Source organism: Hordeum vulgare, chromosome 2H (genome assembly GCF_904849725.1).
Source record: "Hordeum vulgare subsp. vulgare chromosome 2H, MorexV3_pseudomolecules_assembly, whole genome shotgun sequence".
NCBI lineage: Eukaryota > Viridiplantae > Streptophyta > Magnoliopsida > Poales > Poaceae > Hordeum > Hordeum vulgare.
In genome coordinates this window covers 652,716,582-652,788,670 of record NC_058519.1, presented here as the reverse complement: position 1 = coordinate 652,788,670, position 72,089 = coordinate 652,716,582, and the positions used below count along the sequence as shown (strand labels likewise).

General features: G+C 44.3%; 2 protein-coding genes and 1 pseudogene across 4 annotated transcripts; all 3 read left to right on the top strand.

Annotated features, from left to right (window-relative positions):
- Positions 1 to 27,203: 27,203 nt before the first annotated feature.
- LOC123428431 lies at positions 27,204 to 38,479 on the top strand. Of its 3 annotated transcripts, none has more exons than XM_045112640.1 (24): positions 27,204 to 27,624; positions 31,716 to 31,942; positions 32,063 to 32,168; positions 32,557 to 32,658; positions 32,739 to 32,798; positions 32,909 to 32,987; positions 33,092 to 33,242; positions 33,327 to 33,450; positions 33,788 to 33,965; positions 34,135 to 34,163; positions 34,490 to 34,638; positions 34,717 to 34,819; positions 34,987 to 35,082; positions 35,169 to 35,221; positions 35,338 to 35,461; positions 35,684 to 35,746; positions 35,833 to 35,889; positions 36,003 to 36,164; positions 36,688 to 36,758; positions 36,846 to 36,939; positions 37,215 to 37,351; positions 37,454 to 37,534; positions 37,748 to 37,853; positions 38,168 to 38,479. In XM_045112640.1, the coding sequence occupies exons 1-24, from the start codon at positions 27,430 to 27,432 to the stop codon at positions 38,210 to 38,212; spliced, it is 2,592 nt and encodes an 863-aa protein (XP_044968575.1). In that variant the 5' UTR covers positions 27,204 to 27,429; the 3' UTR covers positions 38,213 to 38,479. The 3 variants fall into 3 exon arrangements, with proteins under 3 accessions (XP_044968575.1, XP_044968574.1, XP_044968576.1); XM_045112639.1 differs by having other exon boundaries at positions 33,089 to 33,242; XM_045112641.1 differs by lacking the exon at positions 27,204 to 27,624 and adding an exon at positions 30,530 to 30,879 and having other exon boundaries at positions 33,089 to 33,242.
- Positions 38,480 to 40,751: 2,272 nt separating this feature from the next.
- Positions 40,752 to 55,830, top strand: LOC123428919 (very-long-chain 3-oxoacyl-CoA reductase-like protein At1g24470). Its single transcript, XM_045113017.1, has 3 exons — positions 40,752 to 41,371; positions 46,966 to 47,035; positions 55,594 to 55,830. The coding sequence occupies exons 1-3, from the start codon at positions 40,770 to 40,772 to the stop codon at positions 55,828 to 55,830; spliced, it is 909 nt and encodes a 302-aa protein (XP_044968952.1). The 5' UTR covers positions 40,752 to 40,769.
- Positions 55,831 to 61,257: 5,427 nt separating this feature from the next.
- Positions 61,258 to 71,115, top strand: LOC123428918 (annotated as a pseudogene).
- Positions 71,116 to 72,089: the final 974 nt, after the last annotated feature.

Here is a 72,089-nt window from a genome sequence, read left to right as displayed (position 1 = left end):
ACGTGGCATCCGTCGGAGACGGTTTACTTCAGCGTGAAATCAACCAAACGTTTTGAGATAGGAGTAGGAGGTCGACAACGATTTGTAAGAGAGTAACCTTAGTTCTGATCGGTTGGAGTCGGTTGGCTTGAATGTTCGCATTTTACGTTAACTTTTTGTAATTAAACTTTCTGCCTTATATAAAAATATATGATACGCCTTTGGTGTACTCTTGAAAAAAAACGTTTTCCATTCATCTTCCCCCTCAACTCCATTCCAATCTCTTGGAGAAGGATTAGGATTAGAACAGAAAGAGATCCCCGGGATGCAACGTCGCCGGTCCCTCCCCGATTTACGGCGTGCAGGCCTAATCCATCAGCATGTGCTACTGCTGGCTCGTGTCGTGCCATCGTGATTCGATCCGTTGCATGCAGCTCCCGAACAAGACGATGCAGACTGAGGGCAAACTGCTGCTGTCACGCGCGTATGGACACGATCGACGCGCCCGGCATGCAGCCGCTACGTACGTCGACAGTTTCACTGCATACGCTGCGGCTACATGTTCAACGGGATGCAGCGCAGCTCATCCTCTCCGTACCCTGCCGCGTCTCTCCATCTCAGACCTGCCCAGCAATGGCAAAAACAATGATCGAGTGGATGAGGGGTGAAAACAGCCATCCGTCCGTGTACGTACTCGATCGCCTGCAAGATCAGGGCTGTAGCAGCAATGCTCGATTCAAGAGGGTCACATGGGCGTCAGGTCCACAGTCGTCGTAATATCGATCATAAACAGTATGTACCAGGGTCCAGCTCCAGTAGGTAAATGTTGCAGCCACTTTCATCCTTCTAGTGTCACGAGGTCTGCACAAAATTTGTGCCCGAGCTAGACTCGGGTCGGCGCAATAGTCGAGCGCGTGTACATACATCGATATTATTGGCAAAAACCAACTGAAACCGATGCTGTCGCCATATTCGTATAAGAAATCCATATACAAGTTTAAAGGGTACGACGAACGGGAAAGCTAGTTCAAAGCATCACCGAGAAACCAACTGCAACTCTGCAAGTGCTCATCATCGAAACACTTGCTATGGGGCGAAAACCCGACGACACCAGCCAAAAACTAACCTATAGGAACATACAAGTTCTTAAAGGAGAAAAGATCACTCTCACAAGAGTCTAACATGGTAAACCAAAAGCAGTTTCAGGGCGTCGTTCGCCGCTGCAATGATCCTCATCATCGTAGCAGCATTCTCCTTAAGCATAGTTGCTCCGCGCGCGTTCAGTGGCAATCCGTTCATCTTTTTTCAGTAAACCTAATACTAGTCGAGAAGAACATATATAGGAGGAAAAGACCAAATCAAAAGGAGACCTAGGGAGCTGAAATTCAAAAGTGGCATGGCTGCAGCAATTTCAGATTACCCAGCAAACCGCCGCAAGACCAATTGTCCAAAATTTAACTCCATCGGGAAGGAAAACATAACACCAGAAATAAAATTGCCATAAATTGTTTGGGCAAAGTTCAGTGCCCAGGACAGAACCAACCGTACACCGTACCACTACGGCGACAGGGCGAAGAAATAATAGAGGCTGAGATGTTTCTTTGTCATTGCAAAATGAGCATTTCGGGTTACCCCAGCCGAGTTTTTCCTGCTCATAACATCTCTAGTAAGGACAACATCTTGAAAGAGGTGCCAAAGGAAAATCTGGATTGTAGGAGGGATGTTGGACTTCCAGATCCACCTGAAATAACAAGCAGAAACGGGTCTTTCCAAATGTTTGTTGCTGATGCTAAATAGCTGGGGGAATTTAGTGTACAAAGTACAAAGGAGGGTTGTTGTTCAAAGGATCGATCCGCAATGTTGCCAGATCTGAGGATAACTTTTCTACCAGCCAAGTAGTAATCTTTAACTTTCATGATAGCTTTTCAAATGGGCGAGTCACTGAACTTCCCTTTAACAGAAGCAATAGTGTGACGTTTAAGATATTTAGCCCGTATCACATCTTGCCAAAGGCAATTTTGTGTATCTAGCTTCCACCACTATTTGACAAGCAAGCTTATGTTTTGCTTGAGAAGATCTTTAACCTCCAAACCACCCTTGTGCTTTGATCTACAAACCCTGGTCCACTTGATCAGTGATAGCGTTTTGTGCCGCCACCTCCTTGCCAAAAGAAGAGGCGACGATCTTTATCCGACTTCTCAATTGTTTGACAAAAGGTTTTGGGGGAACTGGCTCAACCCTCTAGGGGTGGCCTATCACATATATTTATAGATGGTGTACCAAGGGTACGTTACAATATACACGTATAGGTACAGATAACTATACATCTAACACCCTCCCTCAATCTTAACCACTTCCTAAAGAATCTAGAAGAGTAAGATTGCGCCTACAGGCCTCGAACTGTGGTAGAGGCAATGGCTTGGTGAAGATGTCTGCAAGTTGATCTTTTGAAGAGATGAACTTGATCTATAATAGCTTCTGAGAAACACGTTCCCTCACAAAGTGATAGTCAACTTCGAGGTGTTTTGTTCGAGCATGGAATACCGGATTCGCCGAGAGGTATGTAGCACCGATGTTATCACACCAAAGTATAGGAGGTTGCGGTTGGGAAATCCCCAATTCCTGAAGCAAAGACTGTACCCATATGAGCTCTGCAGTGGAATTGGCCACAGCCTTATATTCAGCTTCAGTACTGCTACGTGACACAGTAGCCTGTTTCCGAGCACTCCACGCGATCAAGTTGGAGCCAAAGAACACAGCATAACCCCCCGTGGATCGCCTGTCATCCGGACTGCCAGCCTAGTCCGCATCAGAATACGCCGAGAGCACCCCAATAAGGTTCGGCCGAAGATGGAGCCCGTGAGACACTGTGAGTCACACATAGCGCAAGATGCGCTTAACAGCAGACCAATGAGTGTCACGAGGCGCCTGAAGATACTGACAAACTCTGTTGACAACAAATGATATATCTGGCCTCGTGATCATCAGATACTGAAGACCACCAACAATACTCCTGTACATAGTAGCATCAGCAGAGGACAGGAGCTCACCATCAACAGCAGTGATCTTGTCAGTAGGAGACATAGGCGTAGTGGTCGTCTTGCACTTAAGCATCCCAGCTCGCTGCAACAAGTCCAATGAGTACTTCTTCTGTGTCATAACAAGACCATCAGCACGAGGAGCCACTTCGACACCCAGAAAGTAGTGAAGTCTCCCAAGATCTTTGACAGCAAAATCAGTACCAAGAGCACGAACAAGGGCGTCAGCAGCAAACTGTGAAGAACTGAGCAGAATGATATCATCTACATAAACCAGCAAGTACATAGTGACCTCGGGCTTCTGCAAAACCATGAGCACGAAGAGTTGTTGCAAGACGGGCACGCCAGGCACGAGGAGCTTGCTTCAGACCATAGAGTGCTTTGATAAGACGACATAGATAATCAGGACGATCAGGATCAGAAAAACCAGGAGGCTGTCGCATATAAACCTCCTCCTCCAATAAGCCATGAAGGAAGGCATTCTGCACATCAAGCTGACGGATAGACCATCCTCGAGTAACTGCAAGGGACAGAAGAAGCCTAATAGTAGTAGGCTTGACCACAGGGCTGAAAGTGTCCTCATAATCAAGACCAAAGCGCTGCCGGAATCCCCTGGCAACAAGACGCGCTTTGTAGGCTCAATAGACCCATCAGAATGCTTTTTCACCTTGAAGACCCATTTAGAATCAATGACGTTGACCCGAGGTGGTGGAGGAACAAGAGTCCATGTCTCATTGCGAAGAAGAGTGTGGTACTCCTGCTCCATGGCCTCTCTCCAATGGGGAATACTCATAGCAGCCTGATACGTACGCGGCTCCGAGGACGGATCCGCAAGGGCAACAGTCATGCAAGAGGCATACCACGCAACAGTACCGTCAGTGCGCTTAAGAGGACACACAACACCACTGCGACTGCGCGTGTGTGGACGAGAGACCACAGGAGCCGGCAAGGGCCCAGCCGGCGAGGGACTGGGTGACGGCGAAGAAGGCCCAGCCGGCGAGGGACTGGACGACAGCGAAGAAGACCCAGCCGGCGAGGGGCTGGGCGTCGGCGAAGGAGGCCCAGCCGGCGAGGGGCTGGGCGTCGGCGAAGGAGGCCCAGCCGGTGAGGGGCTGGGCGTCGGTGACGCACTAGACGACGTAGGGCACACGGGCGAGGCAGGGCTGGTACCCGCCATGGACGACGCGGGAGATGACGCCCGCGTGGGCGAGGCGGGGCTAGGGCCCGCCTGGGGTGACGCGGGCCAAGAGACCGGCGACGACAGCAAGGGCGCAGGCGAGTCGGCCGGTCGGACCGGCGGCAGTGAGGCCGGTCGAACCGGCGGGGCAGCTGGTCGTACCGGCGTCTCCAGGAGACCGCGAGCGTCGCGCCCAGTAGCAGCCGGTTAAGCCGGGCTGACGGTCGGGCTCACAGGTGGCGCGCTGGAGACTGCAGGCTCGTCCAGGAGCTCAAGACGAACACCTCTACCAACACCTGCACCATGGTTAGGCAACAAAATAGGAGCATATGCAACATCATCAAATTGGTCAGAGGCAAGAGAGGATGTATGCATAGATGGCGACTCATTGGTGGACACAGGTAAATTGGTAAAGGGAAAAACATGTTCATCAAACACAACATCCCGAGATAAATAGACACGATTTGTGGGAACATGAAGACATTTGTATCCTTTATGAAGGGAACTATAGCCAAGAAAGACACACTTCTTAGATCTAAATTCCAGCTTACGTTTATTGTAGGGGCGTAAATGCGACCAACAAGCACACCCAAACACCTTAAAAAAGGTATAATCAGGTTGTTCATTAAGGAAGAGTTCAATGAGAGTCTTCATGTCTAAAACACGAGTGGGAGTACGGTTGATGAGGAAACATGCGGTGGTAAAGGCATCACTCCAAAACCGAAAAGGAACAGATGCATGGGCCAAAAGAGTAAGACCAGTCTCAACAATATGACGATGCTTACGTTCGACAGAACCATTCTGCTGATGTGTATGTGGACACGCTAAACGATGCACGATCCCAAGCGAACTGAAAAAGGAATCAAGGTTGGGATATTCGCCACCCCAATCTGACTGCACATAAACAATCTTATGCTTGAGAAGGCGTTCAACATGCTTTTGAAATTGAACAACTATATGGAACACATCAGATCTACGCTTAATAAGATAAAGCCAAGTAAAGCGACTGTAAGCATCAATGAAGCTGACATAATAATTATGACCACTGATAGAAGTCTGGGCAGGACCCCATACATCTGAAAAGACAAGTTCAAGAGGATGTTTGACCTCACGACTAGACTCTGAAAAAGGAAGTTGATGACTCTTCCCCTGCTGACAAGCATCACACACTGCTACATCTTTATTACTAGACATGCTAGGAAGCTCATGACGACGCAAAATATGACGGACGATAGGAGTGGCAGGATGACCAAGGCGAGCATGCCACTGTGACGACGAGACGCGAAGTCCACTAAAAACCCGAGAGACGCCAGGATGCTCCACACGATAGAGACCCTGGCATAGCCGTCCGCTAAGAAGAACGTCCCTCATGGCCCGATCCTTAATAAAAAGATCAAAAGGGTGAAATTCACAGAAAACATTGTTATCAGCATTAAGCTTAGGAACTGAAAGGAGATTACGCGTCACAGCAGGAACTCTAAGGACATTACGAAGCTGAAGACTCCTATTTGTATGGCTAGTGAGAAGAGATGCTTGACCAATATGAGAGATGCGGATACCTACTCCATTGGCGGTGTGAACCTTGTCGGTGCCGTGGTAGGCCTCACGAGAGTGGAGCTTGCCGAGCTCACTCGTGAGGTGATCCGTAGCCCCACTGTCCATGTACCAGTGGGGGTCGACGGGATAGGACTGCGTGTGTCCCTGCTGCTCCCGAGGTGATGGCTTATCAGCCAACTGTGCCTGACGCTCGTTATTGCGCGAGTCCTTGTCATCGTTGTAGAGGTCGAGGAAACTCTTCTGGAAACGGCGGTGACACTTAGAGGCATAGTGACCCGCACGTCCGCAGAGCTGGCACTCCCGGGTAGGACGACCCCCCCCAGAGGACGATGCAGGAGGGGGGCGAAAAAGGCGGCGCGGCGGGACCCTTGCCCGAGGGAGCAGAGGGGGCACCAGGGCCAGGAGCGCCACGTCCCGCCTTGTAGGCGGCGTTCGCTGAGGGAGTACCTCGGCCACGGGTGCGGCGCGCCTCCACGCGCTGTTCGGTGAGAAGAAGGCGCCAGTAGAGCTCGTGCGCCGGCATCGGAGACGTGTTGCCACGCTCGTTGATGATCTCCACAAGTCCACCGTACTCCTCGTCAAGACCGTTGACGATGTAGGAGTTGAACTCGGTGTCGGTGAGAGGCTGGCCAATGGAGGCCAGAGTGTCGGCGATGGACTTGACCTTGTTATAGAAGGCCGTGGCCGTGCCATCGAGCTTCTCACACTCGCCAAGTTGGCGACGGAGAGCACTGGAGCGCGCCTGCGACTGCGATGCGAAGGAGCGCTCCAGGATAGTCCAGGCCTCGTGAGAGGTCTTGGCGAAGACGAGCATCCCGGCAACCTCCGGTGTAAGCGACCCCTGGATAGCCGAGAGGTTCGCCTGGTCCTGCCCTGTCCAGACGCGATGCGCCGGGTTGTAGACTGGTCCATTGACGATGTCCACGACCACGGGAGGGCACGGATAGGAGCCGTCGACGTAGCCGAGGAGGTAATGACTCCCAAGGAGCGAAAGAACCTGCGCACGCCAGAACACGTAATTATCTGAAGATAACTTGGTGGTGATGAGGTGGACGAACTGGAACGGTGCAGGTAGACTCCCCGGCGTGAAGACAGCAGGCGGCGTATATGCCGCGGGAGACGCGGCCACAGCTGCCGGGGCCACCGATGCGGCCGCGGCAAGGTGGGCACCGATCGGCGGCGTCATGTGGGCAGCGTTGGCATCGAAGGAGGGCGCCATAATGGGCGACGTGGAGGCGGCGACCAGCGGCACCGAGAGGGCGGCGACCGGAGCGGACGCCGAGGGGGTCCCCGAGGAGGGCACCAGGGGCATCACAGGCACCGGAGGTGCGGCGGCCAGGGGCGGTGGCGAAAACGATGCCGCCGAGAAGAGAGAGCCGACGCTGCGGGTGCTGATCGGAGCCGCCACAGCAGCGGCGTCAATAGGGCAAGAGAGGAGCGCAGCGAGGAAGGCCGGAAGGAAGTCGGCGGAGGCGGAAGCGGTGGAGGTGGTCGTCATCATAGCGGCTGGAGGAGCGGAAGGCGCGTGGCAGCAGCGGCGGCTCGAGGCGGGGCGACGACGGCGGCGGCCAGGAGATGGGCGGCGGCTACGTAGGGGAAGACCTAACCTAGTCTGATACCATATTTGACAAAGGGTTTTGGGGAACTGGCTCAACCCTCTAGGGGTGGCCTATCACATATATTTATAGATGGTGTACCAAGGGTACGTTACAATATACACGTATAGGTACAGATAACTATACAGTCTAACATCAATAAATGTTTTACCAAGTAAGAACATGATCTAAAGGAAAGAGAGCCCCCCCCCCCGCTAGGGCGGCTCGGGTGGAAACCCTAAAATGCGCTGTCGGGCGCCTCCATCCCCATCTGTCACTGTTGGAGGAAGCCGCCGGGCAAAGCGCCAGACGGCTGACGACGACGGCGGAAGATCTCTTCCCTCCCACGTCGGATCTGGTGAGGCGGGTCACCCGATGGAGTCAGGGCGATTCTTTCCAATCCGCGTCGCAGCGGATCGCCTCCGGTGACGGCGCAAGGTGGCGACGTGGTGATGGGAGGAGGCGGCGGAGCTGCAGGGCGTCGTGGACGATCGGGTGGTGTTGTCCGCTCGACGAGTTCGCGTGGTCACGGTGGCCTTGGTCATGGTGGCCGATGACTCGGCGGGTCGGCGACAGAGGAATATGGCCGATGGCAGCAGCGATGTTTGGCCTGGATCCTTGGGCGGCAGCCCTGGAAGGTGGCAGCCTGTGAAGCTCGGGGCTTGCCGCGGCGTCATGGCACGGTGCGGTCCATGTCCAAGGCGGATGTACGCCGACAATCTGGTGGTTTTTTTCTACGGAATGGTTCGGGTCAAAGACGGTCACGAGCGCGCGTGATCCATCTCTGCGGTTCTCGCAGTTTGGCGAGGTGGGGTGGTAGCCTTTCCCCCAGGCTCCAGTGGTGGCACACTCGAGCAGTGGCCGGTGCACAATGGCTACTACCATGGCAGTGCTGTCGTGGATGGTCGCCGGATCGAGGCGGCTATATCTGGGGCTTTGAAGGCGGTCGGGACAGTGCATAGGTTGTCGGGTGAATTTCTTTTGGATGGATCCGGGTGCAAACTTGGTCTTTGGCCGGTGGCCGGAGCCGGTGATGACAACGCCTTTATCGTCGTGTCCTTCATGTAGGCATCATCGAGGTGAAGCTTTCAACTTCATCCAATACCACCCTAGACCAGCAGGTCGGATGACGACGACACTCTTGTGTCTTTTCCCTTGAGGGCGTCATTCCTGGAGGTGTACGCGGGCTCGAGGGACAAGTGGACAACATCTTTGGTGGAGCAGTACTTCATCCTATATTTTCATGGCAGTGGATCTTGGCGGCGTGGAGCAACGGAGACTCGGTGTCCGATGTGTGGCCATGGACTCACGTAGGAGGACGACGATGTCTGGCGTCATGGCGGAGTTGATGACAGAGAGGCTTGGCAAGGTCGATATTTGAGGATGAATTGATGGAAAACAGTGATTACGGCCCTTGCAGCGTGTACGTTGGTGCCCATTGGAAGTGCGTCAGACCGGTGTGTCACCTAGTCCTAACGTTATGGCTTGGATGGAGCATCCGACATTAGGTGTTATGTTCTGGTGCGATGTTTGTTTGATATTTGACCCGGACATTCATCATTCCTTCGTCAAGGAGATAGGAGTAGCGGCATGTGTTGTCAAGATGATGGCTTGAGGCTTACTGATATATTACTTTGTATGATTTTGATGAATAATTAATAAAATGGTTGCATGCATCTCCCAGATGGAGAGACCGGGGATACATTCTCCTTTTCTAAAAGAAATAAGAACATGGACATGTAATGGTACACGATACAAGTAAAGGATGAATTTTAAAAGGTGAGCCTCCTCATAAAGAAGCAGCATTATCAATCCAGGACTCGCATGTTTTCAAAAATTTGTCATCAACAAAAATCCAAGTTTGAAGAGTGGGGTAGCTAACAGGAACACCTAATTATTTCTTAGAGAAATGTCCAATTTGATAGTTAAACAAGTCTGCATAAAAGGAATATGGAACATCTGTTTCGATCGAGAATGTATCCGCTACAAGAAATTTTAGATTCAAACTAGAGCTATAACTCTAGAAACAAGAAAAATATATCAAATTAAGTCTTTAACATTGGGTAATGACCACATATTCAGCCCCCTTAACACAATCAATGCCTTGTGCGGATTTTGTTGATTTTTCGTAATTAACTGTGGCTTGCACTATGATTATTCGGGTTGGTTTACCCTTACTGGAGTTGATTTTTTTTTCTTTTAGGAAAAGGACCAAAATCTAAAGGTTCATAATAAGTACATGGTATCCTAAACATAATAGAAGTTACATTAAGAACCTAGCACCACCAAGCGAGCCATCGACGCGAATTCTCTTCTTCTTTATGATCCAAGGAATTCGCATCCTCGCCGGGTTTTTTTAAACAACCATTAGTGCTAAATTTGTTGTTCTTTTCGCAAGTTGTGCTAAAATTGTTGTTCACATTTCTATGGCATTGCTTTATAAAAAATGAGGCTAGGTGGGGAAGTTCCCTTATTTAACTTTTGTTGTTATAGGTAGGTGGGAAGAATCGCACCTAGGCGGCTTCAACTCACCATGGCATTGCATTCCAGTCTTTTAATACATTATGCGTCCTAATTTTCAAGGCCTCACAATCAATCCAGGTCTCCATTATAGAATTGGGTCATTCGATTGTCAACAGAGTCAACAATTTATTGAGGAGCTCTTTTATTCAATTCTATTAATTCATTGTCCACCCTAGTTTTGGAGTTCTTTCATTTAAATTAGGTATTCAATTGTGGATTTAGTTTACAATTGACCGGGCCAATGGTTTTGCAAATTAGTTGGCAAGAACAAGCCTATAAAAACATATCAATACCTCACACCCTCTGACCACCTAGAGAAAAAAGAATGTCATCATTTGACACTGTACAACCAATATAGTACATGGAGCGATTGACGCCGAAGTTTTCCCACATAAATATTACTTGATTAGCAGATAACATAGAGTCACACGACGAAAGGCCCACCAAAACATCACATTATATAAATTAAAATAAAACACACTTCATCATCTCCGCCACTCGCCAAACTAAATATTCTCATTTCCAAATTATAAGGTGCATTGATTTTTTGGAAAGTCAATTATTTTAACTTTGACCAAGATAAGAGTCAAAAATATCGACGTCCATAATACTAAATAAACTAGATGATTCCCTGCGCGTTGTTGCGGGAAACATGATAAACAAATGTATAAATACGTGTTAAAAATAAAAAACTATTGCCAAAAAAATATTAGGATTGCTCTCGTTTTATACTTTAAGAACAATAACTTATATGAAGCATTTGACAAAAAATGCGTAAAAAAAGTGTAACATGATCTGAATATATTTGCTCTAAAGTATATTTATACTGCTTATGCCCATAATAAAAATTAGTGAAACAGTGTATAGATTAGGGCACACATTATAGCTTATGACCACATGCATGACTTGATGATGTGACATGATTACATGAGGAAAAAAAACTACTTATGACTAAATGCATGACTTGATGTGGCATGGTTGCATGAGAAGGAAAAATAGGTAGTGGGTTACAACTATTTAAGAGTAGAAGATATAATATGAAAACTCATTTCATGGTGAATCTAATGATACCGAATTGATATTATGGATTTCAATATACTTCTCTAATAATTTGATCAAACTTAAGAAGGCCACTAGTGGAGACGGGGCCTTTAGCCCCGGCCCGTAAGGGGCTTTAGTCCCGGTTCACCAACCGGGACTAAAGGGGCGGGACTAAAGGACTAACCTTTAGTCCCGACCCTGTTTCAAGCCGGGACTAAAGGTGCTCCACGTGGGCGCCTCGTAGCGCCCCACGGGCAGGCCCTTTAGTCCCGGTTCGTTACACGGACCGGGACTAAAGAGTTTCAGATTTTGTTTATTTTTGGGTTTTTTTTAATGAAATTATTTTTGGGTTTTAGGGTTTTAGGGTTTTAGGGTTTAGGTGTTCGGGAGATTAACGTGATGCCTCGTTTGGTGTTCGGGAATTAGTTTTCATATAATTTAAATAGAAATAATTATGCATATATATATAAGATTAACTTATCTTACAAACGAGCATATATATACAATTATATGGAGATCTGAATTATCGGGACTAGAGCCCGTCTATTCGATTACATGGACGAACATCAGTAATGGCCCCTAGCTACACTAAATCGTCCTTTGTCATCTATAGCTTCCGTCCTCAGAAAGGTCGCAAGCTCCTCTGCAACAGCAATCGCGCGTTGCTCTGGTAGGACCTTTGTCCTCATGGCCGTGTACTATATAAGAAGAGGAGATGAATATGAATATCAATCATGATAACAAAGAATGACGGGTAAAAATAGAGGTGTGAATGTTCATTGCTTACGTCGAATCTGTGATCCTTGTGCTCAGAGGTAAATGTGCGAATGGTCTTGCAAACATAGTATCCGCATAGATTCACTTAAGTACCATGTATGCAAGTAACGCATATTTGTTTGAAGATCATCTTTGCTGACCAAAGGCGCTCCCATGACAAACTGTGGCTTAGGGGCTACCACAACCTTGGGTAACCTGTCGTCTTGGGAAGCCAGAATGTCTTCAACTGGGATACCCCATTCATCCGCCCACTTCTTTGCTAATTCAAAATCTTGCCCCTGCACCGGAGGGGGGACATTCGAGGGGAACACCCTGAGGGGTGGGATCGACTGTTTGGCCTGTTGTCCAAGCTGAGGAACGTCTGATTTTTTCTTGCTTGTAGTTGAACTTGATTTGCTCCCACTTGCACTTGCACAAGATCTGCTCTTTTTCACTTCCTTCTGCAATGTGCGTGTATAGTCATCAGGCTTATGGTGTAAGTCATACTGTGATGGAAGGTTCGTGAAGTATTTTGCAAATGCTATTTGCTTCTCGGTGTATTCCGGGCGGGGCTCAGGTTCCTTCTTTTTCATCTGCGCATCATGATGTTCCTTTTCTATCCTGGCGTTTTCCTCGGGGATACGATCATAAGGTCTGATAGGAAGATTAGCATGAGGTACCTTTGGGAGGGACGACCGTTTGCGCTTTGGGGGGCTTCGTCGCTTAGAAATCGTCGGCGGAGCGTTCTTGCTAGCACGCTTCCGCTTAGTATCCGGAGCGGGCGGCGACGGAGACGGACGACCCAAGTCCGGCGGCGATGATCGAGATGGACTCGTGTTGTGCTGGCCGACGTCATGTGGAGGGCTTGGAGGTAATGGAGGTGTAGGTGACCTGCGACGACTCGGAGGCGGTGTTGTCCTTGGGGCCGAGCCTGGAAGCTTGATGTAGTTCTTGTCCCATAGGATGACTCCACCCAGTACTTCTCCGAGTGTCCTCTCATCTTCGGGTCCAGCTATGTCGAGCTCCATATCATGAAACCCCGCCATGATTTCATCCACCCCGACTTTAGCAAAGCCAGTTGGAATCTCACGGCCATGCCAGCGTGCATCAGGGCCAGAAGGTAAAGCTTGTCCGACGGCCACCTTCATGGATATGTTCTTGAATTTCTGATGGAGTTCACATGATGTTGACTCCTTGATTCCATCCACGGGGTAGCCGGGACCGCCCTCTATCATTCTTCGTGCATCGTCGGGCGGGGCCTTAGATTCAGCCACGCTGCTTTTCCGCTTAGATGGGGCGCCGGTAATATCAAATGCAGGATCTTCCTGGCGCACTACTCCTCTAAGCTCATCAATCTGCTTCTGTTGCTCGTTAATCCTGGCAAGCAACTGGTTGAACTTGTCATTCTCCTCATCCTGCTGCCGCTTCTTTGCTCTCTCTCGGCTTCTGTAAGTGTCTTGGTCTCTGGCAAACCCAAGCCACCACGGGTAAGAAGGACCGAAGCCTCGCATTCGTCCTCCATGTTCATCATTGCCGAGGACCAGTGTGAGCAAATCTTTCTCTCTATCTACAGTGAACTTTCTTTTTCCCTCCTTAATTTCTTTCACTATCCTTTTCCAATTCTCCCTGGGTATCCTAAGACCGTCACTGCAGTTGAGGTCCCCTGTTTCTTCGTCGTACGAACCACCATGCGCAAGGAACCAATTTCTTGCTCTCAATTCCCACTCATCACGGAGTGGTTCAGGTACGATGCCTTTAGCTAGCAGATCTTGCTCTTTCCTATCCCACTTTGGGATGGCAGTCTCATAGCCCCCTGGCCCCAGCTTGTGGTGATATTTCTTCTTGTCGGCATTTATCTTCTTCTTTTCTGATAATGCTTGGGCATCTTCTGACTCCTTGTACTCTTGAAATGCCTTCCAGTGATTCGCCTGCTTGGCTAGATACCCCTCGAATACTGGCACTTTCTTTGTCTTCAGATAGTTTTTCCATAGCTTCTTCTTCCAGCTACGGAACAGTTCGGCCATCTTCTTTAGAGTCCACTGCTTGACTTTGGCCCTCAGTTTGTCTGCGGCGTCTTCATTCTCACGTTCTGGCAGGTTGAAATGTGACATGAGATCATTCCAAAGATTATATTTGTACCTTTCGGCGACATAGTCACTATCGGCTGCCCCTTTGCGCTTGTTCCATTCCCGAACGCTGATCTTGTTGAAAGTTGGCATGCTATCATCATTTCACACACATAGCATGTGTTAAAAAGTTGAGAGGGCTACGACAAAAACTGGATGCACTTCGTGTACAAAACGGACAATCTCTCTCGAAGTATCAGCGTTTCGAACGAGAACTCATCTCTTACAAAGGGATTTCATTTTTTTGAACTTATTTGAACTCCATACTTTTTGTGTGTTCAAAATATACCATTCAAAGGCACATCACAAAACTTTTTGTATTACATTATTGCACCAATATTCCTATCTATTATTTCTGTTTTCTTCTGGGTCGTAGCCATGGAGAATCTTCATCATTCAGTAGGATGCTTGGGTCAGTTTTCACATTGAAGGGCGGAATTTCATGAAACTTATTATAATCTTCTGACATGTCTGTCTTGTCATCTACTCCCACGATGTTTCTTTTCCCTGAAAGAACTATGTGGCGTTTTGGCTCATCGGACGATATCTTCTTTTGCTGATTTCTTTTTCTCGTTTTTGTAGACATGTCCTTCACATAGAAAACATGAACGACATCATTGGCTAGGACAAATGGTTCGTCCATGTACGCAAGATTGTTGAGATCCACTATTGTCATGTCGTACTTTTGGTCTACAACTACCCCGCCTTCTGTCAGCTTCACCCATTTGCATCGAAACAAAGGGATCTTAAAAGTAGGTCCATAGTCAAGTTCCCATATCTCCTCTATGTACCCGTAATATGTTTCCAAACAGTGCCCATTCTCGTCTGTTGCATCAAAGCGGACACCACTATTTTGATTGGTGCTCTTTTTATCTTGGGCAACCGTGTAAAATGTATTCCCATTTATCTCATACCCTTGGAAAGTACATATAGTCAAAGATGGTGGCATGGCCAAACAGTACAGCTGATCTCCAACGTTGTCGTCATTCATGAGATGTGTCTGCAACAAACTGCCGAAAGTCTTCTCGTGTTCCCCTTTAATCCAAGAGTCAGCCTTCCCCGGGTTTTCAGAGCGTAGAATATTCTTGTGTCTCACGATATACGGAGCCACCACGGTGGAATTGTGTAGAACTGTGTAGAACTGTGTAGTGTGCTTGAGAGAAAGAATGCCCGTCCATACATACTTTTGCTTTCCTTCCTAGTGTGCCTTTTCCTGTCAGCCTACCCTCATACCGAGATTCAGGAACACCAATCGGCTTCAGGTTAGGAAGAAAGTCCACACAAAACTCAATGACCTCCTCTGTTCCATAGCCCTTGGAGATGCTTCCTTCTGGCCTAGCACGGTTACGAACATATTTCTTTAAGACTCCCATGAACCTCTCGAAGGGGAACATATTGTGTAGAAACACAGGACCGAGAATTCTAATCTCTTCGACTAGGTGAACTAGGAGGTGTGTCATTATATTGAAGAAGGATGGCGGGAACAACAACTCAAAGCTGACCAGACATTGGACCACATCAATCTGTAACCCTGATAGACTTTGTCGATCGATTACCTTCTGAGAAATTGCATTGAGGAATGCACATACCTTCACAATTGCCAGGCGAACATTTTCCGGTAGAATTCCCCTCAATGCAACCGGAAGCAATTGCGTCATAAGCACGTGGCAGTCATGAGACTTTAGGTTTTGAATTTTTTTGTCTTTCATATTTACGATTCCCTTTATATTCGACGAGAAGCTAGTCGGGACCTTGATACTGAAAAGGACTTCAAAGAAGATTTCCTTCTCTTCCTTAGTAAGAGCGTAGCTGGCACGCCCTTGAAACTGCCCTGGATGCATGCCATCTCTTCCTTTATGACGTTCCTGGTCCTCCCGTGCTTCCGGTGTATCTTTTGACTTCCCATACAAGCCCAGGAAGCCTAGAATATTCACGCAGAGATTCTTCGTCGGGTGCATCACGTCGATTCCCAAGCGGACCTCATGGACTTCCCAGTAGGGTAGCTCCCAAAATATAGATTTCTTCTTCCACATGGGTACGCGCTTATCAGGGCCGTTAGGAACAGGTTGGCTGCCAGGACCCTTTCCAAAGATTACTTTTAAATCTTTGACCATATCAAATACTTCAGCACCAGTACGGATGACAGGCTTCCCCCGGGGTTCTGCCTTGCCATTGAAATGCTTGCCTTTTTTCTTTAAGGGATGCTTGGGCGGAAGAAAACGACGATTGTACGGGTACACATTCTTCCTACATTTGTCCAGATATATACTTTCTGTCTGATCCAAACAATGCGTACATGCATTGTATCCCTTGTTTGACTGTCCTGAAATGTTACTAAGAGCAGGCCAATCATTGATGGTTACGAAAAGCAACGCTCGAAGGTCAAATTCCTCTTGTTTGTGCTCGTCCCACACACGTACACCTGGTTCGGCCCACAGCTGTAAAAGTTCATCAACTAATGGCCTTAGGTACACATCAATATCGTTGCCGGGTTGCTTTGGACCTTGGATAAGCACTGGCATCATAATGAACTTCCGCTTCATGCACAACCAAGGAGGAAGGTTGTAGATACATAGAGTAACGGGCCAGGTGCTGTGACTGCAACTCTGCTCCCCAAAAGGATTCATGCCATCTGTACTCAGACCTAACCATAAGTTCCTTGCGTCAGCTGCAAATCTCGGGAACTCTCTCTCGATTTTTCTCCACTGCCGACCATCAGCGGTGTGCCTCAACTTATCGTCTTTCATATGATCTTCCATGTGCCATCGCAACAACTTCACATGATCTTTATTTCTGAACAGACGTTCCAACCGTGGTATTATAGGAGCATACCACATCACCTTGGCAGGAACCCTCTTCCTGGGTGCCTCGCCCTCAATATCACCAGGGTCATCTTTTCCGATCTTATACCGCAATGCAGTGCATACCGGGCATTTATCCATATTCTCGTCCTTCTCACCGCGGTAGAGGATGCAGTCATTAGGGCATGCATGTATCTTATGCACGTCTAATCCTAGAGGGAAGACAAGCTTCTTTGCTTCGTACGTGCTGGCGGGCAATTCGTTCTGTCTGTTGGGGAACGTCGCATGGGAAACGAAAATTTTCCTACGCGCACGAAGACCTATCATGGTGATGTCCATCTACGAGAGGGGATGAGTGATCTACGTACCCTTGTAGATCGTACAGCAGAAGCGATTAGAGATCGCGGTTGATGTAGTGGAACGTCCTCACGTCCCTCGATCCGCCCCGCGAACAATCCCGCGATCAGTCCCACGATCTAGTACCGAACGGACGGCACCTCCGCGTTCAGCACACGTACAGCTCGACGATGATCTCGGCCTTCTTGATCCAGCAAGAGAGACGGAGAGGTAGAAGAGTTCTCCGGCAGCGTGACGGCGCTCCGGAGGTTGGTGATGATCTTGTCTCAGCAGGGCTCCGCCCGAGCTCCGCAGAAACACGATCTAGAGGAAAAACTATGGAGGTATGTGGTCGGGCAGCCGTGAGAAAGTCGTCTCAAATCTGCCCTAAAAGCCCCATATATATAGGAGGAGGGAGGGGGACCTTGCCTTGGGGTCCAAGGGAACCCCAAGGGGTCGGCCGAGCCAGGGGGGAGGACTCTCCCTTTTTTTTTCTTTCCTTTGATATTTTCTCTTCCTTGGCGCATAGGATTTGGTGGGCTGTCCCATCAGCCCACTAAGGGCTGGTGTGACCCCCCCAAATACCTATGGGCTTCCCCGGAGTGGGTTGCCCCCCTCCGGTGAACTCCCAGAACCCATTCGTCATTCCCGGTACATTCCCGGTAACTCCGAAAACCTTCCGGTAATCAAATGAGGTCATCCTATATATCAATCTTCGTTTCCGGACCATTCCGGAAACCCTCGTGACGTCCGTGATCTCATCCGGGACTCCGAACAACATTCGGTAACCAACCATATAACTCAAATACGCATAAAACAACGTCGAACCTTAAGTGTGCAGACCCTGCGGGTTCGAGAACTATGTAGACATGACCCGAGAGACTCCTCGGTCAATATCCAATAGCGGGACCTGGATGCCCATATTGGATCCTACATATTCTACGAAGATCTTATCGTTTGAACCTCAGTGCCAAGGATTCGTATAATCCCGTATGTCATTCCCTTTGTCCTTCGGTATGTTACTTTCCCGAGATTTGATCGTCAGTATCCGTATACCTATTTCAATCTCGTTTACCGGCAAGTCTCTTTACTCGTTCCGTAACACAAGATCCCGCAACTTACACTAAGTTACATTGCTTGCAAGGCTTGTGTGTGATGTTGTATTACCGAGTGGGCCCCGAGATACCTCTCCGTCACACGGAGTGACAAATCCCAGTCTTGATCCATACTAACTCAACTACCACCTTCGGAGATACCTGTAGAGCATCTTTATAGTCACCCAGTTACGTTGCGACGTTTGATACACACAAAGCATTCCTCCGGTGTCAGTGAGTTATATGATCTCATGGTCATAGGAATAAATACTTGACACGCAGAAAACAGTAGCAACAAAATGACACGATCAACATGCTACGTCTATTAGTTTGGGTCTAGTCCATCACGTGATTCTCCCAATGACGTGATCCAGTTATCAAGCAACAACACCTTGTTCATAATCAGAAGACACTGACTATCATCGATCAACTGGCTAGCCAACTAGAGGCATGCTAGGGACGGTGTTTTGTCTATGTATCCACACATGTAAATGAGTCTTCATTCAATACAATTATAGCATGGATAATAAACTATTATCTTGATACAGGAATTATAATAACAACTATACATTTATTATTGCCTCTAGGGCATAATTCCAACAGTCTCCCACTTGCACTAGAGTCAATAATCTAGCCCTCACATCACCATGTGAATTACATTGTAATAAATCTAACACCCATACAGTTCTGGTGTCGATCATGTTTTGGCCGTGGAAGAGGTTTAGTCAGCGGGTCTGCTACATTCAGATCCGTGTGCACTTTGCATATATTTACGTCCTCCTCCTCGACGTAGTCGCGGATGAGGTTGAAGCGTCGTTTGATGTGTCTGGTCTTCTTGTGAAACCTTGGTTCCTTTGCTAAGGCAATGGCACCAGTGTTGTCACAGAACAAGATTATTGGATCCAGTGCACTTGGCACCACTCCAAGATCCGTCATGAACTGCTTCATCCAGACACCCTCCTTAGCCGCCTCCGAGGCAGCCATGTACTCCGCTTCACATGTAGAATCTGCTACGACGCTTTGCTTGGAACTGCACCAGCTTACTGCACCCCCATTAAGAATAAATACGTATCCGGTTTGTGACTTAGAGTCGTCCGGATCTGTGTCAAAGCTTGCATCAACGTAACCTTTTACGGCGAGCTCTTCGTCACCTCCATACACGAGAAACATCTCCTTAGTCCTTTTCAGGTACTTCAGGATATTCTTGACCGCCGTCCAGTGATCCACTCCTGGATTACTCTGGAACCTGCCTGCCATACTTATGGCCAGGCTAACATCCGGTCTAGTGCACATCATCGCATACATGATAGAACCTATGGCTGAAGCATAGGGGACGGAGCGCATATGCTCTCTATCTTCATCAGTTGCTGGGCACTGAGTCTTACTCAATCTCGTACCTTGTAACACTGGCAAGAACCCTTTCTTGGACTGTTCCATTTTGAACCTCTTCAAAACTTTATCAAGGTATGTGCTTTGTGAAAGTCCTATCAGGCGTTTTGATCTATCCCTATAGATCTTAATGCCTAGAATGTAAGCAGCTTCTCCTAGGTCCTTCATAGAGAAACTTTTATTTAAGTAACCTTTTATGCTCTCCAAAAGCTCTACGTTGTTTCCAATCAGCAATATGTCATCCACATATAATATTAGAAACGCCACAGAGCTCCCACTCACTTTCTTGTAAATACAAGATTCTCCAACCACTTGTATAAACCCAAATGCTTTGATCACCTCATCAAAGCGTTTGTTCCAACTCCGAGATGCTTGCACCAGTCCATAAATGGATCGCTGGAGCTTGCACACTTTGTCAGCATTTTTAGGATCGACAAAACCTTCGGGTTGCATCATATACAACTCTTCCTTAAGGAAACCGTTAAGGAACGCCGTTTTGACATCCATCTGCCAGATTTCATAATCGAAAAATGCAGCTATTGCTAACATGATTCTGACGGACTTAAGCATCGCTACGGGAGAGAAAGTCTCATCGTAGTCAATTCCTGGAACTTGTGAAAAACCCTTTGCCACAAGTCGAGCTTTATAAACGGTCACATTACCGTCAGCGCCCGTCTTCTTCTTAAAGATCCATTTGTTCTGAATAGCCTTGCGGCCCTCAGGCAGTATCTCCAAAGTCCACACTTTGTTCTCATACATGGATCCTATCTCGGATTTCATGGCTTCTAGCCATTTGTTGGAATCTGGGCCCACCATTGCTTCTTCATAATTTGCAGGTTCATTGTTGTCTAACAACATGATTGACAAGACGGGATTACCGTACCACTCTGGAGCAGCGCGTGATCTCGTCGACCTGCGTGGTTCAACAGAAACTTGAACTGGAGTTTCATGATCATCATCATTAACTTCCTCCTCAACCGGCGTCGCAATGACAGAGGTTTCCCCTTGCCCTGCGCCACCATCCAGAGAGATGAGAGGTTCGACAACCTCGTCAAGTTCTATCTTCCTCCCACTCAATTCTCTCGAGAGAAACTCCTTCTCGAGAAAAGTTCCGTTCTTAGCAACAAAAACTTTGCCCTCGGATTTGAGATAGAAGGTGTACCCAACTGTCTCTTTTGGGTAACCTATGAAGACGCATTTTTCCGCTTTGGGTTCCAGCTTTTCAGGCTGAAGCTTTTTGACATAAGCATCACATCCCCAAACTTTAAGAAACGACAACTTTGGCCTTTTGCCACACCACAGTTCGTATGGTGTCGTCTCAACGGATTTCGATGGTGCCCTATTTAAAGTGAATGCAGCTGTTTCTAATGCATAACCCCAAAACGATAACGGCAATCAGTAAGAGACATCATAGATCGCACCATTTCTAACAAAGTACGATTACGACGTTCGGACACACCATTACGCTGTGGTGTTCCAGGCGGTGTTAACTGCGAAACAATTCCACATTGTTTTAAGTGAGTACCAAACTCGAAACTCAGATATTCACCCCCACGATCAGACCGTAGGAACTTGATCTTCTTGTTACGATGATTTTCCACTTCACTCTGAAATTGCTTGAACTTTTCAAATGTTTCAGACTTGTGCTTCATCAAGTAGACATAACCATATCTACTTAAATCGTCAGTGAAGGTGAGAAAATAACGATATCCGCCGCGTGCCTCCACGCTCATTGGACCACACACATCGGTATGTATGATTTCCAACAAGTCACTTGCACGCTCCATTGTTCCGGAGAACGGAGTTTTAGTCATCTTGCCCATGAGGCATGGTTCGCACGTGTCAAGTGAATCAAAGTCAAGTGACTCCAAAAGTCCATCAGCATGGAGTTTCTTCATGCGCTTTACACCAATATGACCCAAGCGGCAGTGCCACAAAAATATGGCGCTATCATTGTTTACTCTAACTCTTTTGGTCTCAATGTTATGTATATGCGTATCTCTATCAAGATTCAATATGAACAATCCTCTCACATTCGGTGCATGACCATAAAAGATGTTACTCATAGAAATAGAACAACCATTATTCTCAGACTTAAAAGAGTAACCGTCTCGCAATAAACAAGATCCAGATATAATGTTCATGCTCAACGCAGGCACTAAATAACAATGATTTAAGTTCATCACTAATCCCGATGGTAGTTGAAGTGACACTGTGCCGACGGCGATTGCATCAACCTTGGAACCGTTTCCTACGCGCATCGTCACTTCGTCTTTCGCCAGCCTTCGTCTATTCCGCAGTTCCTGCTTCGAGTTGCAAATGTGAGCAACAGAACCGGTATCGAATACCCAGGCACTACTACGAGAGCTGGTTAAGTACACATCAATAACATGTATATCAAATATACCTGATTTATCTTTGCCCGCCTTCTTATCTGCCAGATACTTGGGGCAATTGCGCTTCCAGTGACCCATACCCTTGCAATAGAAGCACTCTGTTTCAGGCTTAGGTCCAGCCTTGGGTTTCTTCGGCGGATTGGCAACAGGCTTGCCGCTCTTCTTCGAATTGCCCTTCTTGCCTTTGCCGTTTCTCTTGAAACTAGTGGTCTTGCTGACCATCAACACTTGATGCTCTTTACGGAGTTCAGACTCTGCGACTTTCAGCATCGCAAACAACTCGCCGGGAGACTTGTTCATCCCTTGCATGTTGTAGTTCAACACAAAGCCTTTATAGCTTGGCGGCAGTGATTGGAGGATTCTGTCAGTGATAGCTTCTTGCGGGAGTTCAATCCCCAGTTCAGCTAGACGGTTTGAGTACCCAGACATTTTGAGCACATGTTCACTGACAGACGAGTTTTCCTCCATCTTGCAAGCATAGAATTTATCAGAGGTCTCATACCTCTCGATCCGGGCGTTCTTCTGAAAGATAAACTTCAACTCCTGGAACATCTCAAATGCTCCATGACGCTCAAAGCGACGTTGAAGTCCCGGTTCTAAGCCATACAAGACTGCACATTGAACTATTGAGTAGTCCTCCTTACGCGCTAACCAAGCGTTCTTAACATCCTGATCAGCCGTAGCGTGTGGTTCATCTCCTAGCGCAGCATTAAGGACATAATCCATCTTTCCAGCTTGTAAGATTAGCTTAAGATTACGAGCCCAGTCTACAAAGTTGCTTCCATCATCTTTCAACTTAGCTTTCTCTAGGAACGTATTAAAATTGAGGATGACACTTGCGTGAGCCATGATCTACAACACAAATATATTCAAAGTGGACTTAGACTATGTTCAAGATAATTAGAGTTCAACTTAATCAAATTATATGCTAAACTCCCACTCAAAAAGTACATCTCTCTAGTCATTTGAGTGGTTCATGATCCACTTACACTATCCCAAGTCCGATCATCACGTGAGTCGAGAGTAGTTTCAGTGGTAAGCATCCCTATGCTAATCATATCAACTATATGATTCATGATCGACCTTTCGGTCTCATGTGTTCCGAGGCCATGTCTGCACATGCTAGGCTCGTCAAGCTTAACCCGAGTGTTCCGCGTGCGCAACTGTTTTGCACCCGTTGTATGTGAACGTTGAGTCTATCACACCCGATCATCACGTGGTGTCTCGAAACGACGAACTGTAGCAACGGTGCACAGTCGGGGAGAACACAATTTGGTCTTGAAATTTTAGTGAGAGATCACCTCATAATGCTACCGTCGTTCTAAGCAAAATAAGGTGCATAAAAGGATTAACATCACATGCAATTCATAAGTGACATGATATGGCCATTATCACGTGCTTCTTGATCTCCATCACCAAAGCACCGGCACGATCTTCTTGTCACCGGCGCCACACCATGATCTCCATCATCATGATCTCCATCAACGTGTCGCCATCGGGGTTGTCGTGCTACTTATGCTATCACTACTAAAGCTACATCCTAGCAAAATAGTAAACGCATCTGCAAGCACACATGTTAGTATAAAGACAACCCTATGGCTCCTGCCGGTTGCCGTACCATCGACGTGCAAGTCGATATTTCTATTACAACATGATCATCTCATACATCCAATATATCACATCACATCATTGGCCATATCACATCACAATCATACCCTGCAAAAACAAGTTAGCCGTCCTCTAATTTTGTTGTTGCATGTTTTACGTGGTGACCAAGGGTATCTAGTAGGATCGCATCTTACTTACGCAAACACCACAACGGAGATATATGAGTTGCTATTTAACCTCATCCAAGGACCTCCTTGGTCAAATCCGATTCAACTAAAGTTGGAGAAACCGTCACTTGCCAGTCATCTTTGAGCAAAGGGGGTTACTCGTAACGATGAAACCAGTCTCTCGTAAGCGTACGAGTAATGTCGGTCCAAGCCGCTTCAATCCAACAATACCGCGGAATCAAGAAAAGACTAAGGAGGGCAGCAAAACGCACATCACCGCCCACAAAACCTTTTGTGTTCTACTCGAGAAGACATCTACGCATGAACCTAGCTCATGATGCCACTGTTGGGGAACGTCGCATGGGAAACGAAAATTTTCCTACGCGCACGAAGACCTATCATGGTGATGTCCATCTACGAGAGGGGATGAGTGATCTACGTACCCTTGTAGATCGTACAGCAGAAGCGATTAGAGATCGCGGTTGATGTAGTGGAACGTCCTCACGTCCCTCGATCCGCCCCGCGAACAATCCCGCGATCAGTCCCACGATCTAGTACTGAACGGACGGCACCTCCGCGTTCAGCACACGTACAGCTCGACGATGATCTCGGCCTTCTTGATCCAGCAAGAGAGACGGAGAGGTAGAAGAGTTCTCCGGCAGCGTGACGGCGCTCCGGAGGTTGGTGATGATCTTGTCTCAGCAGGGCTCCGCCCGAGCTCCGCAGAAACACGATCTAGAGGAAAAACTATGGAGGTATGTGGTCGGGCAGCCGTGAGAAAGTCGTCTCAAATCTGCCCTAAAAGCCCCATATATATAGGAGGAGGGAGGGGGACCTTGCCTTGGGGTCCAAGGGAACCCCAAGGGGTCGGCCGAGCCAGGGGGGAGGACTCTCCCTTTTTTTTTTCTTTCCTTTGATATTTTCTCTTCCTTGGCGCATAGGATTTGGTGGGCTGTCCCACCAGCCCACTAAGGGCTGGTGTGACCCCCCCAAATACCTATGGGCTTCCCCGGAGTGGGTTGCCCCCCTCCGGTGAACTCCCAGAACCCATTCGTCATTCCCGGTACATTCCCGGTAACTCCGAAAACCTTCCGGTAATCAAATGAGGTCATCCTATATATCAATCTTCGTTTCCGGACCATTCCGGAAACCCTCGTGACGTCCGTGATCTCATCCGGGACTCCGAACAACATTCGGTAACCAACCATATAACTCAAATACGCATAAAACAACGTCGAACCTTAAGTGTGCAGACCCTGCGGGTTCGAGAACTATGTAGACATGACCCGAGAGACTCCTCGGTCAATATCCAATAGCGGGACCTGGATGCCCATATTGGATCCTACATATTCTACGAAGATCTTATCGTTTGAACCTCAGTGCCAAGGATTCGTATAATCCCGTATGTCATTCCCTTTGTCCTTCGGTATGTTACTTTCCCGAGATTTGATCGTCAGTATCCGTATACCTATTTCAATCTCGTTTACCGGCAAGTCTCTTTACTCGTTCCGTAACACAAGATCCCGCAACTTACACTAAGTTACATTGCTTGCAAGGCTTGTGTGTGATGTTGTATTACCGAGTGGGCCCCGAGATACCTCTCCGTCACACGGAGTGACAAATCCCAGTCTTGATCCATACTAACTCAACTACCACCTTCGGAGATACCTGTAGAGCATCTTTATAGTCACCCAGTTACGTTGCGACGTTTGATACACACAAAGCATTCCTCCGGTGTCAGTGAGTTATATGATCTCATGGTCATAGGAATAAATACTTGACACGCAGAAAACAGTAGCAACAAAATGACACAATCAACATGCTACGTCTATTAGTTTGGGTCTAGTCCATCACGTGATTCTCCCAATGACGTGATCCAGTTATCAAGCAACAACACCTTGTTCATAATCAGAAGACACTGACTATCATCGATCAACTGGCTAGCCAACTAGAGGCATGCTAGGGACGGTGTTTTGTCTATGTATCCACACATGTAAATGAGTCTTCATTCAATACAATTATAGCATGGATAATAAACTATTATCTTGATACAGGAATTATAATAACAACTATACATTTATTATTGCCTCTAGGGCATAATTCCAACACTGTCTTGGAAGCATCTTCTTCATTAGTACCAGCAACTTTTCGAATGACGAGTCAGTCACACCGGTCTCTGCCTTCCACTTCAGCAATTTCAGTGTGCTACCCAGCTTCTTCTGGCCATCTTCACAAGTTGGGTACAACAATTTGTTGTGGTCCTGTAACATCTGCTCGAATTGCAACCTCTCCTTTTCTGTGTCGCAACCTCGCCGTGCATGAGAAATGACCCGGACAAGATCATCAGCGGGCTCATCTGGTTCCCGTTCTTCATCCTGATCTTCTTCTTCATCGTCTTCCATTGCGGTATCAGCATACTCAGGGAACATAGATCGGTAGTTGTCATCATCGTTCTCTTCTTCTTCATCGTCGTCTTCCATCATAACCCCTCTTTCTCCGTGCTTGGTCCAAACATTATAGCCCGACATAAAACCGGACCGAAGCAGGTGGCTCTGAATGACTCTTGAGGAAGTGTAATCCTTCTCATTCCGACATTCAACACATGGACAAAACATATAGCCACCACCATGCTTGTTCGCATCGGCTGCATCTCGAAAAGAATGCATGCCTTCTCTGTAAGCGGCTGTGCGTCGATCACCGTACATCCATGGATGGCTCATCTGTGTTATACGACAGTATATCAAATACAATCACGATCCTAAAAATTAGTACCGCACGGTCTAAACGAGGAAATATAGTTGCTAACCTTTTAGAATAAGTAGAAATAAAGAGGAAGAGGTTTAAGCGTGGCTCGGGCATCTCATATCGTAGCTGTGTTCGGTGAACTGAAGCGGCATCGCTCTAACACACATTTCAACAAACACTTCTAGTGCATCCAAAAAAAATGGAGAGCTAGCACACACCCACACTCTTCCATCCAAGAAAAATGCAAGGAAGAGGGGAGAGGGGGGCTGTGCTATATATAGGCAGAGGACTTTAGTCCCGGTTTGAGACACAAACCGGGACTAAAGGTGATGCACATGCGGGCTGCCCACCGCGTAGCCCTTTAGTCCCGGTTTGGGACACGAACCGGGACTAAAGGCTCCTTACGGACCGGGACTAAAGCCTCGAGGAAGGCATTAAGAATTGAGACGACGTGGCCGGGCCGGGACTAAAGGTTCCCGGCCAAAGGTCCTTTTTCACTAGTGGGCTTGACTTTTCAAAAAACCAACACACCTTTTATTTTAAAACAGGTTGGGTAATTATTTTACAAAACCCCAACAACACCAGCTGCGGAGCAAAGCAAGCTCAACCCTTCTGGTTGTACGTACATTATGTCTACATGCCAAACAATTTTCAGTCTTAAAATACTAATTGATGTGTTTTTGGTCGCCGGTTGCACAGGGTAGGTGAACAGGACGGGTCCTCAGCCAGTGGAGACCGTAACGTTCGTTTTTTTTTCTGGAGTCGACCATAACATTTGAGCTTATGTGATGACACCCCATTAATTTTCTACAGTACCAAAAAAATACAGACCCGTATACAAAGTCAAATAAACACAACGGCCAGCATTCAGAGGTAGGTGGTTGGTCGATCCAAGGACGCACTGCGGATGGTGGCTATTTTCAGTAGTATTGGAATGCATTCCGTCCCTGAGATGTAGCACTACTGCACTAGTAGTATATTCTGCAAGTTGTGACGCGCGCTACAGCCTACCGCAGCCGCTCCGGCTTAAATAGAGGGGCAGGCCTGAGAGCGCAGAGAGCAGAGAGCAGAGAGCAGAGCGGAGCATAGACACCGAGAAGAATGAGGGTGGCGGTGGTTGGCGGCGGGGTGAGCGGGCTGGCGGCGGCGCATGAGCTCGCCGCCAGCGGGGGAGACGGCGTGCGAGTGACCCTGTACGAGGAGGAGGCCAGCCTCGGCGGGCACGCCAGGACGGTGGCCGTCGATGACGGCGCCGGCTGCGTCAAGCTCGACCTCGGCTTCATGGTCTTCAACCAGGTACGTAGATGCGCATGAGCTACGTCTCATGGCACCTTGCCCTGCGGCTTCCCGTCCTACACTCCTGCATGCTCGCCCCTTGGTCTTGAGATTGACGATGGAAGAAAGAAATGTGTTTCTGTCACTACGAGAACGGTGTACGATGCAATGCTCGCGAAAATTGCTCTGTTATTAGAGGACAGAAAACGCCATGCTCTTGAGGAATATACTAAGAAAATTCTGAAAACATTAAATGTATACAGTCAGAATGTCGAAATGACTCCTGCTCTCTTTTTGAATGTCGAAATGACTCTGCGTGCGTCGCTTTTTATAATACAGCATTTGTACAATGCTTGGATCGAACGGACACATGCATGGCGCTGACCAACTGAGTTGGACGATGGAGGTTGTGCACGCACGTCGGACAAAAATCATCGCACGCATAACACAACTCCTAAAAGTTTGTCCCACTTTTTTTCCAAAAAAAAAAAGTTTGTCCTAAAGATAGTCTTTTTTTTGTAGGCGTTGTCTAAATGTGTGTGGTGGTGCGATCAGTGCATGTGTGTGTGCGACTTTTTTTTTTGAGAAAACTCTCGTTCTATTTATCATGGCATGGCACTACAGAGAACACACGTAACAAAAAATACCTTCACATTCGTAAACCATGTAAGTCGACTACAAGCATTGGAACCAGCTGAAGGCGTGTCTACTTTTTTTTTTTTTTTGACTTGCAGTGTGTATGTAAAAAGAAAATCCGTTCATATCAAGTTTCCACTACCTATCACTCCCACACAGAGAATTAGACAAGGGTTGGAGGATTTCCTTACAGCCCAGTTTTTTTTTTTAATTCCTTACAACCCTGTTGACAGGAGCCGTAGTTAAACTTTTAGGTATACTAACAAATATGCTCGTGCGTTGCAACGGGAGATCAAACAATAACACAAGTCTCTAATGTGATAAGCATTCTCATGACCCTTCATATATAAGTCCACGCCCTCTAATTTAACATCACAGCCAATGGTGATTCGACATGAACGACCAGCTTCAAACCAACGAACAACATGTCGAACAATGAATCTATTGAGGGTAAGGTTTTTCAGGATGTGCATTTGGAACATGAGATGTGGTCCCGAGTTAACTTAATTCAGCTTATTAGTTCGATCTGAAATTTAAAGGAGAATTTGAAGGAATAACATTATTAATATTGTAAAATGGAAAGAAATAATATTATGAATACAGCGATGTATAGACATATGTTTCTACACGTACATATATAGCACTAAGCTAGCTAGTAGTTTTCTTTGAAAAAAAACAAAAGATGGCTATTTGTTTTTCCTTTTAAAAGGAGCAAACGCTGGCTAGGAATTTTAAATGGTTAGAAATGAGTATCCCCTATTGAACCAGTAATAGATTTTGTGAGAGCATCAAAGTATCCAATCTAGTCAATTTAAGTAGGTAGAAAACCTATATAATATACATTTTTCGAAATACCTCATATAAATAAAAGTATTGTTTTTTAGAAATGATTAACATGCAAGATAATAGGATATTTGAAATCTAAACGTTTTTCTGAATGATATACATATATAACATGTTAAATTTTGTGCTAATATTTGAAATATATGAACATTTTAAAAGTAGTTGAATCTGCAAAAAAAATAAAAAAAAAATAGGGAGTACCTATCTTAGGCCAACAGGAATTCAGAGAATAGAAGGAAGAAAACAGGAATTCGGAGAATAAAATGGGAAGAACATGCACTCGATCTTGGGTCTACCGAATAAGAGAGGATGGCGCCAGGAAGTAGGGCCATTGTTAAATTGTGCTACGTATGGGCACTATATTTTATAAAGTAACCACGTCGAACATTGACATAAGAAAAAAATGAATTGTTTTTCCATTTATTCTTACCAATTTGGAGGGTAATTTGAATGACATATGACCAAAAGAAGTCTATGCTTTATTATTAGATTATTAGATAAAGAGGTAAAAATATCACTACCCAAAGATATTGTGTCTTGATCTCATAAATCAGACTTCGTATTTGCTTGTGATAATTTAATGCTAATCCAATATTATGATCCATATCTTTTATGTTTTCGACCATGTGTTTTTTTGTGACATTTCAAAGACACAACTTTAAATTATTCTATATAAATTTTATAATAAATAATTTTACAAATATAAGTCATATAATTTCAGTAATTCAAGTCAATTAGTTTGGAAAACATTTTATAGACTTTTTGTAGATTTAATTGTTTTAAAGACATATTTAATATTAATTAATAGTTTTTCTCATTAATTTGATCTTTTTGGATATAATACAACTATATGATTTTAAAATATATTAAAATTCAATTATAGTCATATTTTATGATTTAAAAAATATCCCATACATAATTTCAGTTGTTAAAAACATATTTGACCTATATCAATCAATTCAACAGTATTCCATCCACATTTTCAACAATTTCAATTTTCAAACATATTCTAGGCATATATTTAAAAACAACGAAACTTGCATCCTTGATAACATATTCTAAAATCGATTGAAATACTCTGCATTAGTTTCAGTATTTTGCATGTATTTCTGAAAATAAATAGTACTCCACTTAGTGATCTAAACGCTCTCTTATATTTATTTACGGCGGGATTACATGAAGGAAGTGCTAGCAGAAGGCACGAATATTAAAGCGCGAAAGAAGGGTGGATAACGTCCTCCCCAACTGACGGAGCCGTTAGAAAATCCGCGTTGCGTTTGTCTCCCACCATTCCGGTGGCCCGGCCATCAGTCGTCCTCCGCCGCGGCGGGCAACTTCGCCGTCCTCCGCCGGGCGGCGGCCGGCGCCTCCCGAGAACCATTTCGGCCACCTCGGCATGGACTCCCATGACGCCGTTGTCTTCCTCCGCTGCAGCTTCGGCGCCTCCACCGAGGCTTTCCCGCCGCTGCCTCCGTGCCTTTCGCCCACCTCAGACGGTGGCCCGGCGCCGTCCCGAATGCCTCTCCTACGAGGTGCTCCCCGGCGCAATACGTTGCCCATTGCAGCTCTCTGCCTTCACCTGCTGCAGCGCCCTGCCGCTCGTCGTTTGATGCAGGCCCCGTCGGGCTCGAAGAACATCAGGGAGCCTCGCCGTGAGCTCGTCGTCCCTATTGGGTAGGCACGCAAGGTCAGGCAATCCAGGATTGATCGGCACCATAGCTCTCGCCCCTTTCCCCCATCTTCTCGACAGTTCGTCCGTACCAGCTCATTGCACGGAAGGTGCTCGATGGAATGCTTGTAAGCACAAAACTCATCCAGTTTTTCTACTAGTCATACCATCACATTTTTGGACAACCTTTGCATTTTTATAAGAATCTTTTGGTGTCTGATTTCATGTGCTCATTCAATTTGCATCACCGATTTCATGACAACGACACACTGCACCGGATCTTGGTATGGAAGTAATTACAAATGATTACAATTGTTAGGTCCAGTGAGCTCAAATGGAGAGATTTGCATGTGGATTTGTGTTTGTGCTTTGCGATGATCTGAGGGTTTGTAACAAAATGTCCTATTGACACAACACTAGCTTAGGTACTAGGGTGGCATGGAATTTAGTTTTGAAAGACAAATTTTGTTCAAAACAATTACCACCATCGCCTTTGAACCTACAGTGGCTTCCTACTCCTAGTGAAAAGATTGAGACTCAGCCGATTCCTGGTTACGCTGACCTCACCATTCACAGTTATGCATGATCTGAAATGATTCTATTAATAGCTCAGGAAAACGCTTTTCTTGCAGCATCTGGCTTGATATCATCAATCAGAGTTCTTGTTTGCTTCTGATAATTTAACGCTAGTCTGAGAATTGTGATACATGTCCTTTGATAGGAGCCACATTGACTGCCTAAGACACTTTTTTCTTATATAGTGCTATAATGCTGGTGGTTGGAAATGCAGTTGGGTTGTACATGTTGGTTTATATCTGATTAATGTGCATGTTTATATGTGATATTTATCTTTTACTCTGGTCATCAGTATATGGCTTCCTAATCCCTTGACTAATCATGAAATATCTTTGTAACCCTATATTATAACATACTATATTTGTTCCTTACCAAGTTTTTTCTGTAGGTAACATATCCGCAAATGATGGAATGGTTAGAAGGGCTCGGGGTTGAGATGGAGAGGTCAGACATGTCTTTCTCTGTGAGCACACAATCTAAAGGAGGCGGTGGAGGATGTGAGTGGGGAAATGGTAACGGTATATCGAGCCTCTTGGCGCAAAAAACCAACATACTGAAACCCAGTTTTTGGCACATGGTCTGTGAGATACTCAAGTTCAAGAACAATGCCCTGACGTAAGCAGTCCAGGCCCAAAGTTTTCATGTGCATATATAATACTTCCATTGGTATTTAGATGCCTTGTGTTAATACTATATGATGTCAATTAATTCGCTGGTCTGATCTTTGAAATGAAGGTACCTGGAGGACCATGAACGTAACCCTGATCTGGATCGTAATGAGACACTGGGGCAGTTCATTCAGTCGCATGGATATTCCCTATCGTTTCAAGAGGCTTATCTTGTACTGCTTCTATCTAATCTAGTTGCTTATTCCTATTTCAGTGTATCAGCAACTCTTCATTTTGGCAAAATCTCAAATCAGAAATCTGTATTCAATTTTTGTTTTCTCATCATGTAAAACTGTGAAAAGAAACTACAATTTTCAAATAAGTATGGGAAATTATGAAATTATAAATTATAAATAAAAATTGGGCCTACTCCTCAATGGCCGGTTTTCATACCAACATGGCTGCAGGGGCAGTAAGTCGTAAGGCTGGTTATTAGCTTGTAGAAAATTTTGAGAGTATTTCCGCAAAAAAGAAAGTGATTATGGACACATTGTATTGTGATTAGGAATGCGTGTTTATTCAGTTTTAAGTTGGTGAAACGAAAATTTACATTTGGTGCAGATTCCAGTCTGCACAGGCACGTGGTCATGTTCATCACAAGATGTTTTGAGCCTGTCTGCTTTCTTGGTGCTGTCATTTTGCCGTAACCATGGCCTTCTTCAGGTGCCTAGCTACTTCTTATGATGTTCCTTTCTCATTGCATTTTCCTGTGCATTTGAAAACTGACAAATTGCTGCACTCAGCTGTTTCGTCACTCCCAGTTGCCCACTGTCAAGCCTAGTTCGCAGTCCTATGTAAACAAGGTATGTATTGTGATTCATCGGGCCCAAAAGAGGTCACACAAGATATTTATTATGCTTTTAAGGCTTAAGCTGCAGCCAAATACAGGGACTGAACAATGGAAATACTGCAGGTAAAAGGAGAATTGGAGAGCATTGGCTGTCGAATTAAAACCAGTTGTCGGGTCAAATCTGTTTCAAGTCTTGATGGAGGTATGTACGTGCATTATCTTTTGTTGATTGCCTGTACAAACAATGTGCCATCATATATACTATCGATTCACTAGCTGAAACAATCCTCTATATTGGGGCAGCAGCTGGCTACAGAGTCTTGGAGAATGATGGTTCAGTGGAAACATACGACAGTGTCATCTTTGGGGTCCATGCATCCAATGCTCTCAAATTATTAGGAGCTGAAGCATCACATCACGAACGAAGAATTCTAGGTGCCTGTCAGTATGTCCAAAGGTAAGGCCTGCCTACAATTGCTAAATGAACACATAAATGTAGTTTGATCTGATCTACTGACTGTCTGACACATTTATATTGCAGAGATATATACCTCCACTGCGATCAAAATTTGATGCCCCGAAAATCAGCAGCATGGAGTGCGTGGAATTTCCTTGGGACAACTAGTAGGGGTTTTTCTATTACTTACTGGCTAAACCAAATTCAGGTAAATTCTCTACTTTTCGTATGTATAGTTTGGTATAATGAATTAGTTTTACTGATGACATATTTTTTTGACGAAACAACCCTTCCCTGGCTTTACTACAATGCTGAAACCATTTTGTGCGTGTTACATGTACTCAGGACTAGGCATGCCTCCTCGGCCAAAAGGAAGAAACCAAATGAAGAAAAAAATATTTTCATCATGTTAGAACTCAGAACACCCTGTAGAGTAGGTTCACACAATAACATCAAGACGGAAGCTTCAGCCTAACCCCTCCAGCAGCATGAATGTATTACTTCATTATTAACTGTGGCATATTTGTTCTTTTTTGCTCTTCTAGAAATTTGAATCGGGCAGGCCTTTCCTGGTGACACTCAATCCCCCTTGTGTTCCGGATCATGTACTACTTAAATGGAATACAAGCCTTCCTGTTCCGTCTGTGGCCGCGGCGAAGGCTTATCTTCAGCTTGATCAGATCCAGGGAAAGAGGGGAATATGGTTCTGTGGGGCATATCAAGGTAGCTTGTTTCATGAATTTTCCACCAAAAAATAAAATAAAACTAAATTTGTCATCAATTTCAGTTTGTAGATATGTACGATATACTTTTGATATACTACATTAAAGTTAGGTCTGAAACGATCTAAAGAGCACTATGTCTCAAATGTCTCTTCTGCATTGTATCGTAGGTCATGGCTTCCATGAAGACGGATTAAAGGTATTTGCATGCACAACTTGTTCATTCTTCCTTTTAGACTTGCCTCGCATAATGAACCGTACTGTTACATGCTAAATTGGCGAGAGTCCAGCAAAACTAAACATAACTAATCATGTCATAACTATAACTAGCCATATCCTTCGCAACAACAACAACAACAACAAAACTAACCATCTTGTTCCAAGTTTTTCGGTTATTCATCTATGGGGGGTATTTACACCACCCTGACATATATGATTTTAGTTTCAATCACATAACTTAGGGTGGCTATTTCATGAAATAGTTATGTGAGGTCTTTTTGTGTTGGACATATTGAATCGATGCAGTCTGGGAAAGCAGCGGCTCAAGGTTTGCTTGGAAAGAAATGTGAGCTTCTGCTGAACCCAAAGAATATGATTCCATCATGGATTGAGGCTGGGGCACGCCTTCTAGTTGCAAGATTTTTCAACCAATACATATCCATTGGTAACTTGATGTGAGTCCTCGTATGAAGTCGAGATACTATGTGACGTCTAGTTATGATTTCTGTTCACCTTAATTGTTTTTTGTACAGATTGGTCGAAGAAGGAGGTAGTGTGTTCAGCTTTGGTAAAGCTTGCGACAAATGCCGTGTAAAATCTGTCATCCAAGTTCATGACCCCTTGTTCTATTGGAAGGTTATCTTCTCTTTTCTTATTCTGACTACACATGCATTTAAAAAAATTAAGAGTGGTGATGTGCCCATGCATGATTCATAATTTCCTATATACTCCACTGCATTTGCTTTGTACAACTTTTTCATTCGAACCACATGTGTGTACCCTGGCTCTCTCATGGCTTTCAGGTTGCAATAGAAGGAGGCATGGGCTTGGCAGAATCCTATATTGACGGTTGTTTCTCTGTTCTTGACAAGAGAGAAGGCCTTCTAAATCTTATCCTGGTAAAACTATATCATAGTCCATGAGCTTATGGGTAGAGCTATTTCCTGTTCATTACAGATCAAATCCATGATCAATTATTTTGCAGATTCTCATTGCTAACAGAGACGAGCGTAGGAACCGCCGCATTGCCAGAAAAGGGTTCTGAAACCTTCAATTGTCCACTAGATTCCTATGAATTGTTTGATAAAAATGAAGTAGTACCTATGAGTATGCGTTTGTGATTAATCCTGTACATGCTGTTTTTCGGTTTGCAGGTTTTGGTTGTCACCCTTCCATGTAATAGCTCAATTGGCATATGCTAAACACTTTTTGCGCCAGGCAACAAGGAAGAACACTGCAACACAAACTCGTCGAAACATCTCTGAGCACTATGATCTTGTCAGTACTCATGTCTCTTCTTCTGTTATTATACATTCCATCAGGGTTAAGATAACCAGCTGGTTAGGTCAATTTGTAATACTAGAATTATGGCAGATCTTATTCAGATTGATTTATTTTGTGTTCCAATCCTTATAAGAAAGATCTGTTATCATTCATTACTTGCCATACATCGAAATACCAAATAGTACTAATAGTTCGTCTTCTTATATATGTGCGCAGAGTAACGACTTTTTTTCGCTTTTTCTGGATAAATCGATGACTTACTCCTGTGCAGTTTTCAAGGTTTGTAAATCCTCTGATTTTCTTCGATGGCTTTTAGATTATGCAGAGTAGTTTTATTAATTCATGGACTAAGATTAAATTGCTAGGAGAACGAAAGCTTAGAAGCAGCCCAACAACGTAAACTTAGCCTTCTAATCAACAAGGTAATACTTCTATTTTTTCAGAGATTGCATTATTTGATTGATTACTAGTTAGACAATATCGTGAACATTATCTGATGGTACTTTATTATTGCAAAATACACATTTAATCAAAGGCTAAAGTCAAGAGGGAGCATCATGTTCTTGATATCGGTAGCGGCTGGGGAAGTTTAGCAATAGAAACAGTTAAGCAAACTGGCTGCAAATACACTGGAGTCACTTTATCGGCGGAGCAGCATAAATACGCAGAAAGAAAAGTAAGAGAAGCTGGCTTAGAGGTTAGTTCTATGTTACTCCCTCCTTTACACAATAATACCTGTACAGTTGTATAGTTTATCAGTAATTACCTTTCCACCATATGTGTTCATTGAGAAAGTATAGTGTATGGGTATATAACTCAGAAGCAGACCGACTCGGTCCATCACAGCCCACTCGAAATGAAACGGTATTACCTCACACGCCCACCATTGCTGACAACACCGATCCTCCACACCACTGAATCAGGCCAGGTACAACAAGGAATACTCCACAGCGTCCTCCATCCTCTACCCGCCCCTCCGCCAGTGACGACACCCATCCCAGCGAGGAAACAACTACCTATTCGCCAATGGTGACCAGTGGAACTTTACAGCAGCGTATCTCAGAGTTGACTAGTTTTGAATGGCATATACTATAATTTCCTAACTAGAAAACAAATATAGACGTGCATGGCAAATTAGTATTGTTTTGCCCCAGCTTATATGGTTCGGCAGGGTGTAATTTGAGCTTACAATTCTACTCTCTATTGTTATTAATTTTCAGGACCGCATAAATTTTCTGCTGTGCGACTACCGTAAAATACCACCTTTTAAGTATGACGCAATCATAAGCTGGTAAGTGTTACTATATTACAGATGTGTGCTGTGACTTCGACAACCGTGCTTGTGATTTACTTAACGTATTCCTCTTATGTAAATCAGTGGTATGATTGAACATGTTGGCCATGAATACATGGACGAATTTTTTGCTTGCTGTGAGTCTTACTTGGCTGAAGATGGGATATTGGTCCTCCAGGTTAGTGCATTAACAGCTAAGTATATTTCCAAATGACTTCACGGCTGGATTTCATCATCCCTGTGAATACCAACTAAGTAGTACTCCCTCTGTCCGGAATTACTTGTCGGCAAGTAATTCCGGACGGAGGCAGTATATACCTATTTTCGGTGCACAAGAACGACGATTAGGACTTATTCTTTTGGATCGGCAAAAAAATCCAATAAAAGATGTCCTTATTATCCAAACAAGACCTTAGGTCTATCATGAACTAACCATTATACATGTGCGTTCAGTTCATCTCAGTTCCAGAGGAACGGTACGAGCAATACAGAAAAAGGCCAGACTTCATAAAAGAGTACATATTCCCTGGTGGTTGCCTTCCTTCTTTGGCCCGTATAATGTCTGCCATGACCGCGTCATCAAGGTTCTGGTACGTTTTACATCAATTGACAGTGATTGATTGGTCACTTCATGACCATGGATGGATTTCCATCGAATAAACCTCCTTGATCTTGTTGTGCACTGGGTGTAGCATAGAGCATGTCGAGAATATTGGGCCCAATTACTACACAACTCTGATGCACTGGAGGGACAACTTCATGGCCAACAGAGAGTAAGTATCACTTTGTCATACACTATAGAAGAATACTGTTGTACAGTTAATTACAAAAAAAATGTCGAAAACAAGACTAGCCTATATAACTATTTATCATATGTTCATTGGTACGGTTTAATTTGTTGCGACGATTATACACACATATATGTACATTGTTACAGATGGTTGCTCGGTTAGTTTCAATTTCTTATCCCTTCCTTTCTTTTGCAGCCAAGTTTTGGCCCTGGGCTTTGATGAAAGGTTCCTCCGTATATGGGAGTACTACCTCATATTCTCTGCGGCTGGTTTCAAGTCACGAGCAATTGGAGATTACCAGGTACGTATGTGTGTATGCTCTATGTACATATATATGCTATTTCCAAACAAATGTAAATCATAAGCTCCATCCGGTCTTAAAAGGATGATATTTTGGAAATCAGCGAGCATTAGTTTAATCATGCAATGGTTGGTTTTTGTTGAGAAAGGCCTAAAAATGTCATTTTCACAAGTCAAAGCAAAAAATTTAATAAAATTGCACTGGTCAAAGTTTGACCTAATTATCTCTTAACCTTCACCTTTTTGTGGAAAGGAGGTATGCTCCAGGTACTAATTGTGGTGCCTGAATGGCTGACATGCATATCCTCCATGCAGGTTGTTTTCTCTCGTCCAGGCAATCGTCGTCTAGGCCAGCCTTGATGGCCGGAGACAACATATCCTTCTCCGTTCAGCGGCCGAATGGTTACTTGTCAGTACCGTACGAGATTTTAATAAGTCAGTCCTGGAATGATTCGCTCATGCCGGAATCCTACTCAGGTGGTTTGGTGATCTATCTTGTTGTTTAACCATGCAATGGTTAGTTTTTCGTGGGAGTGTCTTGTTATCCATCAATTAACTAGAATTTTGAGAATTGTATGTAAGGAACTGGTTTGTTTGCTTTAATATCTATGAGGAAGAGTTGATGTCCTTGCTTGTAGTTTCTCATGATCTGATCTATTCGGTGTTTGCCGTTTTCAATGCTTGCTTGCGAAGAGAATCAATATATGTTCCTGAGTATCATGTTTCACCAATGACTGAGGAGGACTTTTGCTAACAGAAAAGATGAGATCTCTTTGGCTAGTTTTTGTTAAAGGGGATGGCAGCAGTAAATACCTTCGTCCTTCCTCCATGTTGGAATCAAGAAGTTAGTGTGCAGTGACGAGTGTGGACTCAAGTGTTGCAACACGTACGTACGCATGCACCTAAGTTGCAAGCTACGCAAAGCTAACTACTGTACGTACTACAGTACAAGCTGCAGGTTGTAAAGTGGTCTGTATATCGTGTGATCGTAATTGCCGGTTGGTAAAGCTAGCACAGTGACATTTCTTCAATTAATGACAGTTTTGTTTATCTTTATCCACCCATCTACTCCCTCCGTTCCTAAATATAAGTCTTTTAAGCGATTTCACTAAAGGACTACATACATAGCAAAATGAGTAAATCTACACTTTAAATTATGTCTATATACATCCGTATGTAGTCCTCTAGTGGAATCTCTAAAAAGACTTATATTATGAAACGGAGGGAGTATCAGACAGTAGGATGGTGCATTAAGAACTTTAACCACTCGTCTCTTTTTGTCAATAGTTGCCTATATAAATAGGACATATAATCAAGAGTTAGCGTTATTAATTATTCAAAGTGTTGGATTTGGATATAATGTTATTTAAAATAAGTCCATCTCTTTCCTCTCATTAAATATTTTTACTTAGGAGCACTCATAGAGGTGAGCTATTGCATGGATCCACTCCTTAATTTAACTCCATATAGACAAAAGTATCATGTAAGTGGTCTTATAGTCCACTATTGTACAGTAATTTTCTATAGAGATGTATTATTTTATTAATATATGTTCCATCTTACATTCACAAAATTGTTGGAGCACATATTGCGGTTGGCTATAATTTACGGTCTGCATCTCTTCCTCATCCAAAACATATTTATTTATGAACACGGGAAGTAATATATAAATCCTTATAGTCTGCTTACTTCATTTTATTATACTTACTCTAAGACCTGTTGTAGTTATGAGAAAAAAAAAACCTATAAGGCCGGAGTGAGGCGTTTTGGCACTCGGCCTCCTTCGAGGCTGTTTTTTTCTTCTTTTTTTAAGATCGAATTTCTTTTCAGTTTCAAAAAAATCTGAAAACATGTGTACAGGTAAACAAAGATGTTGTATGTATGTGTGTAAAATTTCAGGATGAAATAACTTCAAATTCCATCTGTATAAGAAATAGAAATTCATAGCCTTGCATGATGAATAGTATCATGGATTAAAAATTCCAGATTTGTCTTTTTTTGCATAGCCCTCGTTTCAATGTATTTCATCCTGAAAATTTCCACAGTTATGCATTATGCCTCCATGTGTATCTATAAAAAATGATTTTTTAATTAAAAAAACCGGCCCCATTAATTGAAGCTCGGACTCCAAAAGGGATTTTTTTGGGGGGGGGGGGGGGTTCTTATTTTCCAGGTTAGACATATGCAAAAGGTCACCTGTCCTCCACCAATCGCAAAGCATCTCTTCTTCCACGATACTTTCTTTTCTTAATTTCACATGTCTTGCTAATCTTTCGTCTATCATTGAAATTCGGAATTCCTGTCAAAAGGACCAGTGTCTTAGTTGAATTGTTGAAAAGGACCACACGCAGTATCAAATTGCAGAAAAAAAACCCCACCCCTTGTAGCTGCAGGCGCGCCAGGTGACGCGTGGCACCTGCCGCCACGGGCCGAGGCGACTGGGGCCTGCGCTACCAGGCGAGGCGGCCGGCCAGGATTCCGTTTCAGCCACCCATGCCATGGAACGGGCCGCAGCAGGTGGGACCTGCCGCCACCGTGCGAGGCGGCCTGCATTGCAGCAGGCGCCGAAAGTGGCGCTATATGGCATTGATTTTCAGGTTGTCCATGATGTCACGTGCGTGTTGTACACAAACCCGCCGAAAGTAGGACGTACGCCGTCCATAATGTCACGTGCGTGTTGTACACAAACCCGCCGACACCCGTATACCGTATACCGCCTGCGGCATGTACTGTATTTACGGAATTAAATCGATTTTTTTAGAAAAGGACGGAATTAAATTGATATGCTGCGCTCTTATAGATTTGGCTCGTTGTGCAGCACGATAGCTACACAACTGTGTTACTACTCTAGAATCTAGATGAGATGATTTCTGCGACGAGAGCGCCAGCATGGCCAAGCTCGCATCCCTTGTGGTTTATGGCCCTTGTCGTCGTCGGCCTCCATGCCATTGTTGTCTCCGTGGCAACCTTCCTCATATGGCTGTATCGCTCTTTTATCCGGCCGGGGAGGGATCTGGGCCGGCGCTATGGAAAGTGGGCGGTGGTCACCGGCGCCACAGATGGCATCGGTCGTGCCATTGCCCACGAGCTTGCGCGCCAGGGCCTACACCTCGTCTTGATCGGACGGAATCCCAGAAGGCTCTCCCTTGTCTGCAAGGAGGTCCAGAAAGCTGCGCCATCCTGCAAGGTTAGGACCGTGGTGTTCGACCTCGCTGGGGATGCGCCAGAAATGTCTCGCGGCGTGGCGAGTGTGACCGCAGCCGTGGAGGGGCTGGACGTCGGGATCCTGGTGAACAACGCCGGCGCGACGTACCCTGGCGCGGCCTATTTCCACGAGGTGGAGACTCGGGACTGGGAGGCGGTGGTGCGGGTGAACGTGGAGGCGGCCACACGGATCACTCGAGCTGTCGTGCCGGCGATGGTGACCAAACGGAGGGGTGCCATCGTCAACATGGGGTCCGGATCATCAGTCATTCTGCCGGCGTTCCCGTTCTACGCTGTGTACGCAGCAAGCAAAGCGTAAGTTATCCCACGGTATTTCCGTAACTGATTAGCTGCATGCGTACGTACTTACTGCACCTTTTTTGAGTTCACACAAGTGGACACTTTGCAACAATTTCTTGAGTTAAGCACCGAACAAGACCAAAACCAAAAACAGTACTACTACATTTAGCTTCGGTATATAAAACACTTAGCTTCGGTATTTGAAATGTGGTATCTCTCCCTAATCTCTTCTCTCCCTAATAATAATAAAACACCTATTGATTCTGTCGTCCGTCATTAAAATTACCTTTAAAGTTGGTAAAAATTATCCATCAATGCCACCGTAAGTATAAAAACGATTCACTTTTCGGATTTCAAAAATCGCCACCCCCTGTTATGTTCTCAAAAGAATGATATATAGATAGACCAGTAACAGAAGACTAGCGTGATGGCCAAAGGTGCAATCCTTCACGCGAGAGACCAAGGTTTGATCCCTGGCTTTCTCTACTTTTTCTCTACCTTTTTACCACTTTTTTGCATGGGTCGGCCCATGTGCAGCTTAGGGCATCCTGTTTAGTATTTTTTTCCTTTACTTTTTTATTCCTGTTTTAGTTTTTTCTTCTCTAAACTAATTCCAGATTTCAAAAGAACAAAAAATTTAAAAGTTGTCAGTTTGAAAAAATTAAAAAAATGCTAAACTGTTTATGTATTTACAAAATATTCAACAAGTCATAAAACATTCATGAGTTCAAAAATTGCTCACTATTATAAAACAAATCGCGATTTCAAATAAATTGTCATGAAATAAAAAATGTTCATGATTTTTTAAAATGATCCGATATTCAAATCACATTTTATGACCTTTTTTCCACTCTTATGCATGAGCCGGCCCATGTGCAGATCAGGGCACCCTGTTTAGTATTTTCTTCTTTACTTTCTTATTCCTGTTTTGGTTTTTTCTTCTCTAAATTCATTACAGATTACAAAAGAACCAAAAAAAAATATAAGTTGCCAATTTGAAAAAAGTAGAAAAATGATAAATTGTTTGTGCATTTAAAAAATATTCTGCAAGTCATAAAATGTTCATGAGTTCAAAAATTGCGCACAAATTATAAAACAAATCACGATTTCAAATAAATTTGCATTAAATAAAAAATGTTCATGATTTTTAAAATGATCCGATATTCACAACATATTCAGAATTTGGAAAACATGTCTATCAACTTTTAGAAAATGTTTGCAATAATTTAAACACATATGTTAATAATGAACAAAACTAGATGTCGTTTATATAAAGATTTTATTAGGAAACCTCTAGAGGTCGTTCTATGATTTTATTTAGTCCCTCGCGTCGGATAAAAAAAGGTTTCCGTGTTTTGCAGTTTGCTCAGCCATAAAATATTTTTTTGTGACGCCTTACCAAATCAAGCCGCGATGAGCATCATATTTTTAGTTTTTGAAATTACATTTTAAAAATGCCTTATCTCATCTTGACATCACTCAGATATAATTTGTGAAATAACATTTCAAAAATCCTTATGCCATTATTGCATTGGATTCATACCTTTTTATATCTATCACACCTGCATAACCTGATAGTTTTCTTCCGTTGCAACGCACATGCATTTTTGCTAGTATAAATAAAGATGGCTAACTTTCGTACGTTTGTAAAATAGTAACCTCAATGTCATGGTTAAATCGACGACTATCCCTTGCCCATTTTTTGCTTTATATCCATCAGTCCTGGTCAGTTTCTTTTTAACTTCTCTTTAGGGTCACTTCTTGTTTAGGACCACTTCTTGGTCTGCTCGTCTTCAGCATGATTAGGTGCACCTTCTAAAGATCATTGTGGTGAATACAGCTGTAAATTATGGTCCGATCAAACTCCTCATTTGATGAAACTGACCATTTTTATGCACCATTTAACATTTTCCCATCATTTTTGGGCTTTTTAGGGGGTCGCGTTGTCCCCGCGTGGATCAGCCATATGTATTTTTTTCTTATGTTCTACATATTTCATTTCCTTTTCTTGGCTTCTCTTTTCTTTTCTTTATTTATATATATGTTGTGAAACCACAATGAAATACTAAAAATCATTTATTTGCATGAACTTGTGTCAAACAATCAACATTTCCCTAGAGTTAATTTGAATGAACCTTTTAGAACATATGTGCAAAGATTTATTTTCATACATGTGATAATTGTTTTAGCATTTTATATTTGCATTAACCTTTTAGAAAATATGTGCAAACATTTATTTTCATACATGTGATAATTATTTTATCACTTTACATTTGCATGAACCTTTGAGAAAATGTGCAAATATTTATTTTCATACGTGTTATAATTATTTTGCAACATCAAAACAAAATTTTCACATGGAAAACAATTTTGACAAAGTCCATGAGCATTTTCAAAACTTAGCATATTCAGTTTTTAAATTTTTAAACCATTCCTAAAGCAAGGAATCACTTATTATAAAACTATTCTCGTTTACAAAATGCCATCACACATTATTCTTCATTTGTCTAATTAGTTTTTACCCCATGTGATTTTTTTATCATAACGGGCAACATTATTCATTCGAATACTTCTAAAAACTGTTATCATTGCCCAAAATAAATATTCATGATACGTATGTCCCTTTTTGTTAATAACCCACATATATTTTTGTGAAAAGTGGTTCATGATTCAGTTATAAACTATTTTTTCTATTGCTAAAGAATCTTCTAAATGTCAAATAAATCGCTCAAATTATTTGAATTAATTTTTCTTTTTATAAGCTGAAGCTCTATTTCGAATTTCATGTGTTAGGAATTACATAAAAATAATAAACGTGGATATAGCTGGTAGACTCTTCAAAGAATTTAGGTAACCTTTTTGCAAAATAAACAAATACATTAGGTAGCCTTTTCTACATAGAGAGAGCTAGATTTTAAGTTAAATAGCTAGCTTCTTTCCTTACTAGAAAATTAAGTACTCCCTCCGGTCGGTATCCTTATTACTTTTTATTACTTTATTAGTACAAATTTAATACGGATCGAAAGGAGTAGCTAAAATTTTAAGCTATATATAATCAACCGAGCTGTATTTCGCAAAACAAAAAAAAATCAACCGAGCGGTTTTCATCAGATGCCTGGTATGGCCTGCCACATGTGAGGCCCATGTGAATAACGCATACCTATCTTGCCCCTGGCTTATTATTATATATTCCCACAGCCGTAAGAGGCCCAATTGAGCATGCATTCTATTTTTATATAACCATAAAATGAATGTCACCAAAAAAATAAAACCATAAAATGATAGTAGGATAATTCTAAAAAATGATTGTAGTATTTCCATGCCAAGAAACAAAATTGGTCAAGGTTTTTAGAGATTAATCTACACCGCTATAACTTGGTCCCATCAGACGAAGACTATTATTTTCTAATTAATGAGGAAAAGTTGCTCGAAGTTTACATAGATTAATCTACAACTTTATCCCATCGAATACTGTTTCCATATTAAGGTGGATATTTCTCAAAACTCTTTAATTACTATAGTAATAATAGTGCATCAATACATGTATTCCTGTCATGGCTGAAATGAAGAACAAGTCTTGGTGAAGTGGTAGAATTGTGAATCTATATTGTCGGTATATAATGACATTTTTTCTAACTTGAGAAAATAGGTATTCGACTGGGTGGCGTCCTTGCTAATGGTGAATATTTGGCACAATAATTATTTACAGTTAGCAAGATAATATGTTTGTATGTTTTTAGGGGTTGTAATGTTAGTTAAGGATAGAAAGCGAATATTCAAGTGTTAACAATCTATATCTATATCTACTAATAAAGTATGGAGTGTTTCTGCCCATCCGTCGTCTTATGTTTTATAAAAAAGAAACTTATAGTTTTTTAAATAACCAGCGGTCCAGTATTAAGTCTCTCTCCATTCTTTCTATCTGTTGGGCTTTGGCCCAACTTCTGTATCCACTGTTTAGTATTTGGACATTGTGTAGTATTTCGTGCTCAGCTGCAGTAGGCCAAGTTCATTCTGTTTTCAGCCCGTTCAGGTCCCTTGTCTTTATTATTTACAGAGAATATGTTAAAATGATCGTGCTATAACTTTTCAACCGTACTATTAGTCACTCATCTTAACCAATACAAAATTCTTTTTGGGCATAACCTTAATTAACCTAATTAAATGCTATAGAATATTAAATGTTTTCTACCCATTTAAGTTGGCCACATATGTAAAATAAAGTATGTTAGAAGGGCTTGTAGTGTACCTCTTTTACAGACTAAGGAGTAGCAAATATATATATCTGTGTGTTTTTACCTGATTTAAATTGGCTAGATATGTTAAATAAAATATGTTGGGACCGTCTGCATTGAAACCTTTTTTCTGCAGACTAAGGAGTTGCGAAAAATATTTGTGCTTTCTGGGATTGGAACTCTTGACTCCAAAGGCCCCAACCAGCTGATCAGCATGAGTTTGTGCTAAAAAACAGGTTTATTATTTAATTAAAAATTCCAACCTCAACTCTTTGCACGAGAATACGTCACTTTATATACATTTGTAAATTGCGTGGAAATCTGGAAGGCTGTTCAAAAACCAAGGAATAGAGGAAGCGAAGGAATTAAATGGATTCACGCTAGCATCGCTGATTTGCTCTAAATGAATAAAATTGTTAGATTTGCATGGATGGTTGCATCAACATAAATTAAGCGTGTTTGCAAGTAAGACCAAATTTCGGAACTGTTGCTATGGAGCGACCCTATAATTAAAGAATTAATCCTTCCAGAGTCCACCAATCTTGCATTAATAATCCATTTTTAAGACTTTCATGAGATAACCACAACAAAGGAGGGAGTAGATTTCAACCTCAGCATGTGTGTCTCTAGTGCGGTCAGATGGCACCGTCTGGATGTTGTCGTGTCGCATTGATATACATTTAGGTGGACATGTCAATTACGTCTTCCGTTGCAACACACGAGCATATGTGCTATTAGAGAAAAATGTGGCATCAACCAACATAAATGCCATAAAGAAAGTTTTCTAGTGGTATATGTTGGCGTTCAACTACCTGACAACATCGATGATATAATCCAGCAACTAAGTGGCTCATAATATGGCAAGTGATATTGATCTGGCAAGCGGTATATGTTGGAAAAATTATCAAAACATGTCAACCTGAGATCTAATTTCAAAGATCTCGTCACGAGGAAGCTAACGGTGAAAGTGGATTGCCAATTTAATTAGCGATTTGAGAAATAAAGCTTTTTAAATTTGGAAATAAAATGAATCTTTGATGATGACTTGCCTATGTGTCTTTACATGCATGGAAGAGAGAGAGAGAGAGAGAGAGAGAGGAGGGGAGCCGTCACATGGGAAGACTTGTGTGCGCTGCTGCTTCCTAGTGCGGTGCTTTATTCTTTTGGAAACTTCACTAGCACTTTGCTGGCACTTTGGTGTGATCATTTACATCAGTTATAGTGTGTGTATATTAATCTGCATATGCTTAACAAGAAGAAATTTGCACGGATTGGGGGCTAAATATAACTTCTTAAGCACAAAGGAGAGACAAGAAAAAAAATGCATTTCTATTACAAAATATTATTTCTAACTTTCATTGATCATCCTGTCAGGTATATTGATCTGTTTTCCCAAAGTGTAAGCATTGAATACAAACAATATGAAGTGGATTTGCAGTGCCAGGTACTTAATTTTATTATTGTGCCAACATTTTTGTTTTGCATGGATTCACTTATGGCTATATTTGTTCAGGTGTAACATTTTGTTCAAAATAAATTGTATTCTAATAAGTCTAGTAAGTAAAATAGATAAAGTTCCTTGGCTTTTCACAGGGTTTTTTTTCTTACATGGGTGACAAAGACCACATATTTGAAATACACCGGTCATCTTGCGCGGTATCATATACTACTCCCTCCGTTCCTAAATATAAGTCTTTTTAGAGATTTCACTAAATGACTACATACGTAGTAAAATGAATGAATGTATATTTAAAATATGTCTATATACATTCGTATGTAGTCTTTTAATGAAACCTCTCCAAAGACTTATATTTAGGAACGGAGGGAGTATATCTTTGTAAGTTGCTATTTCGATTTACTTCCGAAATAAGTTTCTATCCTGCTTTACAATAAAACGTCAACCAACTCCAACATACCAAGTAGTACAAGTGCGGAGAAGATGAAAATAGGTTCGAGGAGGCAATACCACAAACACACCCTTAAGCGGAAAAAACAAGTGGTACATGACGCCTCTATAGAGGAGTCAACTGCTAGGAGGTGCAACAAGCTCACAGACGACCACCTAGCTAAAGACCATCCAACATAACACCTAGACGGCCCATGTCCCGTTTTGCACATGGAGGATGCTACTGCTGCACAAAACCCACGAGTTTAAACACAATGTCAAAACTATGCCACAAGAAGACCTTCTCAATAAGCATTTTCATTGCGTGTAGTTCACATGGTCCAGGTTAATGCCACAAAAACCAACCAACAAAGGCGCCTCCTATTACGAGTATGGTGAGCACATGGTCATCTATAAAGTCGCCCAGGTTCGAGGCCTACCACTCAGGACCAGAGCCTCAAGGACATAGCTCCACAAGGTTTTCGGATGGCATGACAAGTGAAGAATCCACCTAAAGCCATCACTCACACCTACAAACTCGATAATGTGGAGTGCTCTTACTCCACATATCTAAGACCGGTGTTGTTTCCAATCCATCCACATAATGTATCGGGAACAACAGCCGGTGCAGCACACCTAAAACGCACACCTTACGCACACGTTGCAGAGGCCGGGGCTTTAACCTCCTTCTCTAAGAAAAATGACAAGTGAAGAAGATATGTGCCCTAGATTCGGGAACCTCGCAAAGGGTGCACAAGTCATCGCCAGCCTGATGTCCCTTTGTCAGCTCCATACGCGATACAAGGAGATCACGAGCAACTTAACAAATGAAGATCTTCATTTCCAGTGGTAGTGGATTGTCCATGGAGAACTGTAAGAAGCGAGGATCGACAAGAAACAAAGGACAAGGTGATCCATAGGTATGCTGAGCTAACGGTAAAGTCTGGAAGGAGCAAGGATCCACGACAAAGCGTGTGGGATAGCTGCCGGCGAACACTGCAGGGCATGCCGCAGCACATCCCAACCCAAAGTTGTGTTCGATACAAATGTTAATTGGAAGAAAATGTTTTAATGCCCATTGTGGAAAGGCAAGGGAACTTGGAGCATTGGGGGGGGGGGGGGGGGGGCAATTAGCAAACCACACGATAGGAAGTCAGCATGAAGGGAACTCTTAACAAGACATGGATCTAGCCAGAAGAGGGTACCTTCTCAATCACCTATGGAGATGCTGATATCCAGGAGGATATCATGCTTAATTAATTGGACGATTTTATCGAACTGGTATCCCTCTCGTTAACACAAGCCAGGAAAGGGCAGCCCTACAAAAACTTAGCTTCGATAAGTTGCAACCATACGCACCACTCATCCCTAAGTAACCGCCACACCTACTTCAGCATGGGTGTCATGCCCATGGAACGAGAATCGAGAATATCCACTGGTATTTAGGGAAGTAGCCATCTGTATGAGATCAATTGTAGATCTTTTGGATAATAGTAGAGTGTCGAACCCCACCAGTGAGCAGAAGGAATAGTTCCTAAATTGAAAAGGGTATGGAGATTGTGTTTTTTATGATGGAGTAGCTGAAAATGATCCCAATGATGTCTTGAGTGTTGGCGCTGAGAATGGCTTCAGATTGCCCCACTCGAAGGGGTGGTTCCAGATAAATCAACCCTCTAGGAGAAACGTGTCACTTTGGTGGCGAAAAAATTCTAACCACTTAGGAGACTTTTGAAGTCAATATAAGACTAAGGGCAACGTATATGAGTCAAGGGTGTCCCCATATATGTCCCATATGGTAGGGAAGCTACCTAGGGGCTAGCTGCTTGGGCCCCATAGGTCACTCCCTGGTCTGGATCCAGCCCCTCACACTCTTTCTTATTAAAAATAACTTCTTAATTTTGTCTCGCTCCGGGGAAAATATTTTCTTCACTTTGGTTTTGGTCCATAATGACATCTTTCTGGCACGTCCCTTACATTTGTGCAATCTTGGAAAATAGCGGTAAAATTGATAAAAGATATGTGACATAACCTACAAAACATGGTTAATATTAAAAAAATAATGATGTAAAATAGACGTATCATTAATTACTTCTAGCATCCATTGGCCCCCTACCAAAATAAGCCAGAAAATTCCATGTCAAAGGCGTCATGCACCCTCCTTAAAAACAATATACAACCCCATCATATAAACGGGGAGGATACAAAGGAAAGAGTCGATAAGCATGGATTTGCCCCTTTGGAGGTAAAACTTCCATGCCACCACTCATATCAAAACCTTGGCCCGCTTCCTAGAGGGTCAAAATCATGGACAATTAGGATCCGATACTCAAGAAAGGATAACGGGTACAGAGACAATTTGAATTTGAGACTGGCTATAATACATTGCTGCTCCTCAAGCGGGTAACCTGTTAGAATAAATCCGATGCTCTCTGCCGATTTACCGAGGACCAAGCAATCACACAAGCACGACACCGAGATTTGTTAACGAGATTCACCGATGCGGCTACATCCCCGGGGCATGACTACGGGCGCTCTTCCCCGTGACACCATCACAATACCGCGCCCCGGCCGTCCGGGCGCCAGCACACGTCGCCGGCTCCCTCGCACGCGTGTGCTATTATGTTGGCATATGTTACATCGTGTGTCTAGCCCCGCTATATATGAGAGGCCTAGGATACAAGTGTCCTGCTTGGACACGACTCCATATCCTATCTAAACACAATACAACTACAAGTCCAACTATAACCTATCTTGTACACAATATTCGACACAACTCTAACAAACTCCACCTTGACGAATATTCTCCACCACCTTGAATTCATCCATGCGTCAAACTTCCATGTACATTGGACTTGAGCTTATCCCATGAGCACTGCTGCTACTCCAAAGACTTCATGTGACTCCACCTGCAACTTGTAGTTCCTTCTTTTCCTGACTATAGTCAACGCTCGAACGAAATTAAGCTCCACATTACTCTAATTACGCTCCCAACTTCAAGAGTATCCAACACCATCGCATACCGATCACTGACCTACGTGAAAGTGAATAACTCATATTGGGTGTCGCACATAAGAGTTACCCGAACTCAACATCACCGCTCTTCCTTGACCACCCGTGTGAAACTTGAAGGAATTTCACCATTGCTTGTAGCCATCTCGAGTCAAATTCGCAGTTTGTCTCACCACATGTATGACCACCAGAGGACTGGCCCGTCTCCATGTCCCGTGCGTACCGCACGCCTCGCCATTATTACCGCGTCGAGCCTCTGCTGTGCCTGTCGAGTCTCAAGGGTCGCGAACCCACACCACTCAACCCATACCGCAGAGTACCACCGATCTTCACCGACCGATGCCGAGTATCACGTCTCCATCAGACCACTGGTAACCAGTCCGATCCACGTGTCTCTCGCTATCCGCTGAAATAGGTTTCGACTCTCCATGCATTTACGTCGTAGCCCCTCCATCAGCACATAGTGAAATCTTCCACTAGACTCCAGCTCCACCTTCAACATGATTCCATGTAACTGGCCGTGCTACCTCGCGGCTCGTTGACTTCAAGCTCTCATGTGTACATTGCCTTGAATCAACCCTGCGCCATAGTCCGTCAAAGCCGCACAAGCCCTCACGCCTACACCACGTGTTTCCACGTCCCAGAAGTTGGCCACCATCAGCATCATGCTCCTATGTCGTCGTTGCTGAAATCACCGTCATCTTCTGCTTTGACCGACATCCCCATCGATCCGTCAGACAGTCCAGTCCGACCCAACCGAAATTAACCGACTACAACCATGCTCCACCCTGCGTGCGTCGTGCCCTCCACACATCTCCATGCATTGCTTGACGCCATGTGTATGCATGATCTTACCACGACGCGCTCCATACTCCTCCCTTATACGTACGCCATGTGTAGGTTGTCTTTTATTTCACAAACAAATCACGTGCCCTTTGCCTTCTATTTCGACAGCAACTCACGCCTCAACTCGCTTTTGTACTGCAGCGTCCAGCGCTTCGGCCCGCAACTAGCATTGGGCATCTCCAGGCCCACTGCTGCCACCATGCACGCGCACCAGCCCCGGCTCCTGCGCACACCACCTGGGTCGACTCTGGCTTTGGGATTCCACGCCTCGCCCTGTTCCTGTCGTAGGACTTGTGCCCTAGCGCTAGCTTAGTGTTGCGCGCCGTCCTCCAGCCAATCCGAGTGCGCCGCCACCTTCGATCGACCTGATCGAGCTAGTGGACTCGAGCTGCAGCACATCATCCCGATTCCGTCGAGAACTTCTGTGACTCCGTCGCCGCCGCTCAATCACTGCATCTCGCTGCCATCGACGATTTTCAATTTTGCTCCGTTGCCTCGATCCAAAACAACTTCCAACTCGATTTCCTGGCCTTCCTACTCGGCGGCCAAACATATCGAATTCGAGCATGCTAATTAGATCTCTCAACCATGCACCGATCGTCGTCGACATCCACAGCTCCTCTAGATCAGTAAAATCCGCAGCCTCCTCGTAACCTTGCTCATGATACCACTTGTTAGAATAAATCTGAGGCTCTCCGCCGATCTACCGAGGATCAAGCCATCACACAAGCACGACACCGAGATTTGTTAACGAGGTTCACCGATACGGCTACATCCCCGGGGCATATGACTACGGGCGCTCCTTCCCGTGACACTATCACAATACCGCACCCCGGCCGTCCGGGCGCCGGCACACGTCGCCGGCTCCCCCGCACGCGTGTGCTATTATGTTGACATAGGTTACATCGTGTGTCTAGCCCTGCTATATATGAGAGGCCTAGGATACAAGTGTCCTGCTTGGACACGACTCCATATCCTATCTAAACACAATACAACTACAAGCTCAACTGTAACCTATCTTGTACACAATATTCGACACAACTCTAACATAACCTTTATGGTACAACTTCTCTCTTGTCTAAGTTGATCTTTAGTCCCGACATGGCCTCAAAGAAGATGGGTAAGAATTGAAGGTTCATAATTTCATGTTTCAACTCCTACACCATGATCTCGGTGTCATCTAGAGGTAGATGGTGCCTTTTTCCTTTAAGAATATGCTTAAGTACACGAGAAATGTGGCCGACTATTTTGGCATTTCCCTAGATAACAACTAGGGCTTTCGCCTTAAGGTTAAAGAGGAGACGGTGGGGTGCCCCAGCCTCACTCCATACGAAGAACTAATTAGGGACCCAGTTCTTCATTAATGTTGATTTAAGTGCCACCAATATGGGGACGGATCGTAGCAGTCGAGGACGACTCGATCGGGAAACCTAGCTACCGCCCCGCCGTCGCCCCTCTCCTCGCGCCGCGCCGCCTGTCCGGCCTCCCCGACCTCCTCGCGCCGACGTGCACCGCCACGATCTCCTCTTCCTGCCGTCGTCCAGCCCCTCGCGCCGAGCCCTTCACGCCGAGCCGTGACCTCTAGCCAGCAGTCCGCCCCGACGGCGAACAAGCAGGACCACCGGACCCCATCTCCGCCCCCATCCCGCTTCGCCGCTGCCGGAGGGGACGCCGGCGAAGCCGTGCGCGCCCCGGGGATGGCGGCGGCGGGGCCCCTCGCGTCGGCCCTCGGGCTATGGCGGCGGCGCCTCGCGTCGGCGGTTGCGGGATCCGGTGATCTCGCCAATCGGAGGGCGGATCCGGGGCTCCATGGCCGGATCTGGCGAGGCTCTCGGCCCTTGTGGTAGGGAGCGGCAGCCGGGCGAGGTTGCGCTGGTCGGCTGGGCACGAGCAGTGTCCAGGGCGCACGGTGCAGTGGCCTTGGCTGGTGCGTGGCGGCCATGCTCAGCGGTCGGTGACGGTGGATATCCAGCGTAGCTCCGGGAGAAATCCTTGCTCCGGTCTTCATCGGAGCCGTGACGGTGACGCCCGCGGGTGCCGCTATCTTTCTTGGAAGCGTCGTTGTGGAGGTGTGCTGTTCCTCTTCGTCGGCCGCTGCCCGCACCGCCACCTGCGCCCCCAGGTCCTGATATGTGGGCCTCTCTCCTGCGGATTCTTAGCGGTGCCGGCGTGGTTGCCGGGGCCCTATCGGCGGGTGAAGCCGGTGGAGGAGATTCGGATTGGGGAAACCCCTTGGTTGGCCCAGGCCGGCCATGCCGACGACGACGCTCAAGGGCGCCGTTATTCTTTTTGGAGATGTCGGTATACATCTGCTCCTCTGCTCCCCTTCCTTGGCTCTCGGGTGAAAACCCTAACTCCGGTGGGCGGCGGCGGCGTCTTTGATGTCGTGACCTTCCTGAAGGCGTCGCCTTGAGGGCTGAGTAGTGATGGGCACTGTGTGGGTCCTGAACGGCTGGTGGTGGTGGGCACTGCTTCGGGGGAAACCCTAGGACCTGGTCTTCCAGATCGGACGATGGCGGTACTGCGGTGCCGTTTCTCTCTTGGGACCATCGTTTGTGGAGCAGCGCTGGCAGACTGCGGCAGGAGGTGGAGCGGCTTCGTCTTGCACGAAGTTTCGATGGAGCTATCAAGTCATGCCTGGCCGACAGGTGCTACGCAGAGTCATGCCTGGTTGGCAGGTGCTATGCACGACAGATCTCCCGAAGTCTTCGCATCTGGACGGATGAGCGCAGGGCGGTGGCGCCGTTGGGCGTCGTGGTGGCGTCGGCGGATGATTGGACTGGCAAGGATGATGCGGATCTCTTTCCTGAAGATGGGTCAGTGGTTCGAGGATGATGGCGGCTGGTAAAACGTGTGCGTGAGGTGTGCGTTTTAGGTGCGCTGCACCGTCTGTTGTTCCCGATACGTTATGCGGATGGATTGAAAACAACACCGGTCTTAGATATGGGGAGTGAGAGCACTCCACATTATTAAGTTTGTAGGTGTGAGTGGTTGCTTTGGGTGGTTTGATGTATACTCTTGTTAGACCTTTGTGGAATAATTAATATGATGGCTGCATGCATCGATTGATGCAGAGGCCGGGGGTTTAACCTCCTTTTCTAAAAATAAAAAAGTGCCACCAATAGAGATGATATATGCATGATCCAACAAATCTAAACGGTCATGGATACCCCTCCTCTCCAAGACCTGGTGGAGGAAGGACCCGCCTAAGCTTTCCCAGGCCTTATATAAGTTCAGCTTAAGGACTGTTCCCTTACGGTGATAAACATTAACTTCATGAAGGGCCAGAATCACTGCGTGAATATATTACCCCTTAAGGAGGGCGAACTGATTGGGCTGTGTAAGCCTATCCGTGACAGGGGCGGGCCTAGTCATGCATAGTCTTAGTGAAAATGTGCTGAAAAATGTTGATCACCATGATTGGCTTCAAATGCCTAATCGGGATCAGGGTTATCACACCCAAGTTCAAGCAGCATATGTCAAGTGATCGAATGAATAATTCTTGGAACATTAACTGGCATGATCGCCTCCTTAATACTATCCCATAACTTCTGGCAAAAGATGACTGGAAGGACATCCGGTTGAGGGGGTGTTTCTTTTCAGAGACTTTTTGGTGTAGGGATTAAAAAAAAGTCCCTTTTAGTCCCATGTGAAAGAAACAGGAGGGACTTTTAGGGACTAAAAGGAGGTATTTGAGACTAAAGGAAGAAGTCCCTATGAGAGGGACTTTTTGAAACTTTTTTGACACTTTTTTCAACAGAGCCCTTACTTTTAGCATGTCATTTAATAACTTTTAGTACATTACTAGAAATAACATGATCTTTTAACGCATTCAGGTGGGGCCATGGCAACCTGCGGGGCCAACATTCTATGGTTAACGCATTCCCATAATGGGGCCCATGTTGAAGAGCGCCTTACAGAATGAGTAGATATGAGTGAAGAGCACCTTACAGAACGAGAATGGGAGTTTGGGTTTAACCCCAGAGTCAAGGGCACTAACCATTAGAGCAGTAACATAACAAATGACGTGTTCACGGCCATTCCTATCAAATTATGATTTCCTCCTTCGTAGTATTCCAATTAAGAAAACAAAAAAAATGTGATAGCACCTGGGAGTCCCGACTCCCGACACCCCATTATGTGGTCGTTCAGTAATTTCAATAGGATCGACGACGCCCACGGCATGCGTGCCACAATTTTAGGGGCGATCGTTTCTCCACTGATATATACTACTACTTCACAATTATCTCTTCCAACTGTAGATTCCATTGTACGTCGCTACCAAGATGTCCCGAGTTGGCGACTCGTTGTTCGTACCTTCCCCACAGGAGTACGCGGAAGCCGGTGTTCGCTGCATTGGTTACGAGGCAAGATGTGTCCCCTATTGGCGCCACTCGGTCCAGTGTTTCCTCGCGTCTCTATTGCCAGATTTTGCTCTTAATGCTTGGCGGCTCCGAGTTGGCATCCGGAAGAGACGGGAGACGAGCTCCTCTACTTGAAGAAATGATCGAGTTCATAGTCTTTGTTTCTTCAGTGGAGGTACACAAAAAGGTTGCGTGAGCTGAGTGCAGCAATTAAATGCAGGGTTGTGCTTGTAGTTGAAGAAATTATTCTATTATGCCTCGTTTAACTCTTTGTACCTGTACGATATTTTCTGACTAGCGTGTATGACTGGTTAGGTACTGTGCCTTGCTCTGGAATGACATGGCAAATAAGGGATAAAACATACTGTTAGTTATATTTCTAGGAAGGGGCGTTTTTCTATTGGTTCATTGTGATGGTATCTTAGGAGATACACCAACAAACGAGCTCAAGATCCCATCCCATCCTCTACATCAAAGATGTACACAGCAAAAAGTACTCTTCATTTAATACTAGCCCTAGCACACCTAAACTTCATGACAACGCCCTCAAGAGGTTAGATGGTGTGAAGCGTCGTCATTGTCGAGTCCAAAATGGACGAGGGTTTTCACCCTGAAACCATGACACGGAGAGAACCACAACAACGTCTTCAAGAAGACACAACCAAGAAGGTAAGCCACCACTGACGCCAAGGCACCGCCGGAGAACCAAATGGTGCCGCATCTCGCATCCTCTTTTTTTCTCTCTCACAACTCTCTCAAACAGTCAAACTCCTCAATTTATCTCTCAAACACATAAGAACATACACACATATACACCAAGGAAGAACACAATGGCTTTGCCCAGAGACTCTTCCTTGGTGAGCATTGTGGCTACATTGTTTCTCTTCAACCCTCATGGCCTCATTTCTCGACCCAAAATGGCTATGTATACAAAGTTTGGCACAGATCCATGACCCATGAACTCACGCCATACTCCACTAACCACTAACCGCATGACCACTTCTACCTCCTAGAAGAGTGTGGCTGTTCTACACCCAGGGACATTGCAATCCCGCTACACCCACAATCGAAACTTAGCAAATCAAATCAGAAAAATCAGAAACTTCCCGGATCCGATTATGAGAAAACGTTTTAGGTGCTTTTAAAATTTTATGCCCAAGTGACAACTGAGGATCTCTGTACAAAAAGCAAAGTTTGTGCTCGACATAAATCTGAAACTTGGGTGCAGAGCAAGAGTTTGTATTTCATTCCATATGGTGGTCAATCGATGTGATTTGGTGACCAAACTTTGCAAGCTTGTAAAACATTTTCTCATAATAAAATGCCCCCGGAGTTTCATAATTTTTTGAATTTCTTTTCTATTTTTTAAATTTTGCTGTTCATCACGTGGGTGCATCAAACTTGGGTGCTCCATGCGTCGATTTATGCAGAGGCCGGAGGCTGTGTTCCTCCTTTAAAAAAAAACTTCCCCCTCCTAGAATTACTCTACTATCTCCATGAACCATGATCCACATGACCCGACAACAACCTATAACCAAGCCACTGCATGCACTCACTTCTCCCTATCCATCTCTACTTGCATGCAGGCCATGCTCACACTTAGTACACTAATTCATCAATCTTCTAATGCAACCAATGTTCGCAGCACCTGCAACCAATGTTCACAACCCCTAATGCTTATATGACAACCAATGTACACTAATTCGCCAATCTATTATCATCCATACATAAATTAAGAAAAATAGGAACACTTATTGATCCCACAAAATAACAAATGCAGTGCCAACAGAAAATTAGGGAATGAAACTTAGCTCATGAGGTTAAACTTACATTCTATTATAGATCGTCATGTCATAATTAAGTTGAAAGCATACTTTGCATGTGACTGAATATAATACTCCCTCCATCTCAAAATAAGTGTCTCAACCTTAGTACATCCTTAGGCCACCTTTGATTTACATGATTGGAGAAGTGGTAGGAAAAGGAAACAAACATGAATAGGATGCCCTGTCCACTGGATTGCTATGAGCAAAACAGATGGATTTTTACATGAAGTCCAAACCTAATACTAGTTTTCTTGTGAAACTGAACTAAGAAATACTATAGATTGATTCCTGAGGAATAAAATCCCATTAATCCAACATCTATAGGAAAAAAATCCAGAGGGTCTAAATCCTATAAAAATTCCTATGCATATCATGTAAATCAAAGGAGGCCTTAAATTAAATAGCTTGCTTAACTTCTCAGACGTATTTGGATTTTACACCAAAGACGCAATGAGTCATCTAGTATGCTAAATACTTTTTGAACAAGCAAGAACGCTACGACATAAACTCATCCAAATATTCCGCGGCATTATGATCTTGTTTGCGGTCTAAGTCTGATCTATTACTATACCATGTACGCATCCATCCTGCTTCCAAAACCAACTTTTTTATTGTTGAAATATGATATGGTTTGAGTGTTATTCAACGAATTCACTCCGGTTTCACCCCGAAGCGTAGCAGAAGGCTTGTGTCCATTGAGAGGATCAACTAAATTTTATTTTGTTCGCACCTAATTTGTTTTAGTTCATGTTGTTGTTTCTCTTTTATGCACTTGGAATCTCGAACTGACTGCCGAGTGTTGAAGTATGGTGTGAGAAATTCTTTGCGTTGGTGGTCTATCTTTTGGGAATTCTTTCTAAAAAGAACAAGCATATCGAAACTGGTAATCCTCTTCCAGTGCTAGTGTAGAACTTGGTAATTAGAAACATCCATTCTCCCATAACCAACATCAAAAAATCTCAAACACAGAACAAACTGAAAATCACAAACCAATACATCAACCAAAGCAACAAACCACTTCCTTCCATACAATTCTCAAATTCTATTAACAAGGCTAAGGTCGATGAAGAACCATTCTTGCCTTTGTTACTAGTTTGCTTAGATTTAACTTGTCGAACAAAAGTAGACAAGAGTAATCGTTTGTCTAGATAAGAAGAACTCTTCTTTCGAAGATCGTCATTGATAGCTATAAGAAACTCATGTTATTGCTCTAAATTTAGCTTCTCGAAGCGTAGCTTCTCATGAGTTCTTAGAATATCTCTATGACCTTCTTGAGTAGATTCATGAAATAACTTAAGAGTGTTAAGTTATTTAGCTAGACGCTCAATCTCCTTCTTATCATCATCATAGGACTTATCTTGACTAGCATTATTTATCAAGTTCATTTAGACAAACATCACTAGTTTTATCAAAGAGAAAATCATCATCTCCTAGTAAGTCATCCTCATCACTATTAAAGTCAAAGTATTCAGGGTGTGATACCTTTGGGACTTTAGCCATGAATCAACTTCCAATTCCTTTATTTGGTGAATCAAATAAATAATAGGAGTTGGAGGAAACAAGTGCTAATCTGGCAACACATTCATCTTGACTATAGTTGGAGTTGGAGTGATAGATCTGCTCGGATTTGTTTTCAGATTCGGAGTCGGATACCCATTCACCAACATTAGCTTGATGTCTTCTTCTTGTGTAGCTCTTGGTGTACTTGTTCTTATTCTCCGAGTCCTTTCTTCTCCCGGAGGGTCTTCGTTAGTGACGATCTTCTCTACTCGTTCTCTCTCTTCGAGGTGACTCATCTCTTGAGCTTCTTCTTATAGGTGACTCTTCTCATCTTTTTTTTTTGTGTGTGTGTGGGGGGGGGGGTGCGTTCATTTGAATAGTGTCCGAGCCTTTCACAATTGTAACAATTTTGGTCACAATTAGACGAATGCTTCTCTTCATATCTTCAGTTAGTGCTTCTCTCTTTGCCTCTACGCTTGTAGAACTTGCTAAATTTCTTGACCATGAGTCTTATCTCTTCATTGGTAACAAGTTTGACGCTTGAGGTAGCAGCGGTGTCACTTGAACCTTTGTATGCACCGCTTGACTTGTTGTGGGGGCTCTTCTTTGTCTTTGACTGACATTTCATGAGCAACAATCCATCCAATGACTTGTGTAGGCTTGAGATCTTTGTAGTTTGGCATTATTTCGATCAATGTGCACACGGTGTCATACTTTCCATCCAAGGCCCTAAGGATCTTTTCAATGATGTATTTCTCGGTCATCTCTTCACTTCCTTAGCTGACAATCTCATTTGTGATGAGAGCAAGCCTTGTTGAAGGTGAAAAGATGGTTGGGGATGAAGATATTCTCATAACCCATGTTATTATTGATCCTAAGAGTCGACATTGAGCTCTTGCAATCAATCAGCGGGATCTGCATGGGCCACCAATGGCGGTGCTAAAATCAGCAGATTTAGGGTACGGGGTCCCATGTTGATGATCTCAGCAAGATGGTAACAAGCAAAATAGGGTTAAAATATTTACCTAGGTTCAGGCCCTCTCATGAGGTAAAACCTACATCCTATTCTTATTATATTCACAATGATCTACCTCGAGATCATATGAATGAGTTCTAGGATCTAGACCTTCAATAGCGTGTCATCTACAAACTAAACCCCTCAGCTTATATAGGCACCTGAGATTTCTAGGGTTTACACATGGCCAGTAACAAATCTATGGATAAGCTTGTCGATTGATAAGTATCCAACATATCTATAATTTTTTATTATTTCATTCTATTATATTATTATTCTTGAATACTTTATATGCATTTATATGTTGTTTTATATTGTTTTTTGGAAATAACCTATTAACCCAGTGCCTAGTGCAAGTTGTTGTTTTATGCGTGTTTTTGGATTTTCAGGAAATCAATACCAAACGAAGTCCAAATGCAACGAAATTTTTTGATGATTTTTTTGGAAACAAATAAGACCTGGAAGCTTCGGAGGGAGGCCGAAGGCTGCAGGAGGCGGTGCTAAGAAAACAAGGCACACCCCAAGGGGTGGGCGCGTCTTGATCGCTTAGGACCACCCTCTGGCGTCTCCTGTCCTAACTGTGCCTCTATAAATCCTCTAAAATTGGAAAACACCAGAGAGCCATCCAAAATACCTTTTTGCCACCGCAAGTCTCTGTTCCATCGTGATCCCATCTGGAGCCTTGTTCGGATGCCCTGCCGGAGGGGGGATCAATCACATAGGGCCTCTACATCAACCTTTTTTCTCCCACGATTGCCGCGGTGATCTATTCAATGTAATCCTATTTGCGGTGTGTTTATTGGGATCTGATGAATTATGAGTTTATGATCAGATTAATCATGAAAAATATATTGAGTCTTTGATGGCTTATTATATGCGTGATTATTACAGGTTCGTTTTTATTTCGATCTATCGGTTTGGTTTAGCCAACTAGATTGATTTATCTTCGACATGGGTGGTGCGTTCTGTTGGGTTCAATCTTGTGGTGCTCAATTCGAGTGATAGACGGGGACATGGCATCTATTTGTATTGCGGCCATTAAGGATAAACAAATGGGGTTTATTAATATTAGTTGGGTTTACTTTGTCTACATCATGTCATCTTGCTCCAAGCATTACTGTGTTTTTACTTAATACTCTAGATGCATGCTGGACAACGGTCGATGAGTAGAGTAATAGTAGTAGATGCAAGTAGTAGTCGGTCTATTTACTTATGGACGTGATGCCTATATATATGACTTTCTCTTGTGCAGTTTTCAAGGTTTGTACATCATGTTATTTTCTTACACAAATTGTAGATTTTGCAGAGTAGTTTTATTAATTCATGGACTAATATTAAATTGCTAGGAGAACAAAAGCTTAGAAGCAGCCCAGCAACATAAACTTAGCCTTCTAATCAACAAGGTAATAGTTCCATTTTTCGAGAGATTGCATTATTAGATTGATTACTAGTTAGACAATATTGTGAACATGATCTGATGGTACTTCATTCTTGCAAAATACACATTTAATCAAAGGCTAAAGTCAAGAGGGGGCATCATGTTCTTGATATCGGTAGCGGCTGCGGAAGTTTAGCAATAGAGATAGTTAAGCAAACTGGATGCAAATACACTCGAGTCACTTTGTCGACGGAGCAGCATAAATATGTAGAGAGAAAAGTAAGAGAAGCTGGCTTAGAGGTTAGTTCTATGTTACTCCCTCCTTTACACAATACCTGTACAGTTGTATAGTTTATCAGTAATTACCATTCCACCATATATGTTCATTGAGAAAGTGTAGTGTATCTTTACCTAATAATAAAGCGGCTATTGCTTCTGTTGGAAAACCCGTCGCTGCTATTTTGCAGAAAGGCCCCTGAGGTTTTAGGTACTCAACCCGCAGTCCTTTTGAAAGTGGATGTCTGTGATACCGTTTCGGTTTTACAAAAAAGATCCCTTCATTTCACACTATTCAACTCGCAATCCTCTATCCAGCCGCAACGAGGATGAAAAGATGAGGGGCGGCGCCCTTGTCGACGGCGGGGGAGACGGCTAAAGCCGCGGTGGAGGACGGGAAGGTTGACGCCTTGGGTGCGTGCTTAGGTAAGGTAGGTCATCCTTGTTGTGCTGGTGTGCATTGATGGAGGATGGAAGGGGGGCAGCCGAACATGTTCAAGTGGGTACGTTGTCTGCCAGTGCCGGTCGCGAGCACGTGCCGTGACGTGGGCTTGTCGGAGACGAGGCGAAGGAGCGCGGAGGAAGGGCGCCTTGGTGCTCGTGGTGGACCGGATCTAGTGAGGGGGAGGTGGGATCCGTTGGCTGGTTTCTTCCGTGCGAGAGAAGATTTCAGGAAGGGAGAGTGCACACAAGTGGGAAAAGGAGAGGGTGCATGGTCGGAGGTACATATGCGCACTCGCGGATGCAGGCGAATGGCTCGGACAGGAGACATGGCTCACGGCGGCGGCAACTCTCCTCGGGAGGATCTCGGGCATTGAGGTCTGGGCGTGCACTACCCCAGGACGGAGTCCACTGACCTGTACTACTGGTCATGGTCCAATACCACCACCACGCCTTCGATCCGACCTCCAGCACTCCAATGACCAGGAGCATCGCAGTGGCTGTGGTGAGCGGTCTGCTCAATTTAACTATTGATATATTCGTTTCTGAGATTATGTTTTGTTCGCATGTGATAATTAGGATGATCTCTTTCTTCCAGGTTTGTATGCTAAGATGAACTTGAGTGTCGAGGTTGATTTGGAAGATTATGTCTCCAGGAAGGATAAAATTAGTGATGCTGGTGTGAGTTGATTTGGAAGATTATGTGTCTAGAACGGATAAAATCGATGCTAATGATATGAGGGCCTTTGCATTATGTTGAACATTCTTTTTCAGTTGCACTACTTCAACATTAGAAATCTCATTGCCTCAGATTAATTAGAAAATGACAACGATTTCTAAATCCTTTATTCTTAAAAGTTTATCATAGTAAATGTTGGGAAACGAATGAGAAGAAAGATAGGCGGACGACGTGAGCAGTAAGCAACGGATCTCCCCTTTTTAGGGGAAAGATCGTGGCCCTTTTGGGATGTTAATTCTTTCGACGGACGGCCTTCTGATCACCATACATTTGTTTCATATATATTGACACCTATAATGCAATAGCAACTCCTGATTATGAGATGTTATGTAATTGCTTGTGTAAATTAGGCACACTTTTTCCGCCTCCTCCTTTGTGTTATTCACCGTGTCTCAGTTTGCTGCTATTTGACAGGAAGGTGGCATGCATGTTGTCCATAAAATTCGCTACGTCATCCTCCTCAAGGATTTCTAGAAGGGTTACTGATACGTCTCCATCATATCTACTTTTCCAAACTCTTTTGCCCTTGTTTTGGACTCTAATTTGTATTATTTGAATGGAACTAACCTGGACTGACGCTGTTTTCAGCAGAATTGCCTTGGTGTTATTTTTGTGCAGAAATGAAAGTTCTCAGAACGTCCTGAAAATTTACAGAGAATATTTCTAGAAAATATGAAAAATACCTGCGCAAAGATCCACCGGAGGGGATGGGCCAGTGGGCCACAAGCCCTGTAGCCGCCACCCCCTGGTGGCGGCTAGCAAGCTTGTGGGGACCACGTGGTTCTGCCGCCCCCAATTCCAGCTCTATAAATTCACTTTCGTCCCAGAAAAAATAAAGAGAGAAGATTTCGTCGCGTTTGTGATACGGAGGCGCCGCCACATCCTGTTCTTCATCTGGAGGGCAGATCTGGAGTCCGTTTTGGGCTCCGGAGAGGGGAAATCGTCGCCATCGTCATTATCAACCTTCTTCCCTCTCCAATTCCATGAAGCTCTTCGTCGTTCATGAGTAATCTATTCGTAGGCTCGCTGGGTGGTGATGAGTAGGATGAGATCTATCATGTAATCGAGTTAGTTTTGACGGGGATTGATCCCTAGTATCCACTATGTTCTGAGATTGATGTTGCTACTACTTTGCCATGCTTAATGCTTGTCTCTAGGGCCCGAGTGCAATGATTTCAGATAATAAATTATTATGTTGTCACCAATATATGTGTGTTTTAGATCCGATCTTGCAAGTTGTAGTTACCTACTATGTGTTATGACCCGGCAACCCCGGAGTGACAATAACCGGAACCACTCCCGGTGATGACCATAGTTTGAGGAGTTCATGTGTTCACCAAGTGCTAATGCGTTGGTCCGGTTCTTTATTAGAAGGAGAACCTTAATATCTCGTAGTTTCCTTTTGAACCCCGCTGCCACGGGAGGGATGGACAATAGATGTCATGCAAGTTCTTTTCCCTAAGCACGTATGACGACACACGGAATGCATGCCTACATCACATTGACGAACGGGAGCTAGCCACATATCTCTCCGTGTTATAACTATTGCATGATGAATATCATCCAAACAAATCACCGACCCATTGTCTACGAATTTGTCCCACTGCTGTTGTTACTTGTTTTGCTCCGCTACTGTTGCTACTTGCTACTGCTGTTACTTGCTACCGTTGCTATCATACTACTTGCTGTTGATACTTTGCTAGCAGATATTAATCTTTCAGGTGTGGTTGAATCTGACACATTCAGCTACTAATACTTGAGAGTATCCTCTCACTTCCTATTGGTGAACCAACAAATTTGGGTTGAATACTCTACCCTCGAAAACTGCCTCGATCCCATGCGCTGGTGGGTCATTGCAAGACAATTTCTAATTGTTGAGCAATCGAGAATAGCTGTCGTCTAGCCATTGCCAGAGATTGCCAATCAGTTACCAAACCAATGTCAAGAAGCCTTAGACACACTTCAACTTCTACAAATGATGCAACAAACTATTAAAGAGGATGTTTTATTTCCTGCGGGCAATGATTATTACTAGAGTTGAATTTGTTGACAGTCGCCACCGAGAGTAATAACCCTGTATCTCGGTGCTCCTGTAGTTTGCACATTCAGCCTCACCTATATTGTTGCGCTATTTGCCAGTACAAAGTCATGTGAGTTGCTTCCCTAGAAGTGAGAAGAATTCAAAAAGGGAGAGAGAAGAGAAGAAGGAAAAGGAGAGGGCGGTGGGGTCGTGCGAACACTTTGGACGGTGAGGCATAACTCGACGTTTCTCTGATGGCCGACAGCAAGGTACCCCACTGCTCTGGATATTTACATGGTTAATGTGAGTTGAACCATCAAAGGTGCGCATTGGTAATGGTTAAAAAATTCGTTGCGTTAGAGAAAACTGAATGTTCTATCAGTTCTTTAATAATACATATTACAAAATGTACCTTTCTGTTCAATTGTAGGATCACTGCACAACAGACTTTGGAGCAGGCTCTGATTCACACAGAACTCCCCAACAACATCATCGTTTGAGGATATTAGATGGATACTGAATCCAGTAAGCCTCCAATATATAAGCGTAGTCAAATTTTCAGTTAGTAATTTGGACGAGAGGTTCTAGCAAATTTATGTTTGTTCCTACAATAGACTACCTTTGCCTGAAGATTTGACGTGTGACTCAAATTTCGCTAGAAACCAATAGTGGAGATTTCAGTTTTTGTCATGCATATTCGTACGGATTTCATATTTAATGGATCATAAAATTTTATTCTATAATCAGATCTTGGTATGTTTTCATATTTTTCAGAGAAGAAATAAGTCTAGAGGGGTTGACATTTGTCATATTTTAAAGGACGGTCAAGTCTGCAGAATACACAATGATTTGAGGAATTCGGATGTTACCCAAGGTCATACGTGGATGTAGTTTATGAGCAACTATCTTATGTTGATGGTGTGTAAGCATGTTAGCCTCCAGTTCCCTATTTCATTCCTCACGGGACAATTATGGATGGGCTAATGGAGGTATATCGAAATTCTATACTGAACCTTCGTTACATAGAAAGTTAGCCTAGCCACATCAGAATGGATCTCCTCGACAAGCTTCATATTTGGTTGTGCATCACTAAGATGGTAAGATTGCATATTTACAATATTAATTTCCATAGATTTATAATTTTTTATGCTCGCTACTTATGGATGAAATTCAGGATAAACAAATTTTCTTTGCGAATTATGATACACACATTACAGTAAGACGATTTTGTGTGAGGCTAATATTTTTCTAAGGTGTACCATTGTCCATCTAATCTTCCTAATTACAATTGATGTGGCTTATTGCTAGGCTAAAGGGCCTGGAGGCGGGCCCTGCTCTCTCCGTGGCATCATAGTGATTATCGTGTTTGTTAAATTTAATTTTCACCTCCGTCTAATGTATCATAGTACTATGCACAAAGATACTTGAACACAAAGCTCACACCTAACTTACTCGGGTGTCGGCTGTGGATTCTTTCAACTTTCATGTAGTATTGTTGAAATATATTTGATGTAATACTCAAATTTGGTGATATTTTGAATGGGCATAATTGTGTCGGTAGAGGTCGAGAGTTAATGATTTTTGTGATAATCTTAAGTTATATTGTTATATATAGCACTTTCCAGGTTATATGGTTCGCATCCTCTGAACCAATTCACAATGACCACTCCAGATTTGGGCCTTACATTTTTAAATTATTTTGTAACATTTTGGTTAATTTTTTATGTTCCTCTTTAGAGTTTTACATTGAGTGGTGTAGAACTAAATGAGTGTTGCCATTCACGGGAAGCCACAAGCTTTAAAACAGTATATGAATGTTGTTAGCTTGGTCCTTCACAAATAGTCCGTTAGACGTGTGGGGAAGTGAAATTCTCCCCATTGGAAAAAAGACCCCTCGCGTCGCCTCCCCTCGAGCGACGCCAAGGGCCCTGAAACCCTAGCCGCCCGAGAGTTTATGTCCTTCGCCGGCCGCCGCTGCCGCCGGCTAGGGCCGCGGTGGCGGCGGGTCCTGCACCTTAGTGCCAGGGCGGGTGGTAGCCGCGGAGTCCCAGCGAGGCAGAGGGGCCGTCGCGCGCGTGGATGACGGGGGCGACAGTCAGGGCAGCGTCCCTGTTGCGTGGCGGCGTTCGTGGCCCTCATGGCCGGCCGTGGTCGGAGGTTGGATGGTGGCGGTGCAGCGCTCCATCCAGCAAGGGTGGCGGCTGCGTGCAAGGGCTACATCGAGGGCTGCGGATCTGGCCGTGTCTTGCCCAGATCCGTCACAACTTGATCTTGATCGGCCGGTGGCGCGAGGAGGATCGGTGAGGGGTGGCTGGAGGCCCCTTGCCGGCATGCCGACGGCGGCCTCATCTACATGACGAGCCTTCCTCGGTTCCATCCAGCCACGAGATCGGGGGGACGCAACTTCCGGTTTAAACCGCCCGACCTCGGTCATGGCGGACGATGGCGGCGTCTAGGACGTCGTTACCATCTTGAGGCATCGTTGTTGCAGGTCGTGGAACCACACTCATGATGCTCCGAAGGAAACTCTAGATCTGGATCTACCGGCCGGACGATGATGGCATCTACGATGTCGTTTCCCTCCTGATGGCATCATTTTGGAGTACGTGCTGGATGGACGGGACAAGAGGAGGAGCAGTGTTTGTTCTACCGCGAGCCCTGCGGTGGATCCCAGCGGCATGGCGCTCCGGTGGTTTGGCGACACGCACGTGTAGACGGATACATGCAGGATGGTGGCTCTGTTTGGCGCCGTGGTGGCGTCGACGGCAGACCTAGCAAGGAAGATGCGTCTGTTCTAGGTCTGGAGATGGAATGATGGAAGATGGTGGAGACAGCCTCTGAGAGTGCGTCGGACCGGTATGGGATCCAGTCCCAGTGGTGGCTGGGCTGGGGCATCCGGCTATAGATGTTAGGATTTGGTGCGATATTTGTTTGATATTTGGTCCGGATATCCAGCACACCTTCATCAAGGGATAGGAGTAGCAACAGATGTTGCCTAGACGGTGGCTTCAGGCTGACTGATGTATTACTTTGTATGGTCTTTATGAATAATTAATAAAATGACTATATGCATCGTCCAGATGCAGAGGCCGGTGGTATATCCTCCTTTTCTAAAAAAAAGACGTGTGTCATCTGTCATTGCGTATAACATCTGGTCTTTCTATTTTTCATTGATTTTTTTCCGCACGATCACATTTACTAGTGGGTATATAACTGTGAAGAGTCTGAAGCAGATGACTCGATCCATCACAGCCTACTCAAAATGGAATGGTATTATCTCGCATGCCCACCATTGCTGACAACACCGATCCTCCACACGATTGAATCAGTCCAGGTACAACAAGGAATACTCCACCGCCGCCATCGTCTGCCCGTCCTCCGCCAGCGACGACACCCATTGCGGCGAGGAAACAACTACCACTTTGCCAATGGTGATCAGTGGAACTTTACAGCGGAGTATCTCAAAATCGAGTAGTTTGGAACTTTGGATTGGCATATACTATAATTTCCGAACTAGAAAACAAATATAGACGTGCACGGCAAATTAGTATTTGTTTTGTCCCAGCTTATATGCTTCCGCAGGGTGAAATTTTAGCTAACAATTCTACTGCCTATTGTTATTAATTTCCAGGAACACGTAAATTTTCTGCTGTGCGACTACCATAAAATACCACCTTTTAAGTATGACGCAATCATAAGCTGGTAAGTGTTACTATATTACAGATTCGTGTTGTGCTGGTGATTGTACTTAATGTATTCCTCTTATGTAAATCAGTGGTATGATTGAACATGTTGGTCATGAATACCAAGAAGGGGCTGCGTCAAGGGGACCCCGCATCTCCTATTATGTTCAACATTGTCGCCGATATGTTAGCCATGCTCGTTCAGAGGGCTAAGCTGGCCGGACAAATCAGTGGAGTTATTCCCCATTTGGTGGACGAAGGCCTCTCCATCCTTCAATATGCGGATGATATTATTTTGTTCTTGGATCACAACTTAGAAAAAGCGAAAAACCTTAAACTGCTACTATGTGCGTTCGAGGAGTTGTCTGGTCTAAAAATTAATTCCCATAAGAGGGAACTTTTCTGTTTTGGTGATGCGGCGGCATCCTCATATGTCCAAATTTTTGGATGCCAGATCGGGAAATTCCCGATTCTCTATTTGGGTATACCTATCCATTATCGGCGCTTGACTATAGTTGAATGGAAGAATGTGGAAGAAAGACTAGAGAAACGGCTAGCTAGCTGGAAAGCCAAACTATTGTCTTATGGGAGCGTTTAACATTGATCAATTCGGTACTCACAAACATGGTTTTATATATGCTATCTTTCTTCCACCTACCTAAAGGCGTCCTTCAGCGTCTCGATTACTTTAGATCCCGTTTTTTTGGCAGAGTCATATCGAGACGAAGAAATATAGACTAGCCGCTAGGTGTAATGTATTATGTCGACCTAAGAGCCAAGGGGGACTTGGAATCCAAGACCTTGAGATCAAAAATATTGCCCTTCTCAGCAAATGGGTGTATAAACTACTAACTGAGGATGGCGTATGGCAAGGAAATCATTCGTAATAAATACGTGGGGTCCAAAGCTATTTCCCAGGTATTCTGGAAACCGGGTGATTCACATTTTTTGAGTGGGGTAATGAAGGCCAAATAATTCTTCTTTCAATTCGGGAGCTTCTCGGTCAAAGATGGCTCCCAGGTCAGATTCTCGGAAGATATCGGGCTTGGAGCAACCCCCTTAAGTGTGCAATACCACAACTTATACAGGATTGTCACACACAAGTTCGTCACGGTCAAACAAGCTTTGTGTATTGATAATCCTGCTATCTATTTTCGCAGGACTCTTTTCGAACCTCGGCTAGCAGCATGGACTGAACTAGTCACTCGTTTGGAGACTTCCAGTTGTCAGATGAACCAGATTCCTTTCGTTGGAAACTACACCAAAACGGAAAGTTTTCGGTTAAATCCATGTATGATGCACTGGCTCATTATGAGGTCCCGACAGACAACAAAAAATTATGGAAGCTTAAAATCCCTCTAAAAGTAAAGATATTCCTCTGGTTTTTTATTAAAGGGGACTAATTTGGCACGGCGCAACTGACAAGGATGCAAATAATGCGTCTTCTGCCATCACGACGAGTCTATCGAACACTTATTTTTCGAGTGTAAGTTTGCCAGATCTGTGTGGGCCATTGTCCAAATAGCTTCAAACATATACCCACCACGTAGTGCGCAGAACATATTTGGCAACCGGCTGATGGGTATTCACAAACAAAATTCTGTTCACATTCTTGTGGGGGCGGCTGCCTTAATTTGGGCAAGATGGCTTACTAGGAATGATATCGTCTTTAACAAAAAATGCATTCCATCTACTGTGCAGGTTATTCATACATGTTCGCAATGGCTCTGTACTTGGTCTATCCTGCAGAAGCCGGAAGACAATGACCTTTTTACGATGGGGTCTGCTCGGCTGGAGCGTACAGCCACGGAAGTTTTCTACACCCATGGATGGCGGTGTGACCTCCGGATAGGATCAGATTTCCATAGGCTGTTAGACCATTTACTTTTTATTTGTATTTTCTCTTCATGCTCGGTACTACTTTCTGGTTTACGTTGGCTGCATGCATCCAGTTATGCAGAGGCCGGGTTTTGCAGCGATACGATTGTATCAACTCAATATTTGAAATTAATGAAATGCCCTTTATCAAAAAAATGAATAGATGGACGATTTTTTTTGCTTGGTGTGAGTCTTACTTGGTTGAAGATGGGATATTGGTCCTCCAGGTTAGTGCATTAACAACTAAGTATATTTCCAAATGACTTCACGGCTGGATTTCACCATCCCTGTGAACACCAACTAAGTAGTACTTCCTCTGTCCGGAATTACTTGTAGGAAGTATATACCTATTTTCGGTGCACAAGAACGACGATTAGGACTTATTCTTTCGGATCGGCAGAAAAATCCAATGAAAGATGTCCTTATTATCCAAACAAGACCTTAGGTCTATCACGAACTAACCATTGCACATGTGCATTCAGTTCATCTCAGTTCCATAGGGACGGTACGAGCAATACAGAAAAAGGCCAGACTTCATAAAAGAGTACATATTCACTGGCGGTTGCCTTCCTTCTTTGGCCCGTATTCTTCAGTTCCTATGCACATGGTGCACCAGGACCCGATGGTCTTTCTTTTCTATTTTATCAGGTTTTTTGGGATCTGATTAAAACGACTTCATGGCCATGGTGAGGGATTTTGAAGTTGGTAATCTTGACATTTATAAGCTGAACTTTGCCATTATTGTGTTAATCCCTAAACAAGTAGATGCCAAGGATATGAACAAGTTCAGACCTATTAGTCTGGGGAACTGTGCAGTTAAGATTCTTACCAAGGCCATGACCACCAGATTATCCCCTATTGGGGATAGACTGATCTCTTCTAATCAAACAACTTTTATTAAAGGTAGATTTATTCTGGAGAGTGTGGTGTTGGCCCATGAAGTTATCCATGAGATTAAGAGATCCAAAACCCAAGGGCTTGTGCTCAAACTAGATTATGAGAAAGCCTATGATAGGGTGAGTTGGGAATTTCTCTTTGATATGCTGAGATCTAGGGGTTTTGGGATGAGGTGGATCTCTTGGATTAAAAGTGTGATTCTTAGAAGTACATTCAGTGTCCGTATTAATGATGTGACTGGACCCTATTTTTTGGGTGGTAAGGGTCTCAAACAAGGGGACCCCATTTCTCCCCTTCTTTTTAACCTAGTTGCTGATGTGTTTTCCAAAATGTTGATTAAAAGCTTCTCAACAAAATTTAATTTCGGGGCTTCTGCCTCATGTTGTTAATGGAGGGATTGTTAGTTTACAATATGCTGATGATATTTTACTGTTTCTGGATAACTCCAATGAGAAAGCCAGAAACTTCAAATGGATTCTATCTTGTTTTGAAAACCTATCTGGGATGAAGATTAACTGTCATAAGAGTGACCTTCTTACCATTAATATTGAGGAAGAGGTTGCTAAATCTTTTGCCAAGATCTTTAGCTGCAAGATTGGTTCTTTTCCCATCAAATACTTGGGTGTGCCCCTTCATTTTGACAAGTTGCGTAGAGAGGATCTGCAGCCTATCATTGGTAGGATTATTAGTTGTATTTCTGGCTGGCTGGGTCAGCATCTCTCTTACAGAGGTAAACTGATA

Bases quoted from the DNA above. Each gene is read 5' to 3' on its own strand.
- LOC123428431 (XM_045112639.1), top strand. From the start codon at position 27,430: ATGAGGGTGGCGGTGGTTGGCGGCGGGGTGAGCGGGCTGGCGGCGGCG. The intron at 32,169-32,556 runs GTACTGCTTCTA...CATTTGGTGCAG, and splicing joins CGTTTCAAGAGGCTTATCTT to ATTCCAGTCTGCACAGGCAC. The intron at 37,535-37,747 runs GTAAGTATCACT...TTTCTTTTGCAG, and splicing joins AACTTCATGGCCAACAGAGA to CCAAGTTTTGGCCCTGGGCT.
- LOC123428919 (XM_045113017.1), top strand. From the start codon at position 40,770: ATGGCCCTTGTCGTCGTCGGCCTCCATGCCATTGTTGTCTCCGTGGCA. The intron at 41,372-46,965 runs GTAAGTTATCCC...TCATCCTGTCAG, and splicing joins GTGTACGCAGCAAGCAAAGC to GTATATTGATCTGTTTTCCC. The intron at 47,036-55,593 runs GTACTTAATTTT...TTCCAACTGTAG, and splicing joins AAGTGGATTTGCAGTGCCAG to ATTCCATTGTACGTCGCTAC.